The 72,089-nt window shown below is 38.0% G+C and overlaps 1 protein-coding gene across 1 annotated transcript; it reads left to right on the top strand.

Moving 5' to 3' along the window:
- Positions 1-33,009: 33,009 nt before the first annotated feature.
- Positions 33,010-65,255, top strand: LOC113291491. Its single transcript, XM_026541016.1, has 5 exons — positions 33,010-33,236; positions 62,702-62,808; positions 62,906-63,391; positions 63,474-63,760; positions 63,933-65,255. The coding sequence occupies exons 1-5, from the start codon at positions 33,010-33,012 to the stop codon at positions 65,253-65,255; spliced, it is 2,430 nt and encodes an 809-aa protein (XP_026396801.1).
- The last annotated feature ends 6,834 nt before the right edge of the window (positions 65,256-72,089 follow it).

Genomic DNA, 72,089 nt, shown 5'->3' with positions numbered 1-72,089 from the left:
ATTGGCATATATTTGGATTAACAATATGTGTGAGTTAGTAGAACCAATCATAACTTGTTATGTATCTTGGTAAAACTAGTCACAATGCCTGACTTATGTATTGGTATGAATTTTATTAGTGTAAACGATCCTAAGTAATCACCTAAGATGGTATGATCGATATTTGTAAATGGTGTGACCAATCCTAGTAATTGGTGTGACCGATCACAAAATAATGTGTAATCGATCCTTGTAATTGGTGTAACCGGTCCTGGTAACTGGTGTGACCGATCACAAGTAATACCATGAGAATATGGTAACCGGTCCTGGTAATTGACGTGACCAATTTGGTAGCTAATGTAACCGGTCCTAGTAACCATATTAAGGTAGAACCGATCTTGTGTTTGGTAGAACCGTAAACCCATGACTAGTGTGTTGATTTGATCAATCACATAGTTCTTGGAAACAGATGAACCAGTTCTAAACTTGTTTGGAAGTGTGGTATAATCGGTTCCAAGATTGTAAATATGAAAGAGGATTTACAAAGAAATAAGATGTCGACATACTTTGAACATGTTCAGTAGCTCTTATCTTTTATTGTTCAAAGATATTCCTTGATAACCCAAGGAGATCCCGCACCGAAATAAGTTGAGAATCTTTTAATTAAGGTTGTTAATTTTATATACTTTTAATTACCAGCAATTAAAATGCATATCTCTGGAAAATAAAAATTGGTAATGTGCATTTACTAATTTGCAGATTTTATAGTAGGATTTCGGTTAATATTGGACAGAGCATTTTCTAGGAATTATGAAAACCGAATTTGGAAATATATTGCATATCTTGAGAAAATTTTCGGTTTTGGAAATTGGTAGGACTTGAAAGCTACCTACAATTTAAACTGCAAGTGCACAATATCTACAATGTAAAACAGGGCAAATACAGGTCGATCCCACATGGAGTTGTTTCGGTGACAGTAAACGTCTAAGTTATACTTTTACTAATTTAAATACAAGCAAGTTGTCGATACGACTAGAATTACGGATGATTATGCGAGAAGCAACAAGATTAAAAGGAAATATATGAGATAAAATAGGGGTTCGAATCCACCTCTTAATCTAATAGAAAGTCAATTTATCTAATATTCTCCTTAAACTTGAGAAGAGTTAGAGACGCTAATCTCTCGCTCTCTCGAAGATATCATCGTGACATAAAAAATACTTCAAAATAGGATAATTCACCTTCATAATCTAGAATGATAATCCCTAGAATTGATTGTCTGTTTAGAGTACAACTAATCACAGATTATTCTATTTCATTAGAAAACAAGCTTGAAAAACAACATAAAATGATTCTAACTACGATGGATGCAAGACATACAAGGTGAGAGTAATATGTTGTAATTCAGAAACTGAATCATGCTTAAACATTAATATTCATTGAGAACAATTAGATAGACCAGAAAATTCTACTTTGATAAAGGGTTTCATCTTATCCCTAATTTAAGAAAACTAAAACATAATTGATAAAAACAAACAGAAATTCTAAAAACCTAAAACTACAGTTGCTTTCTCCGGCTATTCCGGGCTTGATTTCTACATCACAACCCCATCTATATTTATACCAAACTTTCCCCAAAATTCTACACAATTCCCATAGTCAGCAAGTACAATCAGAAATTAGGGATTTGATGTTCTCCAAAGTCACCACTGAATCAGACTTCAAAATACACATCCATTTCACAACATCTCCTGAATTTGCCTCCATGCCTCTTCATATCATTCTTCTAACGGTTACTTGATGTGAAATGCTAAATAAGTGGAGAGAAGGACAGCGAGATAGAGGTAGAGAGGGATGAGGTTGACAGAGATAGAAGATTACCGTTGTGGGAGGTCGACAAGGAGAGTGAATTGATGGAGGTACAAATTACTTGAGTCTAGGGTTAAGTTCTGGTTTTAGGTGCTAGAACATATGGATGGTGATGTTTCTGGGTGAGAGGGTGGTGTCGGGTGGAAATGGGAGAAGTAGAGAGTTCTGACGGCGTTGAGCAGGAGCATCCAGTTTGATGTTTGGAGATGAAGAAGTATTCGGTGTTGGCCAGTGCATCAATTATGATGTATTGATCTACAAATGGTGTTTTATTTCAGGCCTTGGATCTTGACTCTTCCAAGCTCATTGATAAGTCTAGCTGCACCAACGGTTTGCGGAAACCTCTTCTTTTCTGTCAATAGGCACCAATTCTTTGCCCTCTCGGTCTCTCCAGGCTCAAGCTTCATTAACTACCTAAAATTACAAAAATAACTTAGTACGAGCGAATTTATTTGAACACGGTAAAAATACAGAATTTGGTATAAGATGGGAACTTAAAGAACAAAAGATGAGATAAATGCCAATACAAATACAAGGAATTATGCAATATTTGGCACCCATAAGAAATTCCTTGGTGTCCAAACTTCCTTAGTCTATAAATACCCAAGTTTGCATTTCAAGTAAACTATCCTAAGAGCCAGCAAAACTACCTTGTTGTGTTGCTACTGGTGGAGCCGTCTATTCAGAGACGAAAGTACCCTAATTAGGCGAAATCTCTTACGAACGCTCGTTTAAATACTTCCGCGGGATCAAGAAGCTCTACGAGTACCGTTGGTGGGAAACTAGAGAATTGCAGTATTATTAGTTTTCGGTTTGATTTGATTGACTAACGGTTGTTGAACTTTGATTGTACCTAGTTTGTTTATTCTTGACAATCTTCTCTTCTGATATAAGATTCACTCAAACTAGATCAAAGTGTCGACGGGATCTTTAGAACTGTTTGTAGATCTAAAGACATCTTGTGATAATACATTATTAATAGACTTTGTTCTGTGCGCGATTGATCACAAGAGATTCAAGTTGTTATGTGCAGGTATTTATTGAAGATTTAAGAAGATTTGAAGATGAAGAAGATTTATGATTTGGGTTTATAATATTTGGTGTACACAAAACTTGATTGGTTGGGATCCAATTATAATCGGTTTATCTTTGATAGATTTGATTGATTAGTTGCGTGGATCGACATCACTATTTAGTATCTTGGTAGATCCTATTATTGATTGCATAATCTAAACTCTGCTACTTTTGGTAGTTGTTGGATAAATTGATATAAACCCGACAAAGGATTTTATTGGATTAAACAGAAGAGCCTTTGTCTAAATTATATCACTGAGATTGAATAGAGTTGCTACCGAACAGATTTGTTGTTCCTTTACTGTTTGGAATACGAACCAAAGGAATTTTTCCAGTGCGTGCACTTATTGAATGTCGGAAGCGCAGGGATACTGAAGAAACTAGGTGAATTATAGGTTTAGTTGCTTGGTCTCAACTATACGAAGTTTGTTTGATTTTGTATAACGGCTTAATTCTGAGAGTATTCAATTCTGGACTAGGTCTCGGGGTTTTTCTGCTTTGCGTTTTCCTCGTTAACAAAATCTTGTTGTGTCATTTACTTTTGTTTTCCGCAATTATAACTGTTGTTATTATAATTTAAACTAAATTACACAAACGTTAACTCTGTATTACTTGATAGTGATCCTATAGAGTTTAGTTAAGTCCGAACCTATTATCAAGCAGTCACACTTTGATGGTTGTATTGTCTCGATCTGTATCCATAGACAATCACACAAAGTGTGAATACCGATTCGTTGTATTGTCTCGACTAAGTCCATAGACAATCACTTTCTGTAAGAGGACTTATAGGTGGAAAAGTTTAAGATTGTGGTATATTTGGATACCCCCGTCTTTTCAATTGGTATCAGAGAGGGCAAACACGAAAATATATGACAATCTATGTTTGGTGCGATCCAACCTATAAGAAATGAACTCGAGTTCACATGAATCGATTTCAGCTAACATACCGCCAAGATTTGACAACACAAACTATCTATGGTGGAAATCTCTTATGAGATCTTTTCTTCAATCAAGAGACTTTAATACTTGGTTATTAGTTGTTGATGGTTATAATCGTCCGAAAATCGAAAAATTCGGAAACTGAGTTTAAACGCTTAGTAGATTACACTAACGAAGAAAATGCTTTTGCAAAGCAGAATTCAGATGGTTTGAATGCTATTATACATGTTGTAAGTCGTGATCTACAACATGATGTATCAACATGCCAAACTTCAAAGGAATCTTGGGATAATCTTCAGATCGGATTCGAAGGAAATACATCAGAGAAAGAAGCTAGACTTCAAACTCTTATGTCTGATTGGGAGAACCTTCGAATGGATGACAACAATACTTTTGAAGAGTTTCATATTAAACACTCTGATATAGTTAATGCTTCTTTTTCACTTGGAAATACTATTTATGAAAAAGATATAGTATGCAAAATTCTCAGATCGTTGCCATCTAGATACGAATCTAAGAAGCATGCATCATAGAAGCAAATGATCTTTCAACTCTCTCACGAAGCACTCTCGTTGGAAAATTGAAGATATTTGATCATGAATCACAGTCTATTCAAGATAAATGAATCGCTTTTAAAGCTGCAAAATTTCCAAAAGCACCATTTGAAAAGGATAGATTAAGCACCATTTGAAAAGGATAGATTAATGGATGATTATGAGGAACGGATTTCAGAAAATTCGGATGATGAAGTTGAACAATCATTATCATTGATCATCAGACAATTCTGAGATCTCTTGAAGAATTGAAACAAGAGATTTATAAAAGATACTCATCGATCTCCTCGACCCCATGATCGAGTTCCTGTCAAGAACAAAAAAGATCAAGTAGAAGATGATGAATATCAACCCCAGTGCTTTAAGTGTAAAGTTTTTGGTCATATGTCTAAAGCATGTCCCAATCTTAGGAAATACACTGGAAGCAAGGAATTGGATGTAACTCTAGATGAGACCTCTGATTCATATGATTCTGAAGAAGAGGAAACATCTAATATTGCATTAGTTGTCAATATTCCTTCCTTTTTCATTAATGATTTAACCATTTTAAGAATGGACACGTCTTCCGATATTAATAAATCATCTAATGGCAAAGGGGAGTATAAGACTAATTGCGGGACTGTCTCAAAGAGCAAAATAGTTAAGAGTTGCATATGCAACATCAGTCAATCTTAAGATACTTCGTTATTTCGAGGTAACAAAAGGAAGGTTTTTCATACAAAACCAGATCAAGAACACGCTATCTGTTCTAATTCCCTTAATGAGAGAAAATCTCACATTAATACCACCTAATAAGTATTAAATTTACATACTCACCTTGTGTGCCGAATCTGTGTGTGAGGAAGTAAAAATTCAAGGCATTTATGTGTAAAATATGGGAATAAAAATCTAAAGATATGAGAATATATTTAAGATATTCGTATTGATAGGAATATTATATTTTCGGAAGTATGGAAAATATAAAAAGATCTTTCTCATTCTTTGGTCATCCCTTGTCCGAACTATGAGTCAGGATCCGATGTCTTCTCTTAATATAGTACTGGATCAGAAATATCACTCTAAGAATAAGTTTGTACCTTCTCTTGATGTTGAGAATTCAAAGAGAAAAATCAAAAAGAGAGATTGGCTTAGCAAGAAGGAAAGAGAGAATATGTTGAAGAAAGATCAGTGAATTGAAACATTGACACACTTCTGTGTTCAATCAAAGACCTAATTACATGTTCTTGCAGAATCCTACACAAAAACTTCTCAACTGCAAGAAATACTGGTCAAGCAACATGGTTATCTACTTGAAGAAATTCACAAGCTGAAGACTGAAAGTAATAATCTGCCTTCCTCTACCTCTAATATGAAGGACTAAGTTGCAACAAAATAGACATCGGTTTTTTAGTTCTTTCAATTATTGTGTAAGGTTTATTGCTGAATAAAATTATCTATTATTTATGAATAAAATTATTATTTTATAATTTTTCTTGTGATAGTTTTTCGATTACATAGCCTGTGCTTAAATGCTTTATATTATTGCTATGTGTATGGGATGTTTGATTTCGGTTATCATAACCTTGATATTCGATCTCATTGGATGTGTGAACCCTTATGGTTTGTGTGGCTTTTTGATTCAGAGGGATTAAGTTCTAGCCCATGTTGGTAGGCTTTATCAAATGATCATAAGGTGTTTGGATTGAAACTCATATGTGAGAAAGTCACAATATGTTGAATTTTTGTTTAACATAAAAGCATATGTGTTTCGGGTTTTCAACTTTTGCTATTTGCATTAGTTAAAACCGATTCAATTTTTCTCTGGTAAAGGTTGTTGTTGTCGTTGTTCTTTTGTTCTTGCGAGAGGATAACAACATAATGGGGGAGAGTTCTAACTTGAACTTGCGCTTAATTATATTCCGCCCCATAAAGATGACGACTAATAGACAGTCGTCAGTGTGTTTCATTTTCGACGATGGCGACTGTAAATCCGAAAAACCAATGTTTAGTCGGCATTTTTTGTTTTAGTCGAGATTAAGTTTGATCGGCGTACTCAGTTTCAATCGAGCATGCCGATTAAGTTTGGTCGGCGTGCTTTGTTTCAGTGGAGCATGCCTACTTTTCATGGAATGGATCATGAAAGTACTTAGTCGGCATACTTTTTTGTTTAATCGAGCATGCCGATTTTCAATAGACCGAATTCTGAATTCTTACAATTATTTTACAAATTAAACCAACAAAACTATATCCAATTCCATCTTGAGAAGTGTTTGACTAGATTAATTGATTTTCGTTACAAAATTCTCAAAAAAAAAAATCCAATTTTTTTCTGACAAGATTCGTTAATTAAATCTCACAATAATAATAATCCAAATATTTACTTAGCAAATTTAATCTAACATTATAAAGTTACCTAATGCAATAGGTTAGTGCTAATGAATCAGGGGTAGATTAGGTATTAATAAAGATATATGGACAAAGAATGTGGATTTTACTTCCTAATGATCCTATTTTGTTTTATTACTTACACCCCAATCCGACGAGTTTTTATATTTCCTAATCAAGATCCTCATTATTTCTCCGAATCGGAGTTTTGGAGGAATTTTTATTAGCGTTTGTCCAGAAGGATTCATACATGAAATTTATTCCCAACAAAAGATACAATCCTCCACAAAAAGAAAACCCAGCTTCTTCAAATGACTTGTTGGAAACTGATGGCCTAAAATCCCATATCAGCCGTAATTTTTGGTTCCAGACAATATGAAGTGATACAGTCTTGTGGTTCACGTAATAGTCATAAATAAAAAGAAAACTTATGTGTGCCTTCCAGCTTATTATCCTTCAAAGCCTCCCCAAGACCAAAGGAAGTAGAAGTTGCACAGATTGCAGTACTCGATCCAACTTGGGTCCACAGATGCAAGATCAGTCTGTGGTTGTCAGTTGGGTTCAGTAACTACGGCACGTACTTGAAGTCACCTTTCACCCGCTCATCCAAATAAAAACCAACTGAAAAGTTCAGTAACAAGTTGTTCATCTATCTTTGGTTCAAAAATAGAGGGTTTTGCTTTTCGTGAACTTTCAGCATCCATAGTGGTTTGATTGCATCCGACGTGTACAAGGCGAGAGTCTTACCAGTTTATAAATGCCAAAGACAAAATGTATTTTTTGACGGTTCAAACAAAGGATAGAGCACTTGGGTGATAGTCATATTACTCTTGTATTATAATAATTAATATATCTAATCATGATCGTCTCATCGTTCCCGGAAGCTCTAGGCGGACTCCAAATTTGAGTTTTTTATGTGTCGTCAATATGTTAGAAAGGAATTTACAAAAAAAAGTTTTGTGCACATAACCTTTTAAATATGACTTTTCACCTAACGACATTCCACTTTTACCCTCTTATGAATATTTGCATGTATCTAATATAAAAAAATATATATTTTAAGATCTTCCTTTCTTGATTTTACAAAAAATTATTAGCATTTCAAACCGTTATTTTTTTCTATATGAATTATTATTATTTATTTTTAAATTTTAGATTTATTTATTTAAATTCTAAGTTATTTTAAATTAAATTACAGAACCTTTGGTTGGTAGCCGAGCAACAAGCTGAGCTCCAATCCCTTTCTGAATAACAACACCCAACCTATGGAAAATAAAACTGCCTAAACCACTACCAGCGTCATTGCTAAATAAATAATTTTTCAGACGCTTGAAAAAAGAAATAAAATTATCACTAATCTCTCCTAAAGTAGTAAAAGCTAAGACACCCAAACCGTAACCATGAGCAACACAATGAGACAAATATTTAGTACGCTTTGCGTGAAATTACTCTCGAAATAGCCTGCCCCAGAATAAAGGCACGAACACCCTCACCAGTGAAGGGAAAAACCCCCGTGACATCCATACACACATCCTGCCCGTTTTCCCAATTGAGCACAAGGATATCGGCTGGGCGTAAGTCCTTGTTATCATCTGATAAAATACCCAGGTTCGCTTCCTTGCGTGCAGGTACACAAGGTTTGTAACAGATGTCGGTAGCTAAATCACGAACTAAGTCATGCCGAAACTTAATCCCAACGTCTTTAGCACAATGAAGTGCATGATCGCGAAAAATATCCATAGGTTTACTGCAACAAGAGCATAACCCACCTTCGACGAACAAAGGAATAACAAGACAATAACAAACTACAGACCTGAACTGCCGGGGACCAAGGCACTGACCAAGTCCACTAATAGGGACAGCCAAAAGATAATCCTGGGCATGCTTGATCTGGTTACACTGCCATAACATTGAATCTCTAGCAGATAAAGTAAACTGGACAGGGATTCGCTTCTTGACTGCATCGAAATAGGTAACTGCCAGGGAGTGCATAGAAGGGGGGGAAGTGTCGTCGACTGTCCCAATTCATAAAATAAATCATATTGCACTAGAAAAAAATATATCTATAAAGATATTCATCAACAAAAACAAAAGTTCGTAATAATGACACATTGTATTTTTCACATGCGAGACATATTTTGACTATCAAATTAGTAGTACTGCGAATAGTAAATGTATTCATATACTTGAATAAAATTTTATATGCAAAAATAAAAACTATTAATATGCAAATAATCAAATGTAAGAGAATAAATCATGCTATAAATTTTGCATGTGTAAAATAGCTTTTCTGAAAAGTATAAAAAATTTCTTTAACAATTGAAAATCGCTTAAGATTTTATGCAAATGTTATTTAAAAGAATTTTAATGTGTAAAGAAGTATTTACAATTTGTAATATGTATAAACGCCTATTACCTCGAATTCTTTTTGTATGAGAATAAAAATATGTCTGATAATAGGTAATAAAACAATATCTGAATTCATCGACTCAAGCATAAATATTAACATATATTTGTAATCTCATTCAACAAGGTGTGTTAGAGCGAATGCTCATTGAACTCACGTACCTTGGTATGTCGAGTATGTTAACACTAGCCTACTTCTAACGGTCATATTTTGCTGGGTTTGATGTGGGTAATCTTAATAGTTCTAACAGTCATATTTTAGGCTTCCGTTACATGGTCCCTCACAAGTAATAGGTGTGTTTCTTTCAAGGGGTTGCAAGTGTCTAACCACTGCGCCCTGTCGACCCAACGAAATGTGGGTTTTAGTTACCCAACCATGTGACCGCCGTAACTTAAATGGTAATGCTTCTATAACGTGTCCTTAAATATCATCGATATCCGTCTCTAAATAACTTCGTTAAATTAAAAATAACAACTTTATTTAGACCCCTTATGATCGTTTTTTAAAATTAATAGGATTGATATTTTCTTCTAAATAACATTTTAACATGTGTTTGCTGAATTTTATTCCTGTTTTCACTTTTCACGATCGTTGTAACCGCCTTTTTAAAAAATCATAAAAACATTTTATTATCATTTTTTTTCCTTTTAGAATTAAAGATTAAATCTTATAAATTAATCTAATATATATATATATATATATATATATATATATATATATATATATATATAATTCAAAAAAATAAATTAAAGATGCTGTCACATCGTTAGTTAGACCCGTTGTGAGCGATTTTAAGTAAGTTATAACCATTAGATACGAAATCCAAATCATACGTTTATTTTTCTTTTTCTGTTAAACCATTATAATCCCTTAACCTTTTTTTTATAATTAGCGACCCCAATTCGCCACATGGTATTTCCACAACCAGTCTTGATTCTAGTGAGGCAACATTAACAATAATTTTCCATGTCACCGGCTTATATGCCATACCAACAGTCACTGCTTTATGAGACGGTACAATTAGTAACTTAATTAGTAACTTAAAGGGTCACTTTAAAAGTAAAATTGAAAAGAAAGCATCCTTTGACAAATGCAACTATTAAGGAGGCATACAGGAATATGGTCAAGCGGCGGTTGGCGCAAAGTTTGCTTACCAGAGAAAACGAACATTCTTGAGATTGATGTGGATATTGGTTCATCATCGGTTACAAAAAGTATAATAATTTTAACCTCGAAAATTGTTAGTGAGCCTTGTAACATGTAAAAAATACGTTTTCCCCCCTAAATAATGCGGTTTTCAACAAAAAATGGTAACATTCGTCAAAATACGTTGTAATAGTGACCGTTATTGGCCGTGACTTGGGTCATGAGCCATTTTCCAAACACTGCTCAACATATCGAATAATATCCCAATTCATATACCATGACTTTACCATAGTCAAGACCTAAATTTAATATGAACTTTTTAGGAATGAGTATTTCTAGACTGGCGAAGTGTTCAATCCCGCAGTCTGTCTCGCCTCTCATATTAAGTGGGACTCGCTAACTCGTGGACAAGCATGGGAGTGGATTTTTGGAATGATATCCACCCAATGTGAAGGACAGGATAAATTATGAGAGTGAAACCCCGATCAGTCTAGCATTTATATTTAAGGTCTTACATAAAAGTCACGTCTAACAAATGAGTTATTAGATGCATCATGATTTATGGAAACATTCTAGGGAACAAGATTTAACATCACATATCGAGATTCATAAATATCATTATCCTTTCTAAACTTAGACTTGATAGTAAACCGATCAAATGTTTTGTCTGAAACATTGGATATCTCAACTAATCTCGATCTTCCATCCTTGAAATATATTTACCGTTATGGATCGGAAAATACTTCCAGGGTCGCACTCGGCAGGACAAAACTCTCTGATTTGCTACTCAAATCAAGTAACCGGATTGTAAAAATTCAAGGTTTACCAGGTAAATGTACGTTGATTTTCATTTCCAAACATGTTTTGCAAGCATGATACCCTAAACTTAGTTTCTATTAAAGCATTGCTCGGTTGAACCCACCAGCGTTGTAGCTTGATGTTATTACTAGAGTCCAACAATCGAGGTAGCTTGATGTTATTACTAGAGTCAACTTCATTACGTTAAACTGGGAATATAGAAATATTGAGAATGACTCATGTTACTAATGAAGAACCTGAAAACGTATCGGCATCAACGAAGACATGATCCTTCCATTCCAGGTTAGTAACAATAGACTCGACTTGTTACATTTCTATCTTTTGTTCTTTTAAGCCAGTATTTATTGAAAACAAAACATATGAAGAAAAGTTTTTTTTTTTTACAATAAGTTTAGTATTGGTGACTTAGTCATTATACTATGATCAAAGTATCAAGGAATGATATACTAGTTTCTTTATTCAACTTAAGTAAATGGAATAACGAAATAGAGTTTATCTACGAATTTTGTTGTAGACGTAACACTAATTAATAATTCGTTATTATTTAGTATGTTGAATTTCCATATGAATCCATACATTGGAATTGTATTTAACTACATAGTTTAAAAGAACATAACTTGCAAAACTTACTTCGTAATTTAATAGGTGATTTAGGGATCTCGACTAGGACCGATCTCTAACAAGGATCTCTACTGGGACTGATCCATGATAAGATCTCTACTAGGATCGATCCTAAGGATTATGTTAGAACCGATCCTTATATGTCGGACCAAAACTTACATTTTTGACATGTCTACTATCTTAAGGTTTTTGTATACATTGAGATTTATTTTGGTTAGTGTTCAAGTATTTTCCTTTGATACTCAAGGCATGATCCTGAAACGAATTTTTGATAGCTTTTAGATACCAAAAAATATATGCTTACATTACTTAAGGTTTGCATATCTCTAGTTACCATATTAGTAAAGTATATTTATGCGTGCTAACTAATATTAGTTGTCAACTATGAGTGATTTTAGTTTATTGGTTGAAATAAAATTGACCCAGTGTAGTACTTTAAACAATTAAAAGATGCAGAAAAGTAAAAGCACACACACAAGAATTTTGTTAACGAGGAAAACTTCAACTGCAGAAAAACCTTAAGACCTCGTCCATCTTTGAACACCAAACTGTATTAAGCCGCTACAGATACTAGCATACTATTAGACTTCAAACTGAAATGTAGTGGAGACCGAATTAACCCTCCAAGAAATTCCAGTGAAGTCGTGCTCTTTACGCCTCTTGAACCTCGCAAGGCTCTATGAAATTGATTTCATTATCTGACGTCCTTTACAACCTAAGAGTTTCCTCAACCAAAGTGAATATTTTTGGTACCAATATGCCTCTAACAAATAAGCCTATTTGATTTTCCTTATCAATCCACTTGGTATTCAATTAATTACCTGCTTCTATGCAATTGGTTCCCTTAGATGACGTCCTTTTGGTTCAGATTTTTTCTATGTCCACGGGATAATGAATTATGATTATATCAAGGTTATGAGTGAGGTTGAAAGAGGTAATAGGAACCAAACAAGTAATAAGTATCACGCTAAATATCTTAGTATAGATTCCAAGTATGGGCTTTGCTCTTTTTCTTTTTATCTAATTGTGTGTCCTTTGCATTGAAGTGAAGCTGAGTATTTATAGACTCCATCTTGGTCAGTTAGAATGGTTTAGTTCTGAGAACAACAAAAACTTTGTAACTAACCATGAAAAAACTTTCGTCGACCGACCTAACATCTGGCGATTTCTTCCCTTAATTCTTAATTTCTTATTATCCTAATTTAGATCTTCGCATTCGGCTTCTTTAATCTCGCTTGCATGACATTGATTTTAGTTTGTATTTTATTTCTTCGTTTGTTAGCAGTTTTAAGTCTTTGCTCGTTTATCTAGTTTAAGGTTTTCTGTTTTATCTCTATTATCCCGCTCCTTTCCTGCTTAAAATTTATATGCATATAATTTTATTCATTTTACTCTTGTTTCATCCTATGTGTTTCTAACGCCCCACTTGCGTTGTCAGTTTCAGGGTAACGTATGTTTCAATAAGGGTTTCTCTATTACGTGTCTCTGTTTCTTTTTGGATTTAGACAACCCCTATCAAACTAGTCTCTCCAACTTAGGTTTTATCACTTTTTCTTTAGGGGGAAATTACGGAAGTTAGCATGCTGCTTATTCAGTGTTTATATCTCTCAGCAATATGGCATCATCTTCAAATCAACCAATTGCTTCAATCACTAATCAAATGGAAACATCATATCTGCAAGACCAGATAGTATTTCATGATGAGATTGATATTCAAGAAGGTATTAATTATTAGGTTAATAGTAGTATTGCAAAAGTGTTTTATGAAAATACTTTGTCATATGGAGCAGCGGAAAAAACAACTAGGAGAATCTTGAAAATGTTGAGGAATTTAGGTTTAGCTACATGATAAGAACATGTATATTATCAAATTTGAAAAATAGGCAGGTAAAAAGTTCTTATTGAAGAAGAAATATACCTCTTTCAGTGGTCACCTAGTTCTTATGCATCATTGGATCCATTAGTTGAGGCTGATAAACTCAATTGTAATGTAATAGCGGCTGAATTTGAGCTAAGGAACCTGACCATAAGAATATCAATCAAGGTCATTTGCAGAAATATTAAGTAGTTTTGTGGGTACGGTACTGATGTAGATCCACCAAATGGGATTCTTACACCATATAAGAAAGTTACTGTTAATGTCATCATCACAGTGGATACTCCATGGCAGAAAAGTATAATAGTGGAAGGAATCAACCGAGAGGAAGACAAAGTTGTATTTTATTATCTCAATCCTCCTTACAACCTTTGCACTCAGTGTTGTGTAGCTAATCATAATACCGACAAATGTTATGATATTAGCTCCAAATTAAGATTAATCAATTGAATAGCTTCTTCAATAGGCCTTCTCTAGGACAACTAAATCAACTACCAAAGGCTTTAAGAAAATTGTCAATATCAATTTAGGTCAATCTTCAGAGGCTGTATCGGATAATTGTTATTCAATCAAATGTTGATCCAAGAGGTAGTAAAAGGCTTAGAATGGAAGAAATGACTGCTGACTTGGGGGTTGTCATGAATCCATTGCAGATTAGAGACACTAATGAAATACATGGTTGCAACTCATAAATTGATGAGCATGTTCTTTTTTCTCATTTCAGACCTCATAAGTTTCATGTTCTTATTTTAATGTTTTTGTGTGATGTAGTGTATTTTTAGTTTTGCAAGTCTCTGTTAGATTAATAGTCCTTATCAGCTTATTTTATAAACTTAGTTGTATATCTTCCATGAAAATTTTGGCTTGGAATGTTCAAGCGATAGGAAATCCCTTGACCAAAAATCATTTAAAAACACTCTCTAGATATTATCTTCATTTCAGAAACTAGGACTAGAGAAAGTAAAATGCGATTTATTCTTAAGGAATTTGTGTTAGAGCATTGCTCGTTTGAACCCACAAGTTTTGTTATCTCAAGCTTGTTGTCAATATTACATGAACGAAACTATATCTTGATTTCTAGTCTATTAAGTCAAGTCTCAGACTACTTTAGAAATTGGTAGCTGAGTATCAGACATCACCTCGAAGACTAAATATAGATGAAGACATTTGGAGAACTTCATAAACAAGGGTATGAAAATACTGAACCATTCTATTTTGATCACTATCTTACCATTTTATCTTATGATATTATGTCGTACAACTTCTAGTAGATTTATTACAAAGAAGAAATTTCTAGTCAAGCTTCTCTTGTTAAACATCTCGAAATATGATTCAAGCATCCAAGGTCCTTAAAGATATTAGTTAGAAACAATTTATTGTTCAAGAGTTAATTTGTGGATCATTTTAAAATTACCCAAGCAATGATTCTATCGTTTAGGGATATTTCAAACATCAAAAGAGAGAAATACTGAAATTCTGTTATTTCGGCTCAGGGTAAGTTGGCGAACCATCTGGCAAACAATAGATATCTGACTTACTGAAATACATGAAAGGTTGGCGAACTAGTTTGCAAACCGCATGTTCAAAATTGGACAGTTCACGAACCCAGTTCACAAATCGTGGTGATCAGATTCTTTTTTTATGTTGGTAGAAGAAGGCTAACAGTTGGCAAAACTGGTTCACGAACCGTGTCCATATGAGCTCTCGACACGATTTGGGTTGACGAACCCAGTTTACAAACCGTAGCACCCAAACTCGTGAAATTGCCTTACGGTTCTGTTGATGGTGGATTTTAGTTCAGGGCTAAAATTATAAAACCTGTATTTAATGCGCTGTAACCCTGCAAAGGGTAAAGCCGTTTAAGAAGTGATGAGTGCAAAAAACATCTTCGCTTTGATTGAAGCAATTCAATATGAATATATACATGAAATTCACTCAGAATGGTGCGTGCAACGACAACCCCAAATATTCTGTGAAATTCTATGTTTTATTAGCATTATCAATTAATGTATGATTCGCCTAGTATTTTCCATGTTATGTTCTCAGCCGAACTCTCATTATTGACATGACATGACGATTAAGTGTTCACTCTCAGCAGAGTAGCATGAATCTCCCGAAGTGCCAGTATTGAGATCTGCATGAAATACCCACACATGCTACATCACTCTCTGACAAAGAGAATCTCGTATCGACGCGCTTTTAATTAAAGACATCTCGATCGAACATGTTTAATTTTCTTAAGGGAAATCTAGACTGCCCGTATCAGTCTCAGAAACGATCATGGCCACACAATTTTGCCGCGCAATGTAACAAGCCTAGCCAAACCCTGGAAGGAATGGGCAACCATCATGATGGCCGTCGACGGGCCCACTAATTCCCTAACTGATCGGACCTCACTTATACGACTCCCAGCGTTGTCAAACGCCAATCCTAAGTAGGGTGGTTGCGCTGCTTTGGAAGGAGCTCGAACGAGCATAGACTGTCCAAAACAGTCTGAAAAAGTATCGCAACCGTCCAACTTTACCAGCTTGGTTGGACGGTATAAATTGCTCCATGATTTATTAGGGAAGTGCTAGCACGCATACTGGCGGCCCCACTTTCCCCTCACTCGAACAGCTTGCCCACGACAAGGCCATAGGGTGATGAATCAATTGCCAGAAACATGGAAGGCGTGATGCTTCTAAGCCCTAATTTGGGTCACGGAAGTACACTAGCGTCTTAAATCGATCACGACCATCCAACTTAGCTGTAAGGACCCTCAATCTCGTCAACGCTATTAGACTAGTCAAGAGACGTCTTAGTCGATAATTACTCGATTAATTTGACACGAACTTTAATTAATAGACATTAATTTAACAACGACTTATATATGAAAATAGTACCGCTGGATAGATCCCGAAAAGTTATGCGAAATGGACTACTCGAACTTGTCATTCAGACATCGGACGAAGAAGATATATGTTATATTAGGTGAAGGGTAAAATGGTCATTTCACATTAAAGTGTTATCAAGGAAACAAACTTTTCTTCTCCGGGAACCATCTATGGATAACTCAAAAGCAAATTGATAAGGTCGAGAATTTCCATTTCTCTTTCATTTTCTTTTCTTTCTTCTTCTTCTTCTTCTTTTTCTTCTTCTTCTTCTTTTCTCTTTCTTCTTCTGCTTCTCCCATGTTCTTCGTCTGCTGATGTTTGTGAGAATTAAACGGGTTTTTTGAGTTCGAATCAAGAGTAGAAATATCATGGAAGGTTTGTTGTTGGTGATGACTGTGGTGTGGTAGGTTCCGAGTTAAAAGAAACGACGAGTTAAAGAAGATTAAGTTAGGGTGTTGTTTGTTTTTTATGTTGTTGTGGAATCGACAGGATTATCGGGTTGTTGATAGGTAAAGATTAAGAGGGTTGTAGATGAATTGAAGTTCTGAAGTAGTTTTGAAGATGAATCAAGAGTTAGGTTTTTCAGAGATTGAATTAAGGTTTAAGAGAAAAGCCAAGGGAGAATAAATTGAAGGTTTAGAAGATTAATTGGAGATGGGTTTAGTTTGAATTAGAGCTTGAGGTTGAAGAATAGCTTAAATTTGGTAGTTGGGTTTGATTCTGTTTCAATGGAGATTTGGGAGTTAAGGGTTTAGTTGAGAACTGTTGGTGATGATGGGATTAATTTGGTGTTGGATGAACTGAATTGGAGGGTTGTTTTAACCTTAAGAAGAATTGCAGAATCCAGTTAAGAAAGAACAGGAATTGAATTATATTTGCTGGAATGGATTTATCTTGAGGTAATTGTTCTTCTCATTGAATTTAGTAAATGATTTCTGTTTTGAAGTTGTGTGATTATTATCTGAACTCAAAGTTGAGTTAGTTATGATGGATAAGTGACTTGTAGATGAAAGGATTGTATGAGATGTATGAACTGTAGATTGGTGGTGTTGATAGCTAGAGAATGGTGGTGTTGTTTGTGTATATGAAACTGTAGGTGTTATGGGATGGCCTGAATGAATAAGATGTTGCAGGAAGTATGGGTTTGGTGAGGTGATTTTGAAATGGTTATGAAACTGAGAATGAGCCAAGATGTGTATTTGAAGTTGTAATGGTAGTGTGGTTGAAGCTACAACGGATACGACTGGATGGTGGAGGTTTAGGAACTGTTTTGAGGAGGAATTATGTTACAGCTCATGGAGTTGGCAGTGATGCTGAAGTTCAAGGGATGTGAATGAACCGTGGTTTAGATAGGAGGTAATGAAGTTGTTTGTGTTGGTGGTGGTATTGAAATTGGTAGTGGTGTTGCAGATGTATTGATTTGGTTAATTGGTATGAATATGATGAGTTAAGTAATGCAGAACCTTATTATAAGGAATATTGATACAGGGGAGGTTACATGTTGTGATTAGTGTGGTGAATGATGTGGCCTGCCTGAGTTATTGATGATATTGACGTTGAGAGTGAAGTGATTATGTATGAGGAATTGGGAATGGAATTGTCAGTTGCAGGAAAGAGTTGAGTTGAATCCTTTCAATAGAAGCTTGTATCTCCAGTTGCAGGTAAACTGAGTTTAGTTTTGTAAATGAGTTATGAATCATTGTTTTGAATGAATGTGTTATGATAATGTTGTAGAAATAGAATTTGAGTAGCTATGTAAAGAAGAGTATGTTGAAGTTAAACTAAGATGCAGGCTTGAATTAGATTACTGAGAAATGATGTTGCATTTGTGTAGGCCTGAGCAAAGGCTCATGCCTTGAGATTTTCCATCAATATGACTTAGCTGATCTAACTGAGCTGAATCGATTTGACTCAGTGAACCCTGGACTCTGACCTGGACTTAGACGTTGACTGTTAGTTGACATGTGACCGTCAGTTTGACCGTTAGTTGAATCAATTGGACCAGGTCTTAGATTAATGGGCTAATTTAGTGAGGCCATCTTTCCTAATTAACATGAATTGGACCCTTATGATCCGAATTAGTCTTTGGTTTCTCTACAAAGTTGTAGATATTCATAAGACTTAGCTATGGATTATAGAAATCAACCTAATTGGATTAGTAAACTCTTAGTTATGCTAAAGATAGATAATAAAAAGGTGTAGAACCATAAATGGGCCTAGAACCATTAGATAGAATTATATGATTCTTATTTGAGCCATTTTGGCTAGATTCTTAGAGTTCTTGTGTGATTAACAGTTAGTCTATATTAACAACGATCGATTCAAAGGATGAACCAGTGGATTGTGGATCTCGAGGTAGGCGTGGCTTGTCATCAAAAGAGGTGGGAATACATTTGACTCTTTTGTAACCATTATTATTGCTTTTACAAAAATTTATGCTTAACAAACTCATGCATTGTCTGTCAGTGCATTACATGCTTTGTTTAAATTGCATTATGATAATTCTGTTGATTCTGTTAATCTTTCCATGGTTTGGAAATGACTTGTAATGTTTGTTTTTCATATGAATTATTATCGGAAATACGAATTTCCACTTGTGTTATATAAGATACGCTCCTTCACATTTATATCTACATGAATTCAGCTTTTGTTGCTTATAGTGGGTCATCATGGTCTTGGTGATATCAATAGCTAATGAGTGTGGTTAGCACGAATATTATACATTGTTTGAAGAAGGAGTTTGTCCATATACATGTTTGTTTATCTCAGTGACTTGGTCACTTTTTAATGTTTGGGAAAACATTATTGTTTTCCAAATCTTTCCATGATTACTTGAAAGTTAAATGTTATTCCTGCTGGGCACCCCTTTTAGGGATGATGTGCTCACCCATTCCCACTTTCAGTTTCAGAGACAGATCAGAGTTGCGCAGCGAAAGCTTTAAGGGTTGTTTTCGTTAGTTGGTTAACTTCTATTATGTTTATTATATTACATATTGTATCTGTAAATCAAATGACTATTATATATGTATCATTTGAGAGGACTTCTTGTATATATATGTTTCAGAGCGGGTTAGTTATTGGGTTAAGTTTTGTAGCAGATTTCTTAATTGAATGTTTAAGTAAATGATTTAGATTCATAGTGCCTCTTTATTTAGTTAATCACTTGGATTAGTCAGCTGCTAGCTTTAGGGGCGCTACATTAGCCAACATATTTGGATGGCTTATATCGCATTTTGGACCATCAGGAAGGCGCACATAAGTTCACCGTCCACCCAATATTATCCCCATGTGATCGATTTCCCCAAGGGAAGCCAACGGCATGCCAAACCTCTTGGTCAAACTCGCGTGGACGTGGCTGTCTCAAAACCCTAATTAGGGTTTACGGTAACATGCTTCTGTCGTAAATTGATCACGAGCATCCATCTTCGCCAGCCTAAACGGATGGTGTAGATATAGATTCAAGTGGTCCTAAAGGTGTTAACATGTCCACCATTGTCCCACCTTTACATGTGAACAGCCGGCCTTTGCAAACCAGGGCCAGATGCCTCAAAATGCACGCCTAAAAGGTGATAGGTCACACGGCCTTCAAACCCTAATTTGTGCTTTGCGGCAATGTATTTCTGTCGCAAATTGATCGTGACCACTCATTTTCGCCGGTCGAATTGAGTGGTCTAGATCTGATTTTTGATGAACCAAGAGGTGAAGACATGCACGCAGGCAGCCTGCCTCCATGCATGCCCAATCGGCCCGTGTGGATTAGCACTCAGTGCTTGGATTCGGTTGGCCAAAGTAGGGACAGAGCACGGTCCCTAAACCCTAAATTTCATCAACGGCAATGCACAACTGCCGTAAATCATCTCGTTCATCCAACTTTGCATGCATAGTTGGACGATGTAGATTTATTTCCAGCAAACCTGCAAAGCAGCATGACGACCACCAGCCGCCTCTCTTCGATTTATCGACCAAGTGATGGCTTGTTTACACGGCCCTCAAACGATCACCCAAAGGAAGTCTGGCATGCTGCCATTTTAAGACGCTCAATCCACGACTTATTCAATCAAGTTTTAAAACAACGATGCTTCATGCATATCAATTGTTTTGAGATGCTTGCTTAAAAGCGATGCATTGCATGCATCGAGCATGTACGATATTTTATGAATATAAATTCCATAAATAAACCTAATAACACCATATGCAATTTTTTTTGCGGCAGGTCCCACGACTTGACCCACTCACTCGAGACATCAAACATGTCACAAACTGGGGGATACTTACTGGAGTATTGGTCTGGCGGTTTACAGCATGCGGCGCGCAACGCGCTCATTACGAGAACGTTTCAGGAAATGATGGACGGTTAACAGTAATGAGGGAAGTGGACAAAGGCATGATCGTGTGACAATCACCATCCCTACACGACCCCACTACTCCATCACTTAACTTCCTCCAATTCCTACGAGATGAGGATTGCGCTCAAATGACTTGTATAAATAGGTTCTTTGACCTATTTCCAACAACACAGAAAACCAAGTTGTTGTTATCAACGTATCCAGAAAATACCCAGAACTGATAGCTTACATTGCGCAAGCCAGTTCAACATTCTGATACAAGTCATAAACAACCAACATCTTCACAATGTCAACACCTTCTTCGCTTCCTTCCCTAAGATCAACCCCATCTCCTTCACTTTGTGACCGAAGCAAGTCTGGAACGACCATTTCTTGATTTACACTAGGCCAAATGTGGGATTTAGTGACGGTTTGAAATTTTCTACCATGGTGTCACAATATATTGCTGGTCAAGTATAGCTGACGGTTCCTGAGGAGACCGTCATGAATTATTGCTGCAAATCGTGGCGGTTAGACTAAACTGTCACGAAAACTGCTTACTATGATGGTGATTACCATAAAGTGTTACAATAGACCTAATCTACGGTGATGCTTGTGAACTATCACATATATTCATTATATAATGACAGTTTGTGTGTGCACTGACACAGTAGCCCATATAATGACGGTTAGGTGACTAACCCTCACCATAGTTCATAATGATATTTGCCTATCAAAATCGCTGCAAATTGGGTAATCATGTTTAACAATTAATACACGATAATCTATCTAGTGGTGATGGAATCAGTATTTTAAATCCTAAACATTATTGATACATATTAATAAGAGCAATGTATATACTTACTGGTACAAACATATACTAACAAGATTTTTTTGACCATTTATACTTCCCGGGAAAGTGGATCTGTTGGGCACCTAACGGGACCCAATATGAAAAATCTGTAGAAAAGCCAAAATCATGTGCGGAAATCACGTATTGGAATCCTCACTATGATTGCCAAAGGAGCCGGTTATATATAGCCCACCAATAAAAACCCTAGGTCAATTTTCTAACTTTCCGCCCGTTTGGTGTCTCCTCTTCTATCTCCTTCTTCCTCTCCTTCTCTGTTATGATATTTCTCCACCACTAATCGCAGATCCGTACGGTTAGAATTTGATATTTTGGTGAATGTCTTTCACATAAAATATGTGGAGATGTATCTCTTATTTATACTCATAGTTCATTAGAACTTTTTTAGAAGTTGTTACAGATGCTAAATAAAAGCTAACAAAAATGAACGAGTTTAAAGGTAAACGAAATATAAGATTATTTCAAACAACATAATTATTCTTCATCTGACTGTTGCTGCTGAGAGTCTTCAGCGAGACTGCCAGTTGTGCTAACACCTCCCCTCAAGTTGTACTGCAGTTTACGAATGTGCAATTTGGACCGTAGTATCTGAAATCTTGGTGAAGCCAGACCTTTAGTAAATATGTCAGCTAGTTGATCTTTGGAACTGATGAACTGTACCTGCAATTTTTTACTAGCCACCCTTTCCCTGACAAAATGGTAATCAATTTTTATATGTTTCATACGCGCATGGAACACTGGATTAGCAGTAAGATACATGGCTCCTAAGTTATCACATCACAACACCGGTGCTGAAATTGATATACCCATCTCAAGCAGCAACGATTGTATCCACATCAATTCTGAAGTCGCAATAGCAATGCCTCTATATTCAGCTTCTATGCTGGATTTGGAAACCGTTTTCTGCTTTCTGGCACTCCATGAAATCAAATTTCCTCCAAAGAATACACAGTAACCACTCGTAGATCGGAGGTCATCTAAACATCCAGCCCAGTCCGCATCAGAATAGGCATGAAGGGTGAAATCTCGAGATGATTTAATATGCAGACCATAGTCGACTGTGTTCTTGAGATATTGGAGAATATGCTTAACTAGTTCCCAATGCTCGATATATGGGTCATGCATATACTGTCATACCTTGTTAACAACCAATGAGATATCTGGTCTGGTAAGGTGCAGGTATTGTAGAGCTCCAACCACGCTGCGATACAAAGTAGGGTCTGTAAATCTTTCACTACCATTGGAGTGCAGACTGGTTTTACTCCATCAAGTTTAGTTCTCTTCAGAAGATCAGTGACATACTTCCTTTGTGTAAGAACAAGTTCACCACCTTGCCGAATAATTTCAACACCCAAGAAGAAGTTCAAGTCACCCATATCTTTAATTACAAATTCTGCTCCCAGATCTTTGATGAGTTGAGATATGTGATCTGAATCGGACCATGTGACAATAATGTCATCAACATAAACAAGCACATACGTAATAGATTGTTTAGTTTTCAAAACAAACAAAGAAGTATCTGCCGCTGATCCTTCGAAACCTACTTGAAGCAAGTAGGTACTTAATCTTGAAAACCACGCACGCGGAGCTTGTTTGAGTCCATATAAGGACTTGTGCAATTTACACACATGGTTAGGATAATTAGGATCCACATAACCTGCCGGTTGCTTCATGTAGACATCCTCTTCCAGCTTTCCATGGAGGAATGCATTCTCAACATCTAGTTGCTTCAACGACCAATTATTCATCACAACAATTGATAAGACAAGCCTAATAGTACAAGGCTTTATGACAAGACTAAATATTTCCACGTAATCAACACCCTCCTGTTGGTTAAACCCTTTTGCGACCAGCCGTGCTTTGCGACGTTCAATGTTTCCATCAGGATTTTGTTTTACACGAAATACCCATTTAGAGCCAACAACATTCATCCCTGCCTCATACTTAACCAGTGAATATGTGCCTTGTCGAATAAGGGCATTGATTTGAACATCCATTGTTGTTCTCCACTTAGGATTTTGCATGCTTCTGAGTAACAAGTAGGTTCCATAAAATTTGAGTCTGGGAGAGAGTGTTTTGTAGCATATAAACACAGTTTTTGTACAGGTTTACTGATACCAGATTTAGCCCTTGTTTGCATAGGATGAGAGACTGGTGCTGCTTGAGAAGACTGCGTATCTGACAGATCATGTTGAGCTGAGCTAGTTGCTGACGCTGCTGAGTTATCAAGTGATGCAGACTGCTGGTGATGAGACGGAGCTGGGGATGGAGATGTAACTTCAGGAAACTCCATAGTAACAGGGAGAGAATTTTTCCTTGACAGTGCTGGAGATGAAGGAGCACTTGCTTGCTGTGAACATATTAATATTATATTCCAAAAAGGAGGAGATAGAAGAAAACTAGTATCAGATGGCACTATACCTGGAAATTTCAGTGGAGCTTTTTGCTGCTGTGGCATGAATGGAAAGGACTTTCTTCAAAATGTACATGACGAGTTATATAGATTCTACCAGTTTCTCTATGTAGACAAAGATATCCCTTATGAGGATTGTTATACCCTATAAAGACACATGGTAAAGATCTAGGCTCAAGTTTATTGGAGTTATAGGACCTTATACAGGGATATGCAAGGTAGCCAAAAACCCTTAGGAAAGTGTAATCTGGTGTTTTGCAGAAAAGAAGCTCTAACGGAGTTTTGTTTTCTCTATATGATTTTGGAAGACGATTAATTAGGTAACAGGCTGTGGTAAAAGCATCAGCCCAAAAGGAGTAAGGCATATGCGCCTGAAATAAGAGTGCTAACCCAGATTCTGTTACATGGCGAATGCGTCTCTCTGCAATGCCATTTTCTGGTGATGTATGAGGACATGAGAATCTCTGCTGAATGCCATAATCATTCAGATACGCTGTGAATTTTTTGTATTCCAACGCATTGTCATATTGAAAAAATTTAATTCTATGGTCTGTCAGATTTTCAATTTGCTTGCGGAAGTGGATAAAAGTTTGTAAAGCCTTAGAACGTTGAACTAGTGGAAACACCCATGTAAAATGTGAATAAACATCCATAATTAACATGTAATAATGGAAACCAGATCTTGATAGTTTAAGAGATACCCAAATATAAAAAACTATTAAACTTAAAGGTTTGTCATAACTTGTACTGCTAAGAGAAAAAAGACAGTTTTTTGCTTTTGCTAACATGACAGGAGTTGCAAAAATCAAATTGTTTATTAGAAACTGGTAAAGAAAACCTAGTGCAAATGCTAGAGACTGTACGAAGCATAGGATGATCCATACGTTGATGCCAAACCGACAAGGAGGATGCAACATGAGCTTGTGGATGTTCTGGTTTGTCTAGTTTGTCCAAGCCTTCAAATATGTATAGTCCATTCCTATTCAGCCCGCGCAACAGCATTGTTCCCGTGAGCTTGTCCTTTACAAAAAAGTGAGTAGTGTGAAACTCAAAGAAAACACCATTATCATTGCAAAATTGAGAGACAGATAACAGGTTTGTTTTAATCTGAGGAACATGAAAGATATTATTCAAACCGAACTTGCGTGAAAGTTGCATTACCAACATGAGCAACGTTTAGGGCATTTCCATTACCAACTTGCAGTTGTTCAGTGCCATCATATTCATGAGGAATGGATAGGTTCCTCATATCAGCTGTGAGATGATGAGTAGCTCCAGTATCCTTCACCCACTCATTGTTTGCAGCACCTCCTGGAAGATCTATGTAGGCAGCAGGTGGTCTGTGTTGGTTGTTGTTAGATTTGTCATATCTAAACCAACATCTGGTTGCCTGATGATTGTCTATTTTGCAAATCTGGCACGGCTGTTCAAACTTCTTTGGACCAGGATGATTGCGATGTTGGAAGTTGTTAGTTTGTATCTGATTATATCCACGGTTCTGCTGGTTGTAGTTCCTTGCACCAGATCTACTAGAGGACGTTGCGTTGGTATTTGCAACATTGACAATGGGTTGTTGAATTGAACCCAGCTGTTGCTCAAGCCGCATATCAAAACTCAGAAGGTGAGAATATAATGTTTCCATCTTCATATCCTCATGGGTTCCCGGTGTCGTAACAATGGGATCATAGGACTGATTCAGTCCATTGCAGATCGACTGTTTCTTCTCATCATCAGTGGTAGCGTACCCTGATGCTACAACTTGATCAAACAGATTCTTAACATCATTCAAAAATTTCTTTAAAGACTTGTTACCTTTGTTCAGAGAGTGAAGTTGTTTCTTCAAGTTCATCAGGTGAACCTTTTTTTTGGAAACAAAGTATGCTTCAAGTTTGTCCCAAACTTGTTTGGCAGTATCCAGATTTCGTACATGACAAAGGACCTATGGAGTTAATGTTGAATTTAACCATCCAACTAGCAGAGAGTCCTGTAATTCATATTCTTTGTATGCTGGGTTTATTGCTTGTGAATTTGGAAGTGTTCTTGGTGGTATTTCTTCAGTTCCATCTATGAAGCCTTGTAATCCATATCCTTTGAGGATAGGTTTAAATTGAGTTTTCCAGAGAGAGTAGTTTGTTTCAGTGAGTTTGAGGGTGACAAGGTGATGGATCTGGATTAGAGATGGCAAACGGGCGGGTCGGGGCTGGCTTGTTACTGGTTACACGGGTTCGGGTTAATACGGCATAAAACCTGCGGGTTGATATTCTTCACGGGTGGTCATTTCTTCAACCCGCGCCCGTAACGGGTAAAGCTTGCGGGTTCACGGGTTGGATGGTTTCTGGTGAGTCAAATCGCCAGAAACCGATTTGACAGAGTTTCCTCTGAATTCTGGTCTATATCCGGCCACATTCAGGCCATCTAAAGCTCCTTCTCTACAACCTAACATCCATCTAATTCACTTGATATTTCGATTCAATTCAACCAACAGATTTAACAGTCACCGTGTCACACCAAAATTTAAAAATATAATGGAAGGGTCAAGAAAATTGCAAAACTTAACAATAAATTGAAGATGATATCCAGTTATCCACCATACACATTATTATATTGAATACATGAAACTAGCCTGAAGCATGCAGTACATCAACATTTTATGCTCCATTGTTGAATTTAATATACACAATTTAAGTCTTAACAACCGGATTCCCAGAACCCTGTCATGGATAGTACTCAACAAAGAAACAACAAGCAAGGAATTTCACTAAATAAACCTCCACTTTGTTCTTTCAAGGTAACACTAGTCAATAGGTGTTTCCAAACAAAGCATACAATCAGTAAAGATGAATGGAAATGTAAAGAACCAACTGTATCCAAGCATAAATTAAAATAAAACCTAACATTTTCATGGAATCATGGCTACTGGCTTTGAGACAATTGCTTGCAATAAACACAATCACATAAATAAGCAAATCCCTAGTTAAAACCACATAGTCTGAGCCTGCTGCGTATAAATCTCAACACAATCACATAAATCAGTCAAGTGCTAATCAAAACATCCATCCAAATCAAAACCCATCCTTTAATTCCTCTATTCATAATCAATTTTATAATAATTAGTTATGAAATCAAAGAACCCTAAATTACTTTTTTCTTTGCGTTTGAACTCTGAATCACCTCGTTGATCAGCTTGTAAAGGAAACTTAGCAGCAGCAGCAACAAAAACTTAATCAACAGCAGGAGTGATGGAGGTGGTGAGGACTGAGAACTGAGAAGGGAGGCGCAGCCGCGGCCGCAGGAGAAGACGGTGGGGAGAAAAAAAAAGAAGAAGAAGAAGAAGAAGAAGAAGAAGAATGAAACGATCTGTCTAGGGTTTTAGTGTTTTTATAGGTTTAACGTAGGGATAGGATTAAGTATTAACCCAGTCCTACATAATCCATTTTTTAATTATTACTATACATGGGTTTACGGGTTTACCTGCTGGTTTACAAGCCGGGCACGGGTTAACCCGTTTACTAACAAGCTGCCATTTCTCTAACCCTAACCCGGCTTGTTTATAACCCAGCCAAGCCGGATTAGGATTTTCACGGGCCGAATACGGATTTATCCGCGAGTTTCGGCTTGTTTGCCAGCTCTAATCTGGATGTTTCTTAGGGTATTGGAATTGGTATTGTTGTTGTTGTTTCCTGTCATTGTGGTTTTAGGGTTTTTTTTTTTTCCTTGTGTTGTAGAAGCGTAGATATGATCGAAGGATGATACCAAGTTAGAAATTGATATTTTGGTGAATGTCTTCCTCAGAAAATATGTGGAGATGTAACTCTTATTTATACTCATAGTTCATCAGAACTTTTTCAGAAGTTGTTACAGATGCTAAATAAAAGCTAACAAAAATGAACGAGTTTAAAGGTAAACGAAATACAAGGTTATTTCAAACAGCAGAATTATTCTTTATCTGACTGTTGCTGCTGAGAGTCTTCAGCGAGACTGCCAGTTGTGCTAACACATACAAAACCAAAAAGCATCAGTTTTAGAAAAGCTTGTTCTTCCTTATAGTTTTAACTATTTGATTTCAATATGAATTAGGTTTTCATGATTTGACTAATTTTTTTTTTTGTGTGTTGATCAAAACAAAGGGCTGAAATTTCTAGGTTGGGCATCCATGGTGATTTTGCAGAAAGAATTTTTTTTTTCTTAAGAGAAGAGATGATGAAGAAGTTGCGGCCAAAGCGAAGAACCGTCCAATCACAGTTGTTATGTATACTTATTTGTTTCTTTCAATTTTTTTTTATAGATTCCAAGGGCTTTTAGTATTGCAGGTGTTGATCTTTGCAGATTCTAGTTGGTTCTGATTGAGATATTTCTTTGGTTAAACTAAAGAGTATACCGATTTATTTTGCAGAAGTGGTGAATACTATTGAAAGGTCGGAACGTCACTCCAGCTTTTTATTACTCCAGTTTTACTGAATCAGCTTCAATCTCTTCCTCCAGTTTTATTGATTAATGTCTACTTTCATTGCAGGCATCAACAACCAAATGCATTATACAATTCCAATTCAGGATGACCTCAAGAGATTTGAAAAGGGGAGAAAAATAATTGGAAGATCAATTGCGAATAATCTAGAATCAATGTTAAATCTCAAAATCTCTGTATATTTAGTAGAATAGGTTATGCACAGCTTACATCTTTTTTGTACTTTTTTCTTTTTGAAGGAATCTTTTGGTACTCATTTAATTTTGTATTTTTTTTATGTTTTACATAAATTCTGATGTATTAGCGTTAATTTCAGTTTAAATAAATTTAATTCTATTCTAATAGGTTCCCAAACATATTGAATATCAAACACTAATTAAACCCACTAATTTTTGGCAATTAGCTATATGATAGTTTTCCACAGAACTGTCACTATATCTGTCTTAACGTGGCAATTAACAAACAAAAGCGCCAGTGAAGGGTATATAAACCGATGGTTGTACAAGAAAACTGTCGGAAATAATTCTTATGATGACGCTTTTTAACATTATATGACACTTCCACAAACATCTTGTAACGGTTGTCTGACAGTTCAGAACTGTCATTATCAAGTGACCCCTTGATATGTGTCATAAACACCTTCATTTATATCTATAGTTTATGCTTTCTTTGCTATTTTTCTTGTGAATCATGTATCTTATGTGTGAGTTTGAGTCGGTGCAATGGAGTCATTGGGAGCAAAAGAAGGAGAAATCTTCCATTTGGAGCGTGAAGGGCAAAAAGGTTGATTCACAAGCGAGTCATACTTTGAGCAGACTAGGTTGCGCAAGGAAGAGGTGGAGAATGAACTGTCAGTTTCCCATAGCTGACAGTCGAACAGAGAACTAGGTTGTCGGTTCTGTGGAACCGACAGGCAGTGTGTGAGCTGGTTACCCCTTAACCACTAAAGTGGGTGCTGATAGCAGTTTTGGTTCCTATACCTACCCTAAAAATCAGAGAGCAATAATTCTCTTATCATTGCCTTACTGCCTCTCTTTCTTACTCCACCTGAAATTCAGAGAAGACGGTTGCGGCTGAGATAAACCGAGAAGAAGAGATGAAGAAATTCTGCTGCTGCCATGGATCTGATGCTGTGATGGGTTTTCTGCACTTGAAGTAGCAGTGATGAACAAGATGAAAGAAATTCAAGATAGAAAAGATCTGCTGATGAAATACAAGGAATTGATGCTTGAATTGAACATGGGTTTCTGAGTTCAAGTTATTGTTGGTTGGATGTGCTATATTGTATGTGGTACTGGGAATTACAGTTGCATACATGAAGCTGAATTAGGGTTTTGTTGAATTTGAACTCTCAATCGAGAACTCAGCTGAAGAAATTAGAGTTAGGTTCAAGTGTTATGAAGATGATGACTGTTCTGAAAGGAAGGAAGAATTGATTTCTGCAGCTGTACAAGGAAGATGGGTTGTTGCAGAATGTGTTGCTGGAACTGATAACAAGGGTTTGTGTCGGAATGGTTGGAAACCAAAGGAGTTGAATGAAATTGAGCTGCAAGGAATGAGATGAGAAAATGAAGCCTGTAGGGGTTTGTGTGATGTTAGGGTTCAGATCGAGAGAAGAACGGATGAACTGACATTGAGAAGATTTTGGTGGAATTATTGGTTGAACTTGATCTGTGTTTGTCTCTTGATTCACAGGTTAAGGTTTTGTTGAGCTGAAATGGTTTTGGAATCACTCATGGAGGTTGTCGATGTGTTGAGCAGGTACAGTTTATGATTGCAGAAGATGAACTGAAGTGCCACCAGTTTATGATTGCTTAAGCGATTACATAGAGAAAAGAATGGATGTGATATGAAATTGCAGGTGGAGTTACTGAATTGCAGTGGTGATAGATTTGTTGCTTTGAAAGAGTGATGAAGCTATAGCTGAGTTGCTGCAATGGGTTTGAAATGGGAAGCTAGAATGATGCAGTGAGCTAGATGCAATGCAGAGCTGATGGTGTTGGTTGATCAGTGACAGTAATGAAGGAGTTGCAGGTGCAACTGCAATTGCAGTAAGGAGGAGCAACTGAAACTGGTGCAACTGCAGTTGAGAAAGTGGAGAGTCTGCAATGGAATGGAACTGGCAGTGGCAGCTGATGCACTGAGCAGGGTTGTGCTGCAGGAGCAGAGTTGAGATGGAAGCAAGCAGAGGAAATAATGGTATGAAACTGCGGGCGATGGCGAACTCGCAAGTGAGTTTGAACTGCCATGTAAATCTGAGTTACAGTGAGTTGTGCAAGTGTTGCAGCTGGAGTTGAATGAGCAGATGGGATTTTAAGCTACAGAAGACATGAGTCTGAGGTTCAGGCGGAACAAGGTGGTGCTGAGACATGGGATCTGCCAGGGATTACAGGGTAGAGTTGTGTGAACTGCAGGAGAAGTACATGGTGGTGCTGACAATGGAGACAAGAAGCAGCTGCAGTTGCAGATGAACAAGAAAGATTGAGAAACTGGAATTGATTGCAGCTGATGACTTGTGTGGTTTTGAAATGTATGAATTGCAGCAATTGAGATGAACTGAATTGGCTAGAGTTTGGTAATTTGTGAGGCTACAGCAGAGAAGACTATGTAGCATGATATGAACTAGTAGTACTGCTTCAAGGAAGTGTTGCTGCTCAATGGTGCTGAGTGAAGTTGCAGCAGTAAATTGAAAACAGTAGATGAATGTTTAGGAAATGACTTGCAGTGCAAATTTGGGGTTCTTGAGAATTGCAAGTGATTAGGATAATGTTGCTGGATGGGATGGAGTTACTTGTCAGTTTTACAAGACTGACAAGCATAGCAAGCTATGGGCTTAATGGGCTTTGATTAAGGCCTGAATGGTGGTCATTAGTATGGGCCAGATAGGCTCAGTCTTTGACGAGCTAGACAAGAATTGCGTGTGATATGGCCTGACTTTGGAAGTTATGACCGAGTTTTGGGGAAACAAGAGGGATACAAAAAGAACAAGTCTTCTACAACTTAAGGAGGACGTATTACTACTTGGAGTTTTGGAGGAGAGCGGCGATTCTATTAGGGTTTGCTTTTCGTTTTATTTTTCATTTCGTTGTTTTATGAAAATGATTATGATGAACTCCATTATTATGAGTAACTAAACACAATTATTAGTTATGGGATAAAAGTTGATTTTTCAAGCATGATATTTAAATCAATGGATTAGTTTTGTCTCAACTTTATTGTTGCATGATTTGAGTGCTAGTTTGATTGAGTCCGGAATCAATTAGATTGGTCTTCATATCTACTGCTAGATTAGGTTTTATTATACGAAAAAGTGATAAATTCCTGATTACAAGTAGCATAAATGTGAGTAGTACTTGTTGTGATATATCCTACTAGTCACATATGAATCATAACCTTCGTTAAATCGGATTAGTGCTTTTACACGTTCGGTTGCGTTGGTTAGTCTTATTCCATAAAACTTATTGCTCTTAGGGAGTTAAACTTAATTATGGTTTTACACTTTAGGTTGCTTTCTAGGTAGAATTCACATATGCATCTTTTATTGTGGTTGTGATGAAATCAGGGAATTAGCGGGATATTCTTGCGATCAAGGTATCCTATGACTTTTAATAAATGAGAGATTAAAATATCAATTCTAGTCATTGATGAAAATACATGTTTGTGAATGATACTATCCCATGATCAATATCTCCTCCTTATTGATTATTCCATTTATTTCATTTTCTTTCAATTTATTTTTATTGCTTTGATAAAATCAAAACCCCCTCTTGGTTACTAAGAAACTGAAATTGTTTAACAATAAAAGCCTCTCCGTGAGAACGAACTCTTTCTTATCACATACTATATTTACATCTAGTTAAAGTGAGAAAGTGAAATTATTTTTGAAGCATACGACTGCAATCAAATTTTGGCGCCGTTGCCGGGGAGACATACAGCTTGTTAGTTAGTTTTAGTTTCTTATTTTTACTATTTCTGCCTTTATCTTTGTTTTTCGTTATTTGTCTTGTTTCTCACTTGTTTGCGAGAATTGTTTTCAGGTACCTAATCCCTGGCTTCTAAAGATTGGAACTACGCAAGGTGCAAGATAGCTACTCGAAAAGGCACAATACTCCAACCAAGGCAAGATACAACGGAAGAACAAGAGTTGGAGGTAGAAGACGAAATTCTTCATCAAGAAGAAGAACAAGAGGTTTCATTCGTAGAAGAACCACTAGTTGAAGAAGAAGAAACAATGCGTGATGCAAATCGTACACTCAAGGACTTAGCTTCTCATAGGCTTGATGTACAACAGTGGTGTATTCAAACAAACTAAACCTTCGAGATCAAGCCGGGGTTGATTAGAGAGTTGCCGAAGTTTCATGGCATGGTAAATGAAGATCCAAACAAGCATCTCATGGATTTCCATAACGTTATCATGGCTATGCTTCCATCGGAGACTAATGCAGATGGTGCAATGTTAAAAGCTTTTCCATTCTCTTTGGCGGACAATGATAAGAAATGGTTGTACTACTTGCCATCCGGGAGTGTCACTACATGGAACGGGTTGAAGAAACTTTTCTTACAGAGGTACTTCCCTGCATCAAAATCTACTAAAATTTGTAAGGAGATTTGTGGTATACAACAAAGAGATGGGGAGTCATTGTATGAATGTTGGGAACGGTATAAGAGATTGGTGGCAAGCTGCCCTCACCACCAATTTAGTGACGTGATGATAATACAATACTTATAAGAAGATCTCCAACCAAGTGATCGATATCTTCTTGATGCTGCGGGTGGTGGTGCACTAGTGAACAAGACGGTGGCCCAAGCTACCGAGTTGATTGAAAGCATGGCTGCGAACTCGCAATAATTCTACACAAGAGGTGACTCAATGGTTAGGCGAGTGCATGAAGTTAATGATTCGTCATCACGCTGTGATCAAAGGATGGATAATATGGAGTTAATGATGCAAAATATGGATGCAGTTATTTTACCTTCACATGATGGAGAGTTGGAGCAAGCTAGTGCGGTCTTTCCAAATCAGCAAAGACGGTATGATCCCTACTCTAATACATACAATCCGGGATGGAGAGATCACCCCAGTTTTAGCTATGCCAACAACAAAGGTGCGGTTCAACAACCTAATTTCAACCGTCCGAGTGGATTCCAACCACAACAACAACAATTTCATCGACCGCAACAACATCCAACACAAAGTCAAGATTCCGGTATCGATGAAAAGCTTCAAGCAATGATGAAGGGCATTGGTACTATGTTTCAAGAAAGCCAACAAGAGACCAAGAGTGCTATCAAGGAGTTGCAGACACAAATGGGCACCATGGCGAGTGAGATAAACAAATTGAAAGCACAAAATAGTGGGAAACTCCCTTCTCAACCTATTAACCCAAAAGAGGGTGTCAATGCTATTACATTGATAAGTGGTACACAACTTGTGCAACCCGAAGTTACTGATTTGGGTAAAGAAGAAGTCCCCATGGAGCCGATTTTGGAGGAAAAGAGGGATGAAATTCCCCAAACTCCCGAGGTACCTATTCCTAACTCTAAAACTCATATTCCTGCTTATGTTCCCCCTTTACCTTTTCCTCGCAGATTTGCAAAGTCCAAGATGGAGGAACTAGAAAAGCAGATTTTAGACGTTCTCAGGAAGATTCATGTGAACATACCGCTCATAGATGCTATAAAGCAAATGCCAAAGTATGCAAAGGTTTTGAAGGATTTGTGTTCCAATAAGAAAAGTCTCAAAGGAAATGAAGTGTTAAGTGTGGGGGAGAATGCTTCGGCAATCTTACAACACAAACTCCCACTGAAATGCAAGGATCCAGGTAGCTTTGACATTCCAGTCAAGATTGGTAACACTACTTTTAACAAAGCTATGTTGGATTTAGGTGCATCCGTAAATGTTATGCCTGCATCTATGCATAATTCACTTGAGTTAGGTCCTCTTAAAAAAACTGTAATTGTGTTGCAATTAACCGATTGCTCTAATGTCTACGCAATGGGTATTGTTGAGGATGTTCTTGTGCAGGTTAATTAATTTGTATTTCCAGCTGACTTTTGTGTGTTAGAGATGAATGAAGGCTCACCGGACTCGTCTCTTCCATTGTTACTTGGGCATCTCTTCATGAAAACGGCGAAAACCATTATTGATGTGGACAAGGGAATGCTAACTATGGAGTTTGATGGAGAAACAATACGTTTCAACATTTTCGAGACAATAAGATATCCTAGCGATGTCCACTCTTGTTTCTCCATTGATGTGATGGATACGTTGGCGCAACAAATGTTTGAGTTGAATGGTGTTGATACTTTGGAAACCGTGCTCACTACACCCTTTGATGATAGTTTGGAGTATGGTGACGAGATTAAAGAAACCATTGGTTCTCTTAACTCGTTACCGGAAAAATCTTTCCTTAAGAATATTTCATATGCTTCTTTACCTTGCAATGATGAAAAACTTATACCATCTATTGTTAAATCTCCAAAGTTAGAATTGAAACCTCTCACAAGTCACCTAAAGTACTTGTACTTAGGTGACAATGAATATTTACATGTGATTGTTACTAACGAGCTTAGTGAATTACAGGAGCAAAAACTTCTTAGGGTGCTAAGGAAGTATAAGACGGCCATATGATGGACAATTGCTGATATCAAGGGTATAAGCCCTGTCGTATGTATGCAAAAAATCCGTTTGGAGGATGATGCAAAGCCTACAAGAGAAGCGCAACGTCGTTTGAACCCCCCCCCCCCCCACCCCCCATGATGGAAGTTGTGAAAAAGGAGATACTCAAGCTTTTGGACGTGGGTGTTATCTGATGTGATTTGTAGATAGTGGTAAAAAGTGATTCAATTCTCGAACTTGTGAAGGATAACTTTAGACTTAAATTCAAAACTAAATAGAAAACTCGCTAATAATTATAAAAAACACTGACAAAGTTGGTATCAATATTAAAAGAACACTGAGGCTAATATTCCACTATTTTTCAGGTTCAAAGTGATTTGGTCCAAATATTTATATTCATGCAATTTTCTCGTTTAATTTGATTCTAAAATGTTGCAACTAATAGATTTTCAAAAGTAATAATTGTAAATACCAAGTATGAAGCATCAAGAGTCTATAAACTAAGCATACTCCATCAAAATAGATCACAATCACTCAAATAAAAATCATATTCAATAATAGTTCAAGGCAAATAATCATAATAATAATTGCAATAAATTAAATAAAATAGATTGTACCACTTTTTAATAGCTTCCTCTATCACTTCAGCAATGGGGTTTAACTCCTCATATTAATATTGATCTCAAAATATTTGTTTATGGCTCAAAAGATGATTAAAAAGATGAAAAGTGATAATACAGACGATTCGCAACAGTTTGTTGGTGTTGCAGAATCACTGTTACAGGGAGAAATAGTAGCTAAAGACCTAATGCAACCGCTGTGATGAACGACACATAGAAACTGCTGTGAAACAACGATAGTTTGCTGCGACAGTTGCTTGTTCGTCAATGTTCTTCGTGTTCTTCCTCTTCAGCAGCAGCAGCAGAATAAGGTATTTTCCTGCAACTCGATCTCTGGAGCTCTGTGGTGTTCTAAACTTCTCTGAAAGGCTTCGTACCTCCTATATGACTTATCCCCTCTCCTTTTATAGGCCACAGCTCGATTAAATGTCCCCAAAAATCTTGGTTTATCTCTACATCAAGTTTCAGATTTTTCTTTCTGCCAAACTCTCTTCACGCGTATTTGACCTTTCCCAATACTTACAAACTCTTTATTAGATAACTACGAATATTGGGGAAGCTTTTCTAGCCTTTAATCTCCCTAAATTATCGAAAAATATTCCAACAGCAACCCGTGACCACAACACCTCTGTTTCCTTCTCCCGGTCGATCTAACCCAATTCATTCGACCCAATCACATATACCGACCCTGTTATGCTCTAGGAAGTCCAGCCCAACAAAAATCAGCCATTGAATCTCGTTATTTCACGTCCAACTGATGCTCCCAAATTCACGCAGGTAATAATATAGTTTCTCGCCAAAATTGTGTTTGAACGATGAAGAAAAAGGGGGGCGCCCCTATCCAGAGTAGGGGTGCCTTTAGCAGCTGCCTTAAGGGGTGTCCTGGGGTGCCCCTTATCCAAACCTGGGGTCCGAATATCAAGTGTCCTCCGGGTGCTTTCCGACAACTTTTCGAGCCAATTTTTTCCAAAAATGTTTATTGGCCAAAAATACCTACAAATAAATAAAACACCATAATAAGTACAAAAATGAGCCCTAACAATATATAGAACCGAGACAAATCGGACACAAAAATGTGTCTATCAAATACCCCCAAACCTATTATTTACTAGTCCTCGAGCAAAAATAAAATAAAAATAAAATCCTAACTCACTGTCGCAGGCATCGTCGATTGCATTTAGCGTATGCAATAAGCCTTTAAACCCTTAGGTGTCTCTAGTGGCTGAGTGTTGTCTCCGGAGGGCTTACCAGAGGTATACCCGCAAAACCTTTATACTCCAGACCCTAGCTATCTACAAAGAACCTTGGAAGGCACTAAAGAATCTCCTTGGTTGGCATACTTATTGACTACAGGAGGAAGTACCCTGATGCGAAATTCCAATTGTTGTACACGAGTTCGCACTCAAGCATACTAAAATTCATATAAAGTGACAGAGCTCTACTCAGATAGTCGCGTCCAAACTCAGAATCAAACAAATCACATGGATAGATTAAGAAGATGGATATAGAAAAACATAAATAGTTTTGATATTGACTAAGGTGAACGGTGTTTCTCATATCTGTCTGAAGGCCACTGCCATAATGAACCTATCCTAATGGATGAGATACCGGTCTGACTAATATAAACACACTGGCATATACAAGGGTACCAGTGGTCGATAATCCTAACTCTAGGTCAACACAACTGGCATATACAAGGGTTCCAGTGGTCGACTTTATTGAATTTATTCCAGTTGGTCTGATGGTCTGGTCTCAATTTCTTTTCTTTTTTTCTTTTTTTGACTTTTTTTTTTGACTTTTTTTTGACTTTTTTTTTATGGCTATCTCAATCACTCTATTTTACCCTAGCAATGGTAACAACTTGAATCGTGAGCCCCACCTAATCACTTAGAGAAACATATTTTAAAAATAAAAAAATAAAAATAGAAGTGAAAAGGACTCAATGAGATATGGCGAAACTACCATGTTATTTCTAACACCTGAGCTCTGTGCTTTTATGAATAAACTCTTTAAATGTTTCCATCTAATCAGATTGGTCCCTCAACTCCTACAACCAAAATGCTTCTATCCACTTAGATTGGATAGTGCCATCCTTAATAAGGATAAATTTCTAGGCTCTGGAGTTTATTTATTGCAACGAAAAGGTAACAAAAAGTTCTACCCCACCCCCAAACTTAAATCTAACATTGTCCTCAATATTTCTAATTAAAGAACAATACCAAAAATATAAGTAACATGAGCAAATAGTAAAGAGATAAGTCGAAAAGATAGTACCTTGGTGAAGTGTAACCAAAAACCTACAAAAATAATATACAACATACAAAATCGCCTCGATGGTCAATCAAGGTAAACAGGGTCCTCCAGAGGGACCTCCTCAACATCACCTGTAGGAAAAGGCTCTATAAAGGGCTTCAATCGTTGATCGTTAACCTTCGAAGAACTACTACCATCTGGTGTCTCAATATCAACAACACCATGAGAAAAAACAATACGGACCACAAAAGGACCGGTCCATAGAGAGCGCAACTTCCCGAGGAATAGATGCAACCGAGTGTCATATAGAAGAACTTTTTGACCTTGAGAAAATGACTTTCGTAAAATATTCCTATCATGCACAAGTTTCATTTTGTTCTTATACTCCTTAGCACTATCGTATGCATCTCTACGAATCTCGTCCAACTTATTGAGATGGAGCTTTCTTTGAGCTCCTGCCTTGTCAAGTGAAAAGTTTAAGTTCTTAATAGCCCAATAGGCTCGATGCTCTAACTCAACAGGCAGGTGACATGCCTTTCCAAATACTAAACGATAAGGTGACATTCCAATGGGTGTCTTAAACGCAGTACGGTAAGCCCATAAGGCATCAGTAAGCCTCGACGACCAGTCTTTCCTATTTGGATTAACTGTTTTCTCTAGAATACGTTTAATTTCCCTATTGGAAACCTCTACCTGACCACTAGTCTGAGGGTGATATGGGGTTGCTACTTTATGGGTAATACCGTATTGTTTCATTAAAAGAGCAAACGGTCTATTACAAAAGTGTGAACCTCCATCACTAATTATACTCGCGGCGTACCAAAACGTGTAAGTATATTCTCTTTCAAAAACTGGACTACGACCCTGTGGTCATTTGTTTTACACGGAACCGCCTCAACCCACTTAGACACATAGTCTACACGACAAGTATGTAAAGATAACCAAACGAAATAGGAAATGGACCCATAAAATCAATGCCCCACACATCAAAGACCTCAATCACTAAAATAGGGTTCAAAGGCATCATATTTCTACGGGAAATGGTTCCTAACTTCTGGCAACGCTCACAAGAAACACAATGACTATGGGAATCTTTAAACAACGAAGGCCAGTAAAATCCACACTGCAAAATCTTAGCAGCAGTCTTCTTAGCACTAAAATGACCCCCACATGCATGTTCATGACAAAAGGAGATAATACTAGACTGGTCACTCTCAGATACACATCTCCTAATAATCTGGTCCGGACAATACTTAAACAGATAAGGATCGTCCCAAAAGAAATGCTTAACCTCGGCTAAAAACCTAGAACGATCTTGCTTACCCCAATGTTGAGGCATTCGACCAGTAACAAGATAATTCACTATATTTGCATACCAAGGTGATTGGGAAACAGAGAACAATTGTTCATCAGGAAAACTATCCCTTATAGGAAGGGAATTATTAGGGGAACTAACAACTAGCCTAGACAAGTGGTCTGCTACCACATTCTCTGCACCCTTTTTGTCTCTAATGTCTGGACAAAATTCTTGTAACAAAAGGATCCATATAATCAATCTAGGTTTGGTATCCTTCTTAGACAAAAGGTATTTCAAAGCAGCATGATCAGTATAGATTACGATCTTAGAACCTAATAAATAGGATCTAAACTTATCCAAGGCAAACACGATGGCTAGCAATTCCTTCTCGGTAGTTGTATAGTTCATTTGGGCATCATTCAGAGTTTTGCTAGCATAGTAAATCACATGGAGTAATTTGTTTTCTCGCTGACCTACAACGCCTATAGCATAATCTGAAGCATCACACATAATTTCAAAGGGTAGGTTCCAGTTAGGTGCCTGGACTATCGGGGCAGTAGTGAGTAAAGTTTTAAGCTTATCAAAAGCCTTTAAGCAAGCATCATCAAAGACAAACTTAACATCTTTGCAAGCAAATTGCAAAGAGGTCTAGAAATCAAGCTAAAATCCTTAATGAATCGACGGTAAAAACCTGCATGCCCTAAGAATGACCTAATATCTTTTACGGTTTTTGGGACCTGTAGAGTCTTAATAAGGTCAATTTTGGCTTTGTCTACCTCTATACCCTTTGAAGAAACGATGTGCCCTAAGACAATTCCTGATTCAACCATGAAATGGCATTTTTCCCAATTAAGCACTAAATTCTTTTCCTTACACCTAGTCAACACTAATGTCAAATGATGCAAGCACTCATCAAAAGATGAACCAAATACTGAAAAATCATCCATAAAGACCTCTAAAAACCGTTCTACCATCATAAAATATGCTCATCATACAACGCTGAAAAGTCGCAGGGGCATTACATAACCCGAAAGGCATGCGTCTATACGCAAAGGTACCAAAGGGACAGGTAAAAGTGGTTTTCTCTTGGTCTTCTGGGGCAATAACGATCTGATTATAACCGGAGTAGCCATCTAAGAAGCAATAGTGACTATGTCCAGCTAATCTCTCTAGCATTGGTCGATAAAAGGAAGGGGAAAGTGATCCTTCCTTGTGACCTTGTTCAATTTCCTATAGTCAATACACACACGCCATCCCGTGGTCACTCGGGTTGGGATTAATTCATTATTATCATTCTGGACTACAGTGATACCTGATTTCTTGGGGACAACCTGAACAGGGCTGACCCACTTACTGTCTGAAATTGGGTAAATAATACCCGCATCTAACAACTTAAGCACCTCTTTTCGAACTACCTCTTTCATGTTAGGGTTCAGTCGACGTTGCATCTCCCTAGAAGGTTTGGAGTCTTCCTCTAAATGAATCTGATGCATACACACAGTAGGACTTATACCCTTAATGTCTGCTATAGTCCACCCTAAAGCTTCCTTATTGTCTTGAAGTACTTTTACTCTACTTTCCTGATCACTATCCAAATCGGAAGCTACAATCACAGGTAAAGTCTCAGATGGGCCTAAAAACACATACTTAGAGTATCGGGTAGTGGTTTAAGGTCCAACTTTGGGGGCTTCTAAAGAAGGAATTAGGGTAGTCTCAGAAACTGGTAACGGTTCGAACCTAGCTTTCCATCTATCAGTGTCTAACACAGGGTAGAATCTAATAGAGCATTCACTTGTTCAATAGTGCTATCGTCATCAAAATCTAAACCAAAATGGGATAGACAACTTTCTAATGGGTCTTCAAATAAAATGTTTGGTAATGACTTCTGAACTAAGGCTTCTATCATGTTCACCTCTTCAACACATGTGTCATCTAGCTCATAAGGTAGCTTACTGACATTAAAAATGTTCATCTCTATAGTCATATTACCAAAAGATAAATTCATCACACCATTTCGACAGTTAATGATCGCATTCGACGTAGCTAAAAACGGGCGACCTAAAATCACAGGTATCTGGTTCTCTGGGTCAGGGACAGGTTGAGTATCTAGGACCACGAAATCCACTGGATAGATAAACTTGTCGACCTCAATAAGGACATCCTCAATAACACCTCGAGGAATTTTAACAGACCTATCAGCTAACTGCAGTGTTATCTGAGTAGGTTTCATTTCACCAAGTCCTAGCTGTAAGTACACATGGTACGGAAGTAGGTTCACACTGGCTCCTAAGTCAAGTAAAGCTTTTTCTACCCGGGTTTACCTATTGTACAAGCAATGGTAGGGGAACCTGGGTCTTTGTACTTTGGAGTTGTAGTGTTTTGAATAATTGAACTTACGTGACTAGCTAAAAAGGCTTTCTTATGGACGTTTTCGCTTTCGCGTACACATATCCTTAAGGAACTTGGCATAAGCAGGAATTTGCCTAATTGCATCTAATAAAGGAAGGTTTATGGTAACTTGCTTAAAAACCTCCAATATGTCATTAAAGTTCGATTCCTTCTTTGTTGGTACTAATAGCTGAGGAAATGGGGCTCTAGGCACAGAATCAGACCTCTCAGGAACTGAGTTGGCATCATCAGAAATTTTATCAGTTTCCTTAGCTAGTGTCCTGAGGGGTGAACTACAGTATGTTCACTATCGGGCATGGTTACCTGATTGTCTACTATTCTACCACTCCTAAGGGTTCTAATAGCATTCAATTGATTCGATGGTTTTGTACCTACTTCATGAACTCCTCTAGGATTGGGATTAGTCTGACTAGGGAACCTACCATTATCTCTCTCACTTAAGGTCTTAGCTATTTGGCCGACTTGAAGTTCTAACTTAGCAAGGCTCTGAGCATTAGTTTGAAAATTCTGCTTGGTTTCCTGTTGAAAACTAACATGGCTCTGTGCTAACATTTCCTGAGTTTTTGCTAACATCTTAATAGATTCCTCTAAGCTAGTCGTTTTATTTTCTGGGCCTGATGTATTCCTAGTGTAGCCAAAACCTGGGGAGCATTAGAATTATTAGACTGACCCTGACTCTGGCCCTTAGACCATGAAAAGTTCGGATGGTTTCTCCAACCAGGATTATAGGTTTCTGAATATGGGTCAAACTTCTGACGATTATCAAACCTAGTGTTATTATATAGAGCATTGGCTTGCTCTTCATTATTCTGGCCTTCCCAAAAAGGCTCCAATCTACCACTAGTGTTACCCACTTCTAAAGCTTCTAACCTTTTCGCTATAGAACCAATTTTGGCATCTGATTCATAGCCTCCTTCTACCCTATTAACGTTTCCTCTGCCGAGAAGAATTGTTTTCTGGGGTCCCCTACTACTTTCCCATTGTTGGGTCTTTTCGGCGACTTCATGCAAATATGTCATCGCGTCATCAACTGTTTGGTTCTCAAATCCACCAGTACACATAGATTCTACTGTGGTTGTGTGGGATAATCTAAACCCTCATAAAGGATCTGAACTAACCTAACCTTCTCTAAACCATGATGAGGACATTGGGCTAATAAATCATTGAACCTTTCCAAATACCTATACAAAGTTTCTCCCTCTGTTGAGAAAACGTGCAGATTTGCGTCCTAATAGACGATGTTTTGTGCCTAGGGAAAAACTTGTTCAAAAAGGCAGATGTAAGTTGTTCATACGTTTCGATTGACCCGGAAGCCAAACTATATAGCCACGATTTAGCTTTATTATCTTTCAGGGGAAAAGGGGAATAACCTAAGTTTCAAAGCATTCATCTAGGTTTCTAATCCTGAGGGTACTACAAATTTCCTCAAAGTCCCTAACATGGAAATAGGGGTTTTCATTTTCTTTTCCCTAAAAGATTGGGAGCAGCTGTAAGGTCCCAGGTTTAAGTTCATAAGTTGCTTCCGTCTCACCTAACCTGATATATGAGGGACGAGTAGTCCTATTTCGATTCAACAAAGCTTTCAAAGTTGCCATTTCTGGCGCTATCGGAGCAACAAGGATTCTCTCCTCAGTCAAAGGACGTTCAAAAACAAACTCTTCAAAAGTCGTACTCTCTAGATTAAGGTAATCGAGACGCTTAGAACTACTAGATTTCTCTTTAACAAATCTACCTAGTGCGTATCTTTTACGTTCAGACATACAATAGAATTTTCTAAATTGGAAGGGTAAGCAAACACAGATCAAGGCCGACTCAACCAAATCAAACCTATTGATTTCTAGCAAACAAAAAGCATGATGACTCCACTTAGATTGTTTCTAGACCAGTTTCTAATCCTTTGAACGGGAATTTGTTACAATTTAAGCAAACCCCTCCGGAATCAATTCGAGTTAAAGTAAGTTGAATAGAGGCGAGGGAAGCTCGGTGGAGCTTTGATACCCAAGGCCTCACCGGTATTACAAGGCGGCGCAGTCACGCATTCAACTTACAGAAACCGTCAAGCATGCTTAAAAGAGTAACCAATATTTTTCGAATGACTTTCCTGTTAAGCTCGTTACCCTATCGGTCTCGTTCTAGTAAAAAATTTAGGCTTAGGTTCGCGTAGGTTACGTGTTCCTAAAGCGGGCAAGAAGAGAACGGTGATGAAATCCGAACCCTTATCTTGTATGGCCAGGCCTTGCCCTTTACTAGAAAAATAAATGTCCATATTCAGTCCTCAACATATATGCATACGAAGGAGTCCAGTAACTCGCTGACAGGGTATTCGCGAGTGTTTCGACAAACTTACCTCCCGTACCAGACGGGGGATGAATCGGTTGTAGTCAACTCGGGCCACTGACTCCGATGTCAAGTGTACGAACCCAAGGTGCAGAGACAATATCGTAATTATCCTCCTTCTCTGCAAACAGTTTATATTTAAAGTACCCTTCCATAGGGTAATAAAAAAAATAATGTCCCGAAGTCCAAAAGTCCAAAAAGAAAAGAAAAATTACAAAAATAATAAACCCTAGTATAGTTTTTTTTCTAAAAGAAAATAAACAAACCCTAAACTAAAATTATCTAAAATAAAATTGTCTTCTTTTCTGTTCTTTTTGCTTTAATCTTTAACTCCAAGTCTTTATGAAATCACCTAACTCTTTGGCTCAATTTTCTTTATGATCCAGAACCTGTAGACACAAGATAAATATCCAAAAACATAAAAAAGAACAAAAATAATAATAAAAAAATAAAATAAAAAAATAAATCTAAAACCCTATAAACAAGTCCCCGTCGGCGGCGCCAAAAATTGATGTGATTTGTAGATAGTGATAAAAAGTGATTCGATTCTCGAACTTGTGCAGGATAACTTTAGACTTAAATTCAAAACTAAATAGAAAACTCGCTAATAATTATAACAAACACTGACAAAGTTGGTATCAATATTAAAAGAACACCGAGGCTAAGATTCCACTATTTTCCAGGTTCAAAGTGATTTGGTCCAAATATTTATATTTATGCAATTTTCTCGTTTAATTTGATTCTAAAATGTTGCAACTAATAGATTTTCAAAAGTAATAATTGTAAATACCAAGTATGAAGCATCAAGAGTCTATAAACTAAGCATACTCCATCAAAATAGATCACAATCACTCAAATAAAAATCATATTCAATAATAGTTCAAGGAAAATAATCATAATAATAATTGCAATAAATTAAATAAAATAGATTGTACCACTTCTTGTTGGAAAAATAGCTTCCTCTATCGCCTCAGCAATGGGGTTTAGCTCCTCATATTAATCATGATCTCAAAATATTTGTTTATGGCTCAAAAGATGATTAAAAAGATGAAAAGTGATAATACAGACGATTCGCAACAGTTTGTTGGTATTGCAGAATCACTGTTACAGGGAGAAATAGTAGCTAAAGACCTAATGCAACCGCTGTGATGAACGACACATAGGTACTGCTGTGAAACAACGATAGTTTGCTGTGACAGTTGCTTGTGCGTCAATGTTTTTCGTGTTCTTCCTCTTCAGCAGCAACAACAGAATAAGGTATTTTCCCGCAACTCGATCTCTGGAGCTCTGTGGTGTTCTAAAATTCTCTGAAAGGCTTCTTACCTCCTATATGACTTATCCCCTCTCCTTTTATAGGCCACAACTCGATTAAATCTCCCCCAAAATCTTGTTTTATCTCCACAACAAGTTTCGGAGTTTTCTTTCTGCCAAACTCTCTTCAAGCGTATTTCACCTCTCCTAATACTTCCAAACTCTTTTTTAGATAACTACGAATGTTGGGGAAGCTTTTCTAGCCTTTAATCTCCCTGAATTATCGAAAAATATTCCAACAGCAACCCATGACCACAACACCTCTGTTTCCTTCTCTCGGTCGATCTAACCCAATTCATTCGATCCAATCACATATACCGACCCTGTTATGCTCTAGGAAGTCCAGCCCAACAAAAATCAGGCATTGAATCTCGTTATTTCACGTCCAACTGATGCTCCCAAACTCACGCAGGTAATAAAATAGTTTCCCGCCAAAATTGTGTTTGAACGATGAAGAAAAAGGGAGTCGCCCCCTATCCAGAGTAGGGGTGCATTTAGCAGCTGCCTTAAGGGGTGTCCTGGGGTGCCCCTTATCCAAACCGGGGGTCCGAATAGCAAGTGTCCTCCGGGTGCTTTCCGACAACTTTTCGAGCCAATTTTTTCCAAAAATGTTTATTGGCCAAAAATACCTACAAATAAATAAAACACCATACTAAGTACAAAAATGATCCCTAACAATATATAGAATCGAGATAAATGGGACACAAAAATGTGTCTATCATTATCTACCTCATATCCGATAGCAAGTGGGTGAGCCCGGTACAAGTAGTACCAAAGAAATCAGGCGTGACGGTGGTGGAGAATGATAAGATGAACTTGACCCAACTCGTGTGCAAACTGGTTGGAGGGTTTGTATTGATTACATAAAATTGAATGCCACCACTAGGAAGGATCATTTTCCATTGCCTTTTATTAATCAAATGCTTGAACGTTTAGCTGGACGCTCTTACTATTGCTTCCTTGATGGTTATTCAGGTTACAATCAGATTGTGATAGCACCGGAGGATCAAGAGAAAACCACTTTCACTTGTCCTTTCGATACTTTTGCTTATAGAAGGATGCCTTTTGGCTTGTGCAATGCTCCAGCTACCTTTCAAAGGTGTATGGTAAGTATTTTTTTAGAATATGTTGAAAACATCATTGAAGTATTCATGGACGACTTTAGTGTCTTTGGTGATTCATTTGACCTTTGCTTGAACAATTTATCATTAATCCTTGAACGATGTGTTGAAACAAACCTTGTGCTGAATTGGGAGAAGTGCCATTTCATGGTAACTCATGGCATAGTTTTAGGCCATATAATATCTTCTAAAGGCTTGGAAGTCGATAAATCTAAGATAGACCTTATTCGTGCTTTAAATCCTACCACTACGGTGAGGGAGATACACTCTTTTCTTGGTCATGCAGGTTTTTATCGTAGATTTATCAAGGATTTTTCCAAGATAGAATCACCACTTTGCAACTTATTGCAAAAAGATGTGGTTTTTAACTTTGATGAAAAGTTTATGGAGGCATTCAATCGTTTGAAAGAACTTTTGATTTCAGCCCCTATCATTAAACCACCGGATTGGAGCAAGCCTTTTGAGCTCATGTGTGATGCAAATGACTACGCGGTTGGTGCGGTGCTTGGGAAACGTGTAGGGAAGATACCTCATGCTATTTATTATGCTTCTAGAACGTTAAATGAGGCCCAACAAAACTACACAACCACTGAAAAAGAGTTGTTAGCTATTGTTTTTTGCTTTGGAAAAGTTTCGGTCTTATCTAATTGGTACAAAAGTTGTTGTCTTTTCTGATCATGCAACACTTAGGTACTTGCTAATGAAGAAAGAAGCGAAACCGAGGCTCATACGATGGATTCTACTCTTGCAAGAGTTCAATATTGAAATCAAGGACAAGAAAGAAATTGAGAATAGCGTTGCGGATCACTTGATCCGTCTTGCTGTGGACAAGAAAGCTATCCCATTGCGTGAAAGTTTCCCGGATGAGAAACTTTTCTCAATTACCTTTGGAGAACCATGGTATGCCGATATTGTCAATTACTTGGTGTCTAAACAAATCCCAAAGAACTTGTCTCGTGCTGCGAGGGACAAACTCAAAAGGTTAAGTAACCAATACATATGGGATGATCCATATTTATGGAAACAAGGTAGTGACCAAGTATTACGAAGGTGCGTTCCCGAATCTGAATTTAATTCTATCTTGTCTTTTTGTCACTCCTATGCTTGTGGAGGACACTTTGGGAGCAAGAGAAACGCTCTCAAGGTACTAGAATGTGGTTTCTATTGGCCAACTTTGTTTAAGGATGCATATGAATTTTTTATTACATGTGATAGGTGCCAAAAAACAGGCAATCTAGGTGCCCGAAATCAAATGCCACAAACTATTATACAATTTGTTGAGGTTTTTGATGTACGGGGAATTGATTTTATGGGCCATTTTGTCAAATCTAATGGGAATTATTTTATCTTGCTTGCCGTTGATTATGTCTCGAAATGGGTGGAAGCTAAGGCCACCCCTACTAATGATTCTAAAGTGGTTTCATATTTTGTGCAAGCTAATATTTTTGCAAGGTTTGGAATTCCAAGAGCCATAATTGGCGATGGGGGTTCACACTTCAAAAACAGGTTCTTGCAAAACTTGTTAAAGAAGTACAATGTGTTGCATAGGATTGCAACACCATACCACCCCCCAATCAAATGGACAAGCCGAGGTTTCCAACCGAGAAGTGAAGTCTATCCTAGAGAAGACGGTGAATCCAACAAGGAAGGATTATAGTTCGAGACTCAATGATGTTTTGCGGGTTTATAGAACCGCATACAAGACACCTATTGGGATGTCTCCATTTAGGCTTGTTTACAGTAAACCTTGTCACTTACCCATTGAAATTGAGCATAAGGCGTTTTGGGCTATTAAGCAATGCAATATGGAGTTGGATGGTGCTGGAAATCAAAGGAAGTTGCAACTCCAAGAGCTAGAAGAGATTCGTAATGATGCATTTGAAAGCTCACGTATTTACAAGGAAAAGACGAAAGCATTTCATGATAGTATGATCACAAATAAACAATTCTGCATTGGACAGAAAGTGCTTTTGTTTAATTCTCGCTTGCAATTATTTCCGGGTAAATTAAGGTCACGTTGGATTGTACCTTTTATTGTGACTAATGTGTTTTCTCATGGTGCAGTAGAAATTCGTAGTTTAGCTACAGGTAATGAGCTTAAAGTAAATGGGCACCGGTTGAAACCATACTATGAGAACTTCTCTTCGGAAGTTGTGGAAGGAGATAATCTTGTGGAAGTACTCCCTCTGGAGGAGTCGTGGAAATCAAGGAGATAGTTGGGCTGACGACTTTAAACCAAGCGATACATGGGAGGCCACCCATGGGATGAGTATTTCTTATCTTATTTGTATTTTATGTTCTTGTTTGTTTTTAGCTTTTTCTTGTCTTGCATTTACTTTTTCTGATTTCTTGTCACATTATCATGTAGGATTTCCTATCTTGACTTACTTTGGATGAATCAATTTACATTGAGGACAATGTAAAGTTTAAGTGTGGGGGAGTGGTTAAGCATTTGCATTGTAAATTTTTCATGAAATTTTCAACTTTTGTGTAAAATAGTGAATAAAAAACTCCAACTTGTGGTTAGTTTAGAGTCACATAGTATACATGTCGTTAAGATGACATCGAGATTCTCATAAAAGTGACTGAACTTAGAGATGACAGAGAACATGATCGGGTTTCTTACTTGTATGAGAGTTAAAGTTGGATTTAACCATGCCAGTGGAAAATGAGGTGCAGACTGAATTCGGTAGTAGAGTTGTGGTCCCCTATAGTGGAGACTACCTATGTTACATCATGAGAGGCACCGACCTTCACTTCTTTGTACGTGTCTAAATATGTGCTTTTAGAGTGTGTGTCACCGTACGTAAACTCCGGGTAGAATGGTGAGCTACCCAACCTCCCACCAATAGAAGCACTATTTTGATCTCTTGAGTGCTATTTTATCAATCATGATGGTGACATCGAATTGCTAACTTACATACCACTTGTAATCTTTTTCGCAGTTAGCACCATCCACTTTATCTCTCTCTACACCAACAGGTCCATAGAAACACCATCATCATCAACAAGGGGAGCATCACAAATTTGAAGGAAAGTTGAAGTCGTTCAAGGTTTACAAGCAACAGTACAGAAATGAGCAGATTTCAGATTCAAGTAAAGCAACAAGACAAGGAGCAGAATTTTTACAAGTTGAAGACTATTGTACAAGAGTGAAGATTATCAAGATGAAAATTCAAGAAGTTTATGATATCGAGACATACAAGTTGTGAAGAATTGAGCGGTAAAGTAATTACACCATGGCCTTTGTACTTGTATTTTTATTTTATTCTTATTTGTTAGTTTGTATTTTATTTTCTCTTGTCTCAAAAAAAAACTTGGGATATGGTCATCATTATGCTAGGTCCCTTGTCAAAAGAAAAAAAAAAAGAAAAGAGAAAATTTTATTAGGTTCATCATTAGTTTAAATATTTTATTTGTTTTCATTTTGTATTTACTTTATTTATCTTGCATTTTAAAAAAAAAGAGAGACAAGAAAAATCCATTGTATCATATTTTGGTTTGTATAGTTCGTTTTTAGTTTTATATTATTTCAATAAAGCCAATGGAAGAAGAAATATCCATAATGAAGTTTCAAGCAGCAAGGAATTGAAGAAAAAGAGTTACATTATCAAGATTCTACAAAGCTCAAGATTTCATCATCAAAAGTTGAAGACCGAAGACGTTTCTATGGATGCTATGAGAGTGGTGCTAACTGCACGCCGAACGGATAACGAGGTAAGTAAGCATATTCCCACCTTCGTTAAGTGGTTGATTTCCTTTCTTAGATATCGTCAGAAAAATGGGTTTTCAAAATGAATAAAAGATGTGGGTTTTCAAAACAATTCGGAAGGTTTTGCCTTCCTACTATTCAACGTGTCGCAGGATTCTCTCTTCATTCCTACTTGGACACATGTGTGACCCATAAAAATCTATTCATTATTGAGAGCAACTTCATAAAACCCTTTTATGTGAGGAAGAGTCGAGACTTTCGATCACTTCGAAGCCGAATTTCTTTCGAGAAGGGATGGTTATTTCTCTCTCAACTTTTAAGGATGAGCTTGTGTTCATATATGTGTCTAACTTCTTATGACTAGTGTGCAGAATCTCTATGTCTTCTTAGCGCATTGGATGATATCATTTCAGAGAACTAGTAAGTTGGAAAAGTAGGTTTTCTGGGTATATCTCTAGTAAACCCTCATGAGATGGAGTTGTATGTATCCTTTAGAATAAGTTTTGTGTGATTTTCTCGAGGACTAGCAAAGTCTAAGTATGGGGGAATTTGATAGGTGTTATAAACACCTTCATTTATATCTATAATTTATGCTTTCTTCGCTATTTTTCTTGTGATCATGTATCTTATGTGTGAGTTTGAGTTTATTAGGTGCAATAGAGTCATTGGGAGCAAAAGAAGGAGAAATCTTCCATTTGGAGCGTAAAGGGCAAAAAGGTTAATTCACAGGCGACTCATACTTGGAGCAGACTAGGTTGCGCAAGGAAGAGGTGGAGAATGAACCGCCAGTTTCCCATAGCTGACAGTCGAACAGAGAACTAGGTTGTCGGTTCTGTGGAACCGACAGGCCGTGTGTGAGCTGATTACCCCTTAACCACTAAAGTGGGGTGCCGATAGCAGTTTTGGTTCCTACAGCTACCCTAAAAATCAGAGAGCAATAATTCTCTTATCATTGCCTTACTTCCTCTCTTTCTTACTCCACCTGAAATTCAGAGAAGACGGTTGCGGCTGAGATAAACCGAGAAGAAGAGATGAAGAAATTCTGCTGCTGCCATGGATCTGATGCTGTGATGGGTTTTCTGCACTTGAAGTAGCAGTGATGAACAAGATGAAAGAAATTCAAGATAGAAAAGATCTGCTGATGAAATACAAGGAATTGATGCTTGAATTGAACATGGGTTTCTGAGTTCAAGTTATTGTTGGTTGGATGTGCTATATTGTAGGTGGTACTGGGAATTACAGTTGCAGACATGAAGCTGAATTAGGGTTTTGTTGAATTTGAACTCTCAATCGAGAACTCAGCTGAAGAAATTAGAGTTAGGTTCAAGTGTTATGAAGATGATGATTGTTCTGAAAGGAAGGAAGAATTGATTTCTGCAGTTGTACAAGGAAGATGGGTTGTTGCAGAATGTGTTGCTGGAACTGATAACAAGGGTTTGTGTCGGAATGGTTGGAAACCAAAGGAGTTGAATGAAATTGAGCTGCAAGGAATGAGATGAGAAAATGAAGCCTGTAGGGGTTTGTGTGATGTTAGGGTTCAGATCGAGAGAAGAACGGATGAACTGACATTGAGAAGATTTTGGTGGAATTATTGGTTGAACTTGATCTGTGTTTGTCTCTTGATTCACAGGTTAAACTGTACCTGCTCAACACATCGACAACCTCCATGAGTGATTCCAAAACCATTTCAGCTCAACAAAACCTTAACCTGTGAATCAAGAGACAAACCTTAATCTGTGTTTGTTGAGCAGGTACAGTTTATGATGTATTGACGTTCCGACCTTTCAATAGTATTCACCACTTCTGCAAAATAAATCGGTATACTCTTTAGTTTAACCAAAGAAATATCTCAATCAGAACCAACTAGAATCTGCAAAGATCAACACCTGCAATACTAAAAGCCCTTGGAATCTATAAAAAAAAATTGAAAGAAACAAATAAGTATACATAACAACTGTGATTGGACGGTTCTTCGCTTTGGCCGCAACTTCTTCATCATCTCTTCTCTTAAGAAAAAAAAATGGGAAGCTAGAATGATGCAGTGAGCTAGATGCAATGCAGAGCTGATGGTGTTGGTTGAGCAGTGACAGTAATGAAGGAGTTGCAGGTGCAACTGCAATGGCAGTAAGGAGGAGCAACTGAAACTGGTGCAACTGCAGTTGAGAAAGTGGAGAGTCTGCAATGGAATGGAACCGGCAGTGGCGGCTGATGCGCTGAGCAGGGTTGTGTTGCAGGAGCAAAGTTGAGATGGAAGCAAGCAGAGGAAATAATGGTATGAAACTGCGGGCGATGGCGAACTCACAAGTGAGTTTGAACTGCCATGTAAATCTGAGTTACAGTGAGTTGTGCAAGTGTTGCAGCTGGAGTTGAATGAGCAGATGGGATTTTAAGCTTCAGAAGACATGAGTCTGAGGTTCAGGCAGGAACAAGGTGGTGCTGAGACATGGGATCTGCCAGAGATTACAGGGTAGAGTTGTGTGAACTGCAGGAGAAGTACATGGTGGTGCTGACAATGGAGACAAGAAGCAGCTGCAGTTGCAGATGAACAAGAAAGATTGAGAAACTGGAATTGATTGCAGCTGATGACTTGTGTGGTTTTGAAATGTATGAATTGCAGCAATTGAGCTGAACTGAATTGGCTAGAGTTTGGTAATTTGTGAGGCTACATCAGAGAAGACTATGTAGCATGATATGAACTAGTAGTACTGCTTCAAGGAAGTGTTACTGCTCAATGGTGCTGAGTGAAGTTGCAGCAGTAAATTGAAAAAAGTAGATGAATGTTTAGGAAATGACTTGCAGTGAAAATTTGGGGTTCTTGAGAATTGCAAGTGATTAGGATAATGTTGCTGGATGGGATGGAGTTACTTGTCAGTTTTACAAGACTGACAAGCATAGCAAGTTATGGGCTTAATGGGCTTTGATTAAGGCCTGAATGGTGGTCATTAGTATGGGCCAGATAGGCTCAGTCTTTGACGAGCTAGCGAAGAATTGCGTGTGATATAGCCTGACTTTGGAAGTTATGACCGAGTTTTGGGGAAACAATAGGGATACAAAAAGAACAAGTCTTCTACAACTTAAGGAGGACGTATAGTTTTGGAGGAGAGAGGCGATTCTACTAGGGTTTGATTTTCGTTTTATTTTTCATCTCATTATTTTATGAAAATGATTATGATGAACTCTATTATTATGAGTAACTAAACACAGTTATTGGTTATGGGATAAAAGTTGATTTCTTAAGCATGATATTTAAATCAATGGATTAGTTTTGTCTCAACTTTATTGTTGCATGATTTGAGTGCTAGTTTGATTGAGTCCGGAATCAATTAGATTGGTCTTCATATCTACTGCTAGATTAGGTTTTATTATACGAAAAAGTGATAAATTCCTGATTACAAGTAGCATAAATGTGAGTAGTACTTGTTGTGATATATCCTACTAGTCACATATGAATCATAACCTTCGTTAAATCGAATTAGTGCTTTTACACGTTCGATTGCTTTGATTAGTCTTATTCTATAAAACTTATTGCTCTTAGGGATTTAAACTTAATTGTGCTTTTACACTTTAGGTTGCTTTCTATGTAGAATTCACATATGCATCTTTTAATGTGGTTGTGATGAAATCAGAGAATTAGCCGGATATTCTTGCGGTCAAGGTATCCTAGGACTTTTAATAAATGAGAGATTAAAATATCAATTTTAGTCATTGATGAAAATACATGTTTGTGAATGATACTATCCCATGATCAATATCTCCTCCTTATTGATTATTCCATTTATTTCATTTACTTTCAACTCATTTTTATTGCTTTGATAAAATCAAAACCCCCCCTTGGTTACTAAGAAACTGAAATTGTTTAACAACAAAAGCCTCTCTGTGGGAACGAACTCTTTCTTATCACATACTATATTTACATCTAGTTGAAGTGAGAAAGTGAAATTATTTTTGACGCATACGACTGTGATCACCTCTACGGTGACACTGGCTTTGGTGACACTTTCGTATTTCACCCCAACAGTCATAAAATTGATACCATGACAGTTTTGAAATGTCATCAATGTCAATTTTTCTACTAGTATTAGGCCAGAATTGTACAGACTGATCTCTCGAATTTAAAGTATTCTCGTTCAGTGCATTTGTTTAGGGTTTAGATTCGTTTCTCTTCCACACACACACACCTAAATTTACCAAAACCAGCAGAAACAGTTTTCACCCATAAACAACTGGCGACCACAGTGGGAGATTGATCTCTCGGTTGCAAAATCAGATCCTCAGTATTCATTCCAGTTTTTACAATTTCAAAAGGGTGGATCTTAGATCCAATTCAATCATTAAATTCAATTCAGGTTCAACAACCAATTTCAATTCCGGTGTTCCATTCGTTTAGAAGCTTCACAAAATTTTTTTTTCAAACAATGCTCCCGGAAATGCCTTGGATAACTAAGCACCAGTAAATCTCCCAGATGAAAGGACCAGAAAGCCGCTTGGAGACACAAGAAGACGCGACTACTACTTAGAAGAACGCAACGGATTCTCTCGAGATTCCGAATGGAGCAACCGCCTTTTTTTCAACACCAAAAGTTTTGTATGGAGCAAGCCAGAAATTCCTCAAAGGATCCACACCCGAGAAGATGAAGTGAAGGTTCGCGTAGCCGTTGTTCCAGTATGGAGATAGTCGACAACAAATCTTAACACCAATGGAGTCTGCAGAGATCACACAAGAAAAGGTCTATCTCTATTCCAACACTGCTACCAATTTATGGTCAGGAGCATCCGGTATCACTTTACCAGCAAAACGTGTAAATCCAGAACATGGCGTAATTCCGAAGATTTGTACGTCTACAATAACAAAGGAGGCTTGACGCATCTTCAAATTATCATAAAGGGGTTCGCCTATTATGTCAACCCAGACAAGAGAAATCTCAGGACATCTTCAGATCTACTGGAGCCGACACCTTAAAGGAGCAGCCTCAAGAAGATAACGATGCTCGCATCATCGTGTTGAGAAAGAATCCGCAGCTTGGGCGAATCACTCTGTCAGACTTAAGAGGAATGCTTCAGCAAACAGCGAACATCCAAATGTGACTGAACAATAAGTGGTGTAATTACGCATCAATAGGATGGTACCTGTCTATCGTGCTTTGTCGAAGAACCTGCTTTCAGACATCCTCTGAACTCCGTGAAGCTGCTAAACGCTCAGCTGCGACAACACCTGCCATGCTAGAAAGAACAAGCTTGCCAGTAATGAAGAGCCTCATGATGTTCGTGAAAGCATACACCTCACCAACATGCAATACAACCTCCAGCCTTCTGTAAGCAGTTTCGTTGAAGCAACAAGAGGAAAACCACCGAGATACAACATCCTGTGCGTCCAAAATCGCCAACTCTAACTCCAGTATCCCATGAACGACTGACACAATGATAAAACAACATCCAAGATATTCCATATCTGGTTCGATAGCAACAACATCGATGAGAGACGTTTTCAGAATTTCGTCTCCCGTAGAAGAAGTAGTTGTGTTACCAAAGGAGATTGCACCTGGGACTTAAGAGGTACATACAGACTCTCCATGTCAAGAGCTTCATCATATTTAAAGAACCTATTAGTTAAGTCATTCGCATAAAGGAACCTCCTTACTCCTCAAAGACACGATCCAAAGATGATAATGGCAAAGGAGTGCGACTGGGGACTGCTTAGCACTACCCATCTCAAAAATGCTGAATTTAGAGAGATGCAAGCACGCTATCATTATGATTCCTAGATGTCCAAAGATGAGGATATACTCAAGAGAGCAGATGTATTGTCAAAGACCAACGATATTCCTGGACGTCTATGAAACGCAACGCAGACGTAAATACGGCCTCATGAACCTAGCGTGACAACATCTATCAAGTCGAAGGCTCAGTGGATACTCGTGGGCAGGGGACTGTCTCTCTCTTTTCCTTTCCATGAGGAAACATCAAGGAAGCCACCGGATCCATCATTAGCTTCTCCCTCTAATAACGAGACAAGATCTACCACTATATGAAGACTGCCAAGTTCGTGCCCGTAGATATCACACCTCTCCCTGCCAGTCTTTTCTGATCACAGCCGCTGCCAAGAACCGTTGTTGCTCGTTTGTTGATACCATCCCGAGCTTCACCATAGCAACAACCTCTACGGACAGAGGTAATCCGAACTTCTGCATATTTTATTTTCCCATGGAGAAGTAATAGAGCCACGGAGGAAAGATGGCGATATATTTATTATGGTAAACCCACCGACCATACAAGATAGAACCATAAAAATCACGCTTGGGGACTGAGGCTCAGCATGAAGTTCCTCACCGTCAGTCAAGGATTTCTTCAACACAAGAGAGACGGTCAATCAGGAAGCATGTAATTCGCAAGGGGAAATAAAACTGAAGAAGAAGCCGCTTCAACACTCTCTCCAGAAGAAGACGCTTCAACGTTCCCTCCAGTAGAAGCCGCTTCAACGCTCTCTCCAACAGAAGCTGCTTCAACGCTCTCTCCTGAAGAAGCCACTTCAAAGCTCTCTCCTGAAGAAGCCGCTTCAACGCTCTCCAGAAGAAGCCGCTTCGACGCTCTCAAGAAGAAGGCGCTTCAACACTCTCTCAAGAAGAAGCCGCTTCAACGCTCTCCAGAAGAAAGCGTTTCAGCTCTCCCTCCAAAAAAAGGCGCTTCAACTCTCTCCAGAAGAAGGCGTTTCATCTCTCTCTCGAGAGAGAAGAAGAAGGTGCTTCAATGCTCTCCAGAAGAAGCCACTTCAAAGCTCTCTCAAGGATCCGTTTCAACGTTCGCTCCAGAAGCCGCTTCAACGTTCGTCCTAGGAGACGCTTCAACACCTCAGCGAGCCACACAGATCAACCGCATGAGGTCTGCCACATCACCTACTTAGAACTCAGTGACGCCTACCCAAGGCATGCACGAAGCTGTGCATCAACAACTAGATGACAAAGTCAGATTCGGTGCTTCTAGATTTCCAAATTTCCTCTGGGAGGGGTACAGGGGCTGCCAAAAGTTTGGATACAATACAGATCTATCAAGAGCGACTCCCGCCCATTGATCAACAAATGACGAATCCAAAAGATTTCCGCCTTCATCAATTCGTCAACCACCTTACCGGCAAGTGGAAGTACATCTTTCAAGAGAAAATAAGCTCGGGATAATTACACCTGGGGAATGCCAGCACAGTATGCCTTCACGTCCCTCAACCGGTTTATTTCTAATATCAGCATCATCACTGTTGAAGCTATACGAGCCGCAGAAGTTTCTAAGATGGAGATGTACATGTACATCAAAGACTCCAAAAGTACAAGTCAGAGATATTTTCACATATTCATCCACGCCATCGAATCTGAAGTGTAACTGGGGACTGCTCATCGCATCCCATTCCATATAACCATCCAAGATTCAAAAGACGGTTCAAAAGATGTCGCTTGGAACGAAGTCCTTGAAGATATCCCAAAAAGCAGCATGTTTCAGTATTGAGACGGTGATGCAGTACTCAATGACAAAAGCAACATGAATAAGGGCCAAGGGCGCCTTCACTAGAATCCTCTCCAGAAGCTGCTTCGACATCCTCTCCGGAAGCTGCTTCAACATCCTCTCCGGAAGCCTCTTCAACATCCTCTCCGGAAGTTGCTTCAACATCCCCTCGAGCCGCTTCAACACGCTTTCCGGAAGCTACATCAACGTTCTCTTTGGGAGCTACTTCAACATCTTTTTCAGAAATTGCTTCAGCATCCTTTTAAGGATATTCCTCATGATAAGGCTCGTCCACATCAGAGTCGAGGATTACGACATCGTCATGAATGGTTTGAGATCCCAATGAACCATATGCCTAATCTACCTGGGGCCAACCGACATCATGTTAGGGGAACGCTCACCTGGACGCCTCTTGAACGTGACATGTTCCAAGGACAGAACGACCCATCTCTCCTGGTAACATCTAACTTTGTCTCATCAGTTTTATCTTTATTTATCACCATCTAGTGCTTACCCCGCAATAGTGTAACTATTACATGCTAAGCAGGGGACTTAATGTTGATGGTGGATTTTAGTTCAGGACTATAATTGTGAAACCTGTATTTAATGTGCTGTCACCCTGCAAAGGGTAAAGCCGTTTAAGAAGTGATGAGTGCAAAAAACATCTCGCTTTGATTGAAGCAATTCAATATGAATATATACATGAAATTCACTCAGAATGGTGCGTGCAACGGCAATCTCAAATATTCTGTGAAATTCTATGTTTTATTAGCATTACCAATTAATGCATGATTCTCCTAGTATTTTCCGTGCTGTGTTCTCAACCGAACTCTCATCATTGACATGACATGACGATTAAGTGTTCACTCTCAGCATAGTAGCATGAATCTCCCGAAGTGCCAGTATTGGGATCTGCATGAAATACCCACAAAAGCTACATCACTCTATGACAAAGAGAAACTCGTATCGACTTCCTTTTAATTAAAGACAGCTCGATCGAACATGTTTAATTTCCTTAAGAGAAATCTAAACTGCCCATATCAGTCTCAGAAACGATCACGGCCACATAATTTGGCCGTACAATTTAACAAGCCTAGCCAAAACCTGGAAGGAATGGGAAAACATCATGATGACCGTCGGCGGGCCCACTAATGCCCTAACCGATCGTACCTCACTTATACGCCTCCCAGCGTTGTCAAACGCCAACCCTAAGTAGGGTGGTTGCGCTGCTTTGGAAGGAGCTCAAATGAGCATGGACTGTCCAAAATAGTCTTAAAAAGTATCGCAACCGTCCAACTTTACCAGCTTGGTTGGACGGTATAGATTGCTCCAAGAGTGATTAGGGAAATGCTAGCACGCGCACTGGCGGCCTCACTTTCCCATCACTCGAACGGCTTGCCCACGACAAGGCCATAGGGTGATGAATCCATTTCCAGAAACATGGAAGGATTGATGCTTCTAAGCCCTAATATGGGTCGCGGAAGTACACTAGCGTCTTAAATCGATCACGACCATCCAACTTAGCAAGCCTATTTGGATGGCTTAGATCGCATTTTGGACCATCAGGAAGCTTCAAGGGTTGTTTTCGTTAGTTGGTTAACTTCTATTATGTTTATTATATTACATATTGTATCTGTAAACCAAATGACTATTATATATGTATCATTTGAGAGGACTTCTTGTATATATATGTTTCAGAGCGGGTTAGTTATTGGGTTAAGTTTTGTAGCAGATTCCTTAATTGAATGTTTAAGTAAATGATTTAGATTCATAGTGCCTCTTTATTTAGTTAATCACTTGGATTAGTCAGCTGCTAGCTTTAGGGGAGCTACATTAGCCAGCCTATTTGGATGACTTAGATCGCATTTTGGACCATCAGGAAGGTGCACATAAGTTCACCGCCCACCCAATATTATCCCCGTGTGATCGATTTCCCTAAGGGAAGCCAACGGCATGCCAAACCGCTTGGTCAAACTCGCGTGGACGTGGCTATCTCAAAACCCTAATTAGGGTTTACGGTAACATGCTTCTGTCGTAAATTGATCACGACCATCCATCTTCGCCAGCCTAAACGGATGGTGTAGATATAGATTCAAGTGGTCCCAAAGGTGTTAACATGTCCACCATTGGCCCACCTTTACATGTGACCAGTCGGCCTGTGCAAACCAGGGCCAGATGCTTCGAAACACACGCCTAAAAGGTGATAGGTCACACGGCCTTCAAACCCTAATTTGTGCTTTGCGGCAATGTATTTCTATCGTAAATTGATCGTGACCACTCATCTTCGCCGGTCGAATTGAGTGGCATAGATCTAATTTTTGATGAACCAAGAGGTAAAGACATGCACGCCGACAGCCTTCCTCCATGCATGCCCGATCGGCCCGTGTGGATTAACACTCAGTGCTTGGACTCGGTTGGCCAAAGTAGGGACGACATACGGTCCCTAGACCCTAAATTTCATCAAAGGCAATGCACAATATCCATAAATCATCTCGTCCATACAACTTTGCATGCATAGTTGGACGATGTAGATTTATTTCCAGCAAACCTGCAAAGCAGCATGACGACCACCAGCCGCCTCTCTTCCACGGGAAGTGATCGACCAAGTGATGGCTTGTTTACACGGCCCTCAAACGATCATCCAAAGGAAGTCTGGCATGCTGCCATTTTAAGACGCTCAATCCGCGACTTATTCAATCAAGTTTTAAAACAACGATGCTTCATGCATATCAATTGTTTTGAGATGCTTGCTTAAAAGCGATATTTTATGAATATTTATTCCATAAATAAACCTAATAACACCATATGCTATTTTTTGCGGCAGGTCCCACGACTTGACCCACTCACTCGAGACATCAAACATGTCACAAACTGGGGGATACTTACTGAGGTATTGGTCTAGCGATTTACAACGTGCGACGCGCAACGCGCTCATTACGAGAACGTGTCAGGAAATGATGGACGTTTAATAGTGATGAGGGAAGTGGGCAAAGGCATGATCGTGTGACAATCACCATCCCTACACGACCCCACTACTCCATCACTTAACTTCCTCCACTTCCTACGAGATGAAGATTGCGCTCAAATGACTTGTATAAATAGGTTCTTCGACCTATGTCCAACAACATAGAAAACCAAGTTGTTGTTATCAACGTATCCAGAAAACACCCAGAACTGATAGCTTACATTGCGCAAGACAGTTCAACATTCTTATACAAGTCATAAACAACCAACATATTCACAATCTCAACACCTTCTTCGCTTCCTTCACTAAGATCAACCCCATCTCCTTCACTTTGTGACCGAAGCAAGTCTGGAACGGCCATTTCTTGGTTTAGGCCAGAATTGTACAGATTGATCTCTCGAATATAAACTACTCCCGTGCAGTGCATTTGTTTAGAGTTTAGATTCGTTTCTCATCCACACACACACACCCAAATTTACCAAAACCAGCAGAAACAGTTTTCACCCATAAACAGGTTCACAAACCATTTCACTAATGGTCAAAAGTTTAACAGATACTTAAAAACTTATTTTCAAATATGTTTAGCATTTCTATGACTCTCATAAACACCTCTAACACATCATTGATCACTAAGACACTTGTTTATGTTTATCATGATTAAATTCTTAAGTGTTCAATTAACATCAAATTGCTTATATTTCATAAGGCATATTTTCCAAAACGGTCATTATTACACAGTTCTATAACCGGACCACTGTGTATATTCTTCTATGAGATTTCAAGACTATTTCTCATATGCTTACTTGAAACCCTAATTAGAGTTTCATCTAAATTATAAAAGTGTTTCCTTTAATCTCAAGTTATCTTAGCTTGAATTCTAAGAAACCCCCAGTCTTGAAAAACTATAAATACAGATGTTCTTTCAACTGGGAAAATCAATCCCTAATACTTTGTGTCCTAGTTTATAGCTAGAGTCGTTCTCTATTGACCTAGTTCTTATTTTATTAGGTCTATGACTGAAATACTTCGCTTTGGGGATTTGTTAATCCAGGTCCGACTATCTTTTATCTTGATAGTTCGTGTATCCTGATCTTTTTGTTCTGTTATTGAGGTTTTCATAATCTCTTTCAGGAAAGAATGATAGTAATCACAAAGTTCTCTTGTCCCAGATTTTATGATTCCTCAAGATATATATTTGAAAACTATTTTTAGTTGATAAGTTAAAGGTTGTTCTTGAGAGATGGTAAAGAATCCATGCTTCTCATTTAAGTGGGTGTAAGTGTTGCTGATTTGTGAGGTTTGCTAGATTTATCTGTTGCAAACAGATTTCCAAGCCTTGATCTTTGATCTAAAGAGAAATTAAAAATGCTTATCGTTTAGAGGCAGATTGGTATCAGAAGTCTTCACTTAGGTTGAAGAAACTCTTAGGCGATAAAGGACGTCGGCTAAGGGAATCAATTACGTAGATCCTTGCGGGGTTTAAGAGACACATGGAGTATGATTGTAACTGAATCTCTTGGAGGGTAGATTCGTTCTCAACTATATTTCAGTCCGAAGTCTTATAGTAGGATAGTGACTGTAGCGGCTTAATACAGTTTTGTGTTCAAATCTGGACGAGATCCCGAGATTTTTCTGTTATTGAGGTTTCCTCGTTAACAAAATTTCAGGTGTCTTGTGTTTTTCTGTTTTCGAATATACTGTTTATATTTATAATAGGATTTACACAAGTAGTATGAATTTCTTTTTAGTAGATACGTCCATATAATTGTGATCGATTATGAGACTTGTTTCTTATAGAATTCGTATCTTGAAAGATAGATAACAAGTCTATTTCTTGGAAGAATTCTGATTGGATTATTTGGATACTGTTATAGCACTGTGTCATGTTCACAGGGTATTCATTCCACATACCTTGTAATTCTGAGTAACTAGTGAGTGGGTGTAACTAAGTTGAGTTGGGTGTATTAATCCTAGGGGTTCCTTCTCGAGTCTAGCACTGAGTTATGATTCTATTCTAGCCGTTGATGTAACTGTTAAGGATTGGTCTATTAAAGGCCAATCATTCTTCTCTCCTGAATTATGTAATGAAAACCAAATTTGACTTCAATTGAAGTTTAGGATCTGTTCATCATAGAGAAGGTAGCTTGCTACCATTGTTATCCAAAATTCATCTTGTAGTTGTACTAGATACTCTACAATTGGTATCAGACTCCATCCTGGAACCTGTAGCCATGGCCACCAAAGAAAAGCTTCAAGAGATCTCATCAACCATTTCTCAACACACCGATTCAATTACTGAGATTAAATCTGAAATCCAGTCTTTGAGTACTAAGATGAACATTATCATTGGGTTACTTGAGGCTGCACCGAACTCGAATTTACCTCCAGATCCTTCTGCATCTGAGACTCCTCAAACGAATCTGGAAAATTCAATTGCAGGCTTTCAGAAGCTGGTTCACAATCTTTCTCATACTGAATATCGTAAGTTCTCTCGTACTCCTAAAGTAGATTTTCCTCGATTCAATGGTACAAATCCCCGTGGTTGGGCTCTCAAATGTGTAAGATACTTCCAATTCCATAATATTCCTGATAATGAACGTGTTGATATTGCTGCTATTCACTTCGATTCTTCCGTAGATCCGTGGTTTCTAAATTACCAACAGGGTAAAGATTTCATTCCATGGGATACTTTTTGTTGAGGATTTATGTATTCGATTTGAGTATATTTCTCAGGACAATTATGTAGGTAGCTTCAATAAACTTTACCAGACCACCAGTGTTGAGGATTATTATGATCTTTGGGAACATTATAAAAGTTTCATGGTTGCTAACAATCCTTCTTTGCCTGAGAGTTTTTATACCTTGAGTTTCATTAGTGGGTTAAAAGAGGAGATCCGTACTATGGTGCAAATGTTTAAACCTGATAATACTGCAGCAGCTTTTTACTTGGCTAGATTGCAGCAAGATTCTATGCATCACCAACATAAATCTACTAAATCCTTCTCTAAACCATTTTCTCCCTCACCACTTTCTGTTTCCCACCCACCATCTACTATCAAACTTTTTTTTCACTCCATCCTCCACATTTACTAAGCACACTGCATCATCATCATCACCCATTGTGACTCATCCTGCTACACCCACTAAAACATCCCCAAACAACTCTATCCCTCCTGTTAAACGACTCACCCATGCACAAATGCAGGTTAGGAAAGACAAAGGGCTTTGTTATAATTGTGATGAGTTTTACAGACAAGGGCATAGATGTAAAACTCAACAACTGTTTATGTTGATTGCTGATGAGGACCTTGAAGGACATGAATCATTATCAACTGAAGATGTCTCTGAAGACTCTCCTTCAACTCCTGATTCTCCCATCGAGATTTCTTTACATGCCTTGACAGGGAATGTTGCCCCTGATACAATTAGAATTGCTGGTCATCTTAATAAGCACTCTGTCATTATCCTTATTGATACAGGCAACACCCACAGTTTCATTGATGCTAATTTAACTTCAAAGTTGGGTCTACATGTTTCTCCAACTGGACAAATGCTTGTCACAGTTGCTAATGGAGATAGCACTCTTAGTCAAGGTATCTGCCACAACTTACATTGGGATATGCAAGGCCATCAATTCTCTGCACATTTACGAGTTCTTCCTCTTGGCGGTTGTGACATTGTTTTAGGAGATGATTGGTTGCGCCAACTTGGTGATGTTACATTCAACTTCAGTCAATTGAGCATTTCATTTCTACATCAAGGCAGCCATATCACACTTCAGGGTATCACTTTTAAACCTTATCTAAGCATGATTAGTGGTTCTTCAATGAAGAAGTTTATTAAGAGTAATACTCCAGCCCTAATTGGCCAGTTTTTCTCTATTTCTACAACTCCTATACTCCCACCTCCACCTGCAGTTTCTACACTATTAGGGACATTTGTAAATGTTTTTACAGAGCCTACTGGCCTTCCACCCTCTAGATCACTTGACCACAAGATTCCACTCAAACATGGGTCTAACCCCACTTCTCAAAGACCATATAAATGCCCCTTTATACATAAGTCTGTCATGGAGTCATTGGTCTCTGAAATGCTATCTAGTGGAGTGATCCAACCCAGCCATATCCCATTTGCTGCTCCTATTCTCTTAGTCAAGAAGAAGGATTGTACTTGGCGTTTTTGTGTCAATTATCGAAATCTTAATGATATTACGGTCAAGGATAAATTTCTTATTCCTCTTATTGAAGAATTGTTGGATGAGTTGAATGGTTCTGTGGCATTTTCCAAGAGTGATCTTCGTTCTGGGTATTACCAAATCCGGGTTTATGCACCTGACATTCACAAGAATGCTTTCCGCACTCATCAAGGCCATTACGAGTTCAGAGTTATGCCATTTGGGCTTACTAACGCCCCTGCAACCTTTCAAGCACTCATGAATGAGGTGTTTCAGCCATATCTCCGTAAGTTTTTCCTTGTATTTTTCGACGACATCTTAGTATACAGTCCATCCATTACAGCACACATATAACACCTTCAACTTACTTTATCCTTGTTAAGGAAGCATTCTTTATTCGCAAAGATGTCGAAATGTGCCTTTGCTCAGCCACAACTAAAATACCTTGGTCATATCATTACTGCCAATGGTGTTGCTGTTGACCCTGATAAGATTGCTGCAATGGTTAATTGGCCACAACCTCATACACTGAAACAACTCAGAGGATTCTTGGGGCTTACCGGTTACTGCAGAAAATTTATTAAGGATTATGGCAATATCTGCAAGCCACTGACTGATATGCTCAAAAGGACTCTTTTTCTTAGAATGATGCTGCCACTCTTGCCTTCTCCACCATCAAGCAGGCCATGACATCTTCACCAGTTTTGGCCTTACCTGATTTTTCTCAGCCTTTACTCTAGAAACTGATGCATGTTCAAGGAGAGTTGGTATTGTACTTATATAGAATAGCAAACCCATTGCATTCCTCATCAAGCCATTGGGTCCTAAGGCACTGGCATTATCTACCTATGAGAAAGAATTTTTGGCCATTGTTATGGTTGTTCAAAAGTGGAAACACTATTTAAGTAACCAACAGTTTATCATGCATACAGACCATCAAAGTTTGAAGTATTTACTAGATCAGAAATTGTCTACTGCTTTACAACAAAAATGGCTGGTCAAATTGATGGGTTTTGACTATGTTATCAAGTACAAAAAAGGGTTAAATAATAAAGTTGATGATGCATTATCAAGACTACCAACTGGCTCTTCCTCAACATTGTCCTTATCTCAACCACAATGGATTCAAGACATTCATGCCAGCTATGAGTCAGACCCAACATCACAAAAACTTATTACTCAACTCACCGTCACTCCTAACCAGAGCAATTACTCTTATGCACAAGGCCTCTTAAAGTTCAATGGGAGACTATATATTGGCTCAGGTACTGAACTCAGATCTTCTATATTACATTCCTTACATGCCTCTGTTGTAGGAGGCCACTCCGGAATCAATGGTACTTACCACAGGGCTATAACATCCTTCTTTTGGCCAAATATGAAGACTGGTATCATTCAGCTTGTCACCACTTGTGATGTGAGCCAATGCAATAAGGGAGAAAACTCACTTCCAAGTGGTCTACTTCACCCCCTCCCTATACCTGACACGGCATGGCAACACATTTCTCTTGATTTTACAGAAGGGCTCTCAATGTCTTTTAGGAAGAATGTTATCTTAGTGGTTGTGGATAGACTGACTAAGTATAGTCACTTTATTCCTCTTGGCCATACCCTCGCTGCTGTTACGGTTTCTAAAGAGTTCCTTGCACATGTATTTAAGCTCCATGGCCTTCCTAGCTCCATTGTAAGTGACAGACAAAATCTTCATCAGCAATTTTTGGCATGCACTATTCAAGACTTTAGGTACCACCTTGAAACTCAGTTCTGCTTACCATCTACAAATGATGGTCAGACTGTAAGAACCAATGCTTGTGTTGAACAATACTTAAGGTGCATGAAAAGCTCTCACCCTAAACAATGGGTGGCCCTTTTGAAGTTTTACAAAGAATTGGGGAGGTTGCTTATAAGCTGCAACTTCCTGTAGGGTCTAGGATATACCCAGTCTTTCACGTTTCACAGTTGAAGAAGAAAATAAGCTTGCAGTCAACTACTTCACCTCAGTTACCTTTGGTGGACCATGCAGGCCAGTTTGTGATTGAACCTGTAGTTGTTCTAGATACTAAAATTAATGTCAGGGGATCTTCTCAGATTCCCCAAGTTTTAGTACAGTGGTGCAATGCAGACCCAGCTGATTCAACATGGGAGGATGCTGCTCACATCAAAGGTCAATTTCCAGATTTTATCCTTGAGGACAAGGATTTCTAAATGGGAGGGGCAGTGTCATGTTCACAGGGTACTCATTCCACATACCTTGTAGTTCTGAGTAACTAGTGAGTGGGTGTAACTAAGTTGAGTTGGGTGTATTAATCCTAAGGGTTCCTTCTCGAGTCTAGCACTGAGTTATGATTCTATTCTAGCCGTTGATGTAACTGTTAAGGATTGGTATATTAAAGGCCAATCATTCTTCTCTCCTGAATTGTGTAATGAAAACCAAATTTGACTTTAATTGAAGTTTAGGCTCTGTTCATCAGAGAGAAGGTTGCTTGCTACCATTGTTATCCAAAATTCTTCTTGTAGTTGTACTAGATACTCTACACACTGCTCGGTTGAACTCGTATGCGTTGATATCTCAAGCATGTTTGTCAATGTTAGTGATCAAATCTATAAGTCTTGATTTCTAGTCTACTATTGCTAAGTCTCGGACTAGGATAACAAGTGTGGTTGAGCTCAGAACTACATGGCGATCATCATACAAGATGAAGAACTACTCAAGGAACTGGTGGAACTTCATCGACTAAAAGGTATGTGGAGACTTGAACTTATCTATCACTCAAAAGTATATCTACTCTATCTCCTATCTTGAGACAAAATTCGTTTTGCTATATAGACTTTGATTATACACATTTGCTATTTCGAGCCGAGTTTATCTCACTTATCAATTTCTCTAAATATGTGTTGGTAATATTTCGCTTTGGCCAAGTTCATCTTTACCTAATGACAAAAGTCATGTTAAGTTTCAATCACTTGAAAATGGCTTTGACGAAAAATGGTTTGTGAATAACAACTATATAACGTCCTCTAAGAATGTTTCAATGATTGAAATGAGAGTTTAGATTATATAACCATTGTTGGATATAAGCATTGTGTGGTAACACATATATGTATAAGTCCTTATTCCTTGAACCAAAATATGCGTACTTTGTTGATAGGGAAACCGGCACAATAGTCCGCAAACTGTCGGAGGTTCTCTTGTAATACCCCGATATTCGGCAGTGGTTGGCCGAATGGAATATAAGTAATGATTTGTCCTTCCCTAACACCGAGGCCTTTTCAGCACAATTGGCTCCAGAGTTGGCAGAAAACTCTGCAGTTAAGCGTGCTCGGGCGGGAGCAATCCAGGGATGGGTGACCATCCGGGAAGTTACTGCTGGATTACCGCAGCGATGCCCGTTCAAAACCCCACACTGCCGGATAACCGCAGTGGCTAAGTGGGGACAGTATCGGTGGAGGGACGGGTCATTACATCTCTTCCCGGGAAAATCTGCTGGAGTTTGTAAACTTTTACAAACATATTCCGGGTACTTAAGTCCGCGAACTCAGTCCGCGTACTTAGGTTGGTTATTTCTAAAAACGATTATTCGTGAACTTATACTTATATAAACTAAAGAATGCAAGTTTGCAAACCGTGGATATAAAGTTCATGAATCGATTCAAGTGAATCAAATCATTTTTTCTTCGATTGTGTCTTATATACTTCTATAAAATCTAAGCAATTGAACAACTCTCTAACTAGTTCATTTGAGTCATTTGAACTAGTTATGGTGAAGAAGAATATGGTTGATATAAAATTGCTCATATGGCTAACCATTTGGTTAACTTTTGTTGAACCAACAAATGTACATGTTTTTGTACGGTTACAAAAACCTAAAATCGTTAATTTCATTTGTGTGTAAAAAGCTAAGTTTTCGATATAACGGTTGAAAGATATTAGCTTGAATCTAATCAGGTTTTCATCTAACGGTGAATATTAAATGCTTTGTTACTAAGCTAACATTGATTGCAAACCCTGATTTGAAAGACTATATAAGAGAGAACTCTAGCAACTGGGAAACCTAATCCCCACACCTCCTGTGTGATACTAGTTGTATAAGCTAGAGTCGATTCTCCTTTAGCCTTAGGTTTCTTCGAGACCCTGTAGGTTAACGACTTGAAGACTTCATTGGGATTGTGAAGCCGGACCGATACTACTTTCTTATAGTTGTGTGATCTGATCTTGCTAATTCTATCGTGTTGAGTACAATCGTAATGATTGGCTTGATATTAATATCTCCGATAGGCAATATATAAAAGTCATCACAAACATCTTCGTCTCATCGTTTGTGATTCCACAATATCTTTTTTGCCGCGTCGATTAAGACTATTTTGAGGTGATTGATAATTCTAGGTTGTTCTTCGGGAATATAAGTCCGGGTTATCAATTGGTTCTTGTTCACCTTGATTTATCAAAAGACAAAATAGAACTCGTAGGTATTTCTTTGGGAGACAGATTTATCTATTACCATAAACTTTTCTGTGTGATAGAGATTTTTTTTATTAAAGTCTTCGACTTTGGGTCGTAGCAACTCTTAGTTGTGGGTGAGATCAGCTAAGGAAATCAAGTGTGTAGTATCCTGCTGGGATTAGAGCCTAAGGAGCACAGTTGTACCTTGGATCAGTGTGAGATTGATTGGGGTTCAACTACAGTTCAGACCGAAGTTAGCTTGTAGTAGGCTAGTATCTGTAGCGGCTTAATACAGTGTGTCTTCAGTCTGGACTAGGTCCTGGGGTTTTTTTGCATTTGCGATTTCCTCGTTAACAAAACTTCTGGTGTCTGTGTTATTTCTTTTCCGCATTATATTTTGTTATATAATTGAAATATCACAGGTTGTGCGTTTGAATCAATCCATTGGAAATCCGACCTTTGGTTGTTGATTGAAATTGATTGATACTTGAACATTGGTCTTTGTTGTAAAGATCTCAAGCTCGTCAACGCTATTAGACTAGTCAAGAGACGTCTTAACCTCTAATAACTCGTTTGGTGTAACTCGAACGATAATCTTTAAAAATTAATCTAACTACGATTTAGATACGAAACTAGTATCGTTGGATAGGTCTCGAGAAGTTACGCGGAATAGACTACTTGAACGTGTCAATCAGATATCAGATGAAGAAGATATCATCAATTTTGTTTAAAGGGCAAAATGGTTATTTTGCAGTTAACCGACCTGGATGCCCTTAACGTTTGGATGGGTGCCTTTATCGTGGGTCGTTGGACTTATCAACAAAACGTGTCGAGAGAAGACTTTGACTTTCTCTTTTCTTCTTCTTTCCTCTTTTTCTCTGTTTCTCCTCTTTTTCTTCTCTGTTCTTCTTGTGCGATCATTTTGAGAATAAAAGACTAGGAATTTGAAGATTGATTGAATAGGAGTAAGATCCAGGAAGGGTTGCTGGTGGTGAAGATTGTCAGGTAATATAATTAGGCTCAAATGAAAAGGGGGTTTCAGAGAAAGGAATTAGGGTTTCGTAGAGTTGTTGATGATTTGATCTTGAAACTGTTAAAGTAAAGATGGGTATGAAGAATATGCCCTGAAGAAGAAGATTGATTATTAAGTTAATTTGAGGGTTTGGTTACAAAGAAGATCTTAATTAGATAAATCAGTGAATCTAGGGTTTGGGGGAAATTCAGAAGAAGAATTAGAAGATGAAATTGAGGTTTTTAAGGGAAGGATCAGAGATGGGTTTGAATGATATGAAGAGTAGAACTATGTTTTGAACTCGAATTGGAAATAGAGATAATTGTGAATGAACTAGGAATTATTGAGAATCTGTGAAGTTGATGGGTTGAGGATGCTGAGAGAACTGGGGGTTCGATTCAGGTAATCTTTATTTCCCTAGTTGTAGTTTCATGATCTTTGAAAGGTTGTTGTGTTGTTATCTGTGGATTTAGGTATTCTCTGTGATGGTTAATGAAGTTTGGGATAAGTTATATATGAGTATATATGATTGAGGGAGATATATGTGTCAGTATTGTGGTAGGAATTATGGTTGAACCCAATTGAGTTGGTAAAGGAGAAGCTGAGATTGTGCAACTGTCAATGATGATACTGATGTTGTTGAGAATTATAGTTGTGTAAATAAATATGAAATTGATATTGGTAGTATTGAGTTTTGATTGAGGAACCAGTTGAGCTGCAGATGCAGGAGGGTTTAGAGTTGTATGTGTTCGCCAAAGAAATAGATTCTGGTGGTGAATTTTGGCTGACAGATTGGTGAATGGTAAGGCTTTGAAGTTGTGTTGATTGTTTTGAATGTGTTGTATGAAGTTTGGACTAGGTAGATGTTGTGTAAAGGTGTAGGTGGACTGAGATGGATATGCGTAGTTGTGTAAGAAGATGTAACTGGTGGTGAATGCGGATAATTGTGATACAGTTTCTGGTGCAAGCAGTGTGTGCTAGTTATGGAATTGAATATTTGCAGTCGTGATTAGTTGAACTAGTGGAGATGGTGTATGAATTGCAGATTATTGGATTATAAGTAATGTCGATAAGGAAATTATCGGAGTTATGAACTGTTAATGACCCAACATGAGAAGTATGTGACTGAAGTTTTGGAATGAAGGTTAAATGAGTGTGCAGAGTGGAATCTCTCTTGTAGAATGAGTGTGGCTTAGTACTGCAATTGCAGTTAGTCTTTATTAACAACGATCGAATCAAAGGATGAACTAGTGGATCGTGGATCTCGAGGTAGGCGTGGCTTTTCATCAAAATAGGTGGGAATTTACATTTAACTCTTTTGTGATTATTGTTGTTTTCTTTTACAGAAGTTTATTTTTAATAAATTCATGCATTGTCTGATTGAGTATTCCATTCATTGTTCTATTTAGAATTCCGAAAGTACTTTGATTCCTTTAATCTTTCCCATCGTTTGGAAAGGAGCTGTAATACTTTGTTTGTCTCTATGAATTGTTTGGGAAATAAGAATTTCCATTTGAATGCTTGGAAAATAAGGTTTTTCCATCTGTGGTACATAGGATACTGCTCCTTAATTTATACCTACTTACATTCAGCTTTTATGCTTATGTGGTGTGGAATTTGGCACGCAATATTACCTATTAGGTGTGAAATTTGGCACTCAGTCTTATACATTGTTTGAAGAAAGAGTTAGTTCCAAATACATGATTGTTTATTTCTGTGAATTGGTTGTCTTTTA

This window comes from Papaver somniferum, chromosome 6 (genome assembly GCF_003573695.1).
Source record: "Papaver somniferum cultivar HN1 chromosome 6, ASM357369v1, whole genome shotgun sequence".
NCBI classification, from domain to species: domain Eukaryota; kingdom Viridiplantae; phylum Streptophyta; class Magnoliopsida; order Ranunculales; family Papaveraceae; genus Papaver; species Papaver somniferum.
Note: the sequence above shows the minus strand (reverse complement) of the source record. Positions and strands in the feature narration are given on the sequence as shown.

Coding starts and splice junctions, on each gene's coding strand:
- LOC113291491 (XM_026541016.1), top strand. CDS start 33,010: ATGGCTATGCTTCCATCGGAGACTAATGCAGATGGTGCAATGTTAAAA. Junction 33,237..62,701: donor CAAAGAGATGGGGAGTCATT/GTATGAATGTTG, acceptor TATTAATCCTAG/GGGTTCCTTCTCGAGTCTAG. Junction 62,809..62,905: donor ATTCTTCTCTCCTGAATTAT/GTAATGAAAACC, acceptor TTCATCTTGTAG/TTGTACTAGATACTCTACAA.